At 36.6% G+C, this 72,089-nt stretch overlaps 2 protein-coding genes, 1 non-coding gene and 2 pseudogenes across 3 annotated transcripts; 4 read left to right on the top strand and 1 right to left on the bottom strand.

The window, feature by feature from the left end:
* The first annotated feature begins 13,059 nt into the window (after positions 1–13,059).
* Positions 13,060–15,043, top strand: LOC149004502 (sugar carrier protein C-like). Its single transcript, XM_089168222.1, has 4 exons — positions 13,060–13,195; positions 13,310–13,632; positions 13,835–14,464; positions 14,567–15,043. The coding sequence occupies exons 1-4, from the start codon at positions 13,060–13,062 to the stop codon at positions 15,041–15,043; spliced, it is 1,566 nt and encodes a 521-aa protein (XP_089024348.1).
* Positions 15,044–36,128: 21,085 nt separating this feature from the next.
* Positions 36,129–38,122, top strand: LOC149004501 (sugar carrier protein C-like; annotated as a pseudogene).
* Positions 38,123–51,942: 13,820 nt separating this feature from the next.
* LOC149004500 (sugar carrier protein C-like) lies at positions 51,943–53,934 on the top strand (annotated as a pseudogene).
* Positions 53,935–62,798: 8,864 nt separating this feature from the next.
* On the bottom strand, positions 62,799–63,341 carry LOC149004499 (uncharacterized). Its single transcript, XM_089135670.1, has one exon. It carries the CDS (start codon positions 63,339–63,341, stop codon positions 62,799–62,801), a length of 543 nt encoding a protein of 180 aa, XP_088991796.1.
* A 1,151-nt stretch (positions 63,342–64,492) lies between these two features.
* On the top strand, positions 64,493–64,598 carry LOC149004498 (small nucleolar RNA R71). The gene has a single exon (XR_016170081.1). It is a non-coding gene; the product is annotated as a small nucleolar RNA R71 (small nucleolar RNA).
* The last annotated feature ends 7,491 nt before the right edge of the window (positions 64,599–72,089 follow it).

Genomic DNA, 72,089 nt, shown 5'->3' with positions numbered 1-72,089 from the left:
ATATCTATTTCCATTAATTGTATTATTGAATTTGTGTTTTTCCATCTAGAATCATATATTGTTACCAGGGCTTTAGTGCCTAAGTGTTTTCGAGTAAGGGATTTTATTCCAACTACAAATATTCCAGTGTGTATTAATTTAATATGCTTTGGTTTTAATAATATTTTTAATTCTTTGTCCACCATTGGTAATTTGATGGTTTGTCCTTCTAAACAACTTACAATTTCTTCGTTTTTGTGTCTTATAAATACAGTATCTCTTGGGAAGTTTGCTGTATTATATAAGGTTTTAGGGTTTAATAGATTTAAAGCATTATTCCTAAATATTTATATATTTTCATTTATATCTACAATTTCTGTTATTTTATTTTCTTGTGGGCTTTCCCAAGTTTTGGAGGACTGTCCTACTAGTTGTCTATTCGAAAATTTTCTTATCATTTTACTCATGATTTTTGCACGTAAAATTTAGCTAGGGGTTTTGGTTGTCCAAGTCTATCTATTCCCTCGTTGTCTTGTTAATATTTAGATTTTCCATTTGAGATAATATATCATTTACTGTGGTTTTCTTTGGTATTAAATCTTGTACTAAAAGTAAATCTTTGTGTAATTGTTCTAAGTTATTTAGGAGTTTTAAATGTAATAGTATAATTACATTATTTTGTTTAAGGAGAATTTTATCAGTGGGTTGTCCTGGATCATATTTTGATAAGCCTTCAGTTTCTAAGTGATATTCTTTGGCTTGTTGTAAAATTTGTTGATATATAAGGTTGTCTTCCATAGCCTAATATCCTATTTGTTTAATTATCTTTTCTAAATATTCTAATTTTTCCATTATTTGATCACACCTAATATTTACTTTATCACATCTTTCGTTTAATAAATTAAATATTTCTTTATACTTTATATGTCTATTTTGCTTTTGTTCAAAGAAAAAGATTAATTTATGTATATCTTCACTTGTTGGTAATTGTTGTAATTTTAATTGGTTTGTTACAGACATAATTTGTTATAATTCACTTTTTATGTAATCTTGATTTTGTCTAAGTACGATTAGTTCATTTTTATAATTTTTATTTTCTTGGTCCATTTAGTAATATTCTCCTGAATTATGATAATCTTCAAATAGGCTGTCATTTTCTTCATTTACTCTAATTATTTGTTCAAATTGTTTTAATAATATTCCAATTTCTTCAAATAATTCATAATTTTGTTGTCTAAATTCTTTTAGAAGTTTTCTTTCTTCTAGGGTAGGGCCGCGTGGTCCTAAATATCTTGGAGCAGTTAATCGATGTATACTATCATAATTATTTATGATTTGTTGTTTCAAGATTACTATCTCATCACTTATATCTTTTTGTTTTTGGATTTCTATTTTCATTTCTTGAGTTTTTATATTTATTGTTTCGATTAAAGTTAAACTTCTATCAAATGGTTCATATCCGTAAGATATAGCTAATTTCATTTTCATATTTTCTATATTTTTATACCAGGGGAGGTCTTCGTCAGGTTGATCGAAATAACTCGAAATCCTATGTATACAATATTTTTGTCTTATTGATCTTGTGTCTTCTTTTAATTGTATATATTGTGATAATAATTTTGAATTTGTAGATTCTATGGATGATGCTAATTTATCAAATATAAGTTCTCTTATTTCACTGGGTAAAGTTATTCCTTGACTAATAGTTTCTTCAGGGAGTTCAATAATATTTACTGCATGTTTAAAATATTCTAATAAGCTACAAAAAGCCATTTTCTTTCCATTAGTTGTTTGACTAAGTTGTAAAGCGAGATATGTATCTGTGTATGTTTCTACTAATTTTTGCATAATTATTAGAATAATTTGTTACCAATATGTTTATACTTCAAGATGACTCATGATGCAAATTGTGCTAATTCTTTTTGTTTATATTCTAAGATAGCCTTTAATATATCTATTTGGTATATTCTTATTAGTATTGGTGGTTGATTATCTATTCTCCAACGTAAATTGTCTGGGATATTATCAAAGGGTTCATTATGATCTATTTCTGTCATTTTTCTTCTAAAATAATTAACTTCATTTTCTTCTTTTTTATTTTATCTCTTAAGTTTTTTATTCCTCTTAACTGTCTTAGCCTATCTTGTGAATTCATGTTCCAATTAATGTTATTAAATATTAGAGTTTTTCTATTAATTTTGCATAATTATTCTATTTCGTAATTATCACTATCTTCAATGTCAATTGCGGTATTTAATTCATTTTGTTTACGCTCCATATATTGTTTAATATTTCCATAAATTTTTACTAAATTCTTAATTTGTTCAAATAATTTCTGATTATTTCTTTCAATTTTATTCATATGTTTTCTATCTTTTTTACTTATTACGACTTGATCTTTATTCATAATATTATGGATTCCGTTATAATTTTGTTGAATTTTAGTTCTTATACAAACAAGTTCATCACCAATATTTCTTTGGTGTAAAATTTCTATTTTAATTTCATGTTTTTTTATTTCTAGAGTTTCAGACATGAGTAATTCATATGTATAAGGATCAAATCCCATAGATGTGGGACTTTTATATTTTATTCCTTTTATAAGATCATACCACGGTAATTCTGTTTCTTTTTTGTCAAAATGTTTTACTGCCAAATATATCACATATTTTTGTCTTTGATTTTTAAACTTATTTCTTAATTGTTCTTTTTGTACTACAATATTGGTTGGTTTAATAGAAAATGCTAACTTATCAAAGATAAGTTCACGGATTTCTATTGGAAGAGTTAATCCTTGTACAACATATGGTTGTGGAAGTTCTATAATATTCACAATTGTTTTGTAATATTCAAGTAAACTGCAAAATACTTCTTTTATTTGTGAGAAATTATTACAATTATGTAAAAGATGAATATAAACAGTAAATTTATCCACTACTTCTTTCATTATATCAAGTTTATAAAGACAGTAAGGAAAATTAACTAGAATTCAGAAAAGTAAACTTACTAGTGGCAAGTGAATAGTAAAATGAATACTTGTGAATAGTGAACAGTGAATATTGAAACTGGATTCAGCGAGTGATCAATAAAGTTGTATATCCTACTCAGTACTACCTTTGTAGTTAAGACTTACTTATCTTGGCCTGATGCAAATTATACTATATGAATGCAAAGATATCGAAGGAGTGGTTTTCTCGTGGTCATTCCTGGGATTGTATGGTAAATTTCGTTTGGCGCAAAACACAAAGCCTACAGGGCTCCATCTAATTATCAGAACTGAGACTTATAGCCAAGCTCGCTCTACGAAGTTCAGATAATAGACTTTCCTTTTGGGCTAGGGGATGCATTCCATAGAAATTGAACCATAACTTCAGAATTTGGTACTAAGAGAAAACGTTCCTTACATAATATCCGGATGCAAGATGGATGCATGAACCACGCTCTGATACATATATAGAGAAAACGTTCCTTATATATATATATATATATATATATATATATTTTTTAATGCTCATATTCCATGCCACTATTGACGTAAAAAATACACATGGGTTACATGCATATTCCTAGTTACAAGGCGGTCGAAATTAGTGGAGCATTATTCTTGTTGGGAAAGGGGAGGGGTCAAACCTCAGTCAATACTCATAATGCACAGAATTCTTGGAAACACCCAAATGGGGACCCTTAATATGTAAGTCTAAAGGTTCTCATTCAATTGATTCTAAAATCCTAAACTCTCACATTGATCCAACTTTTCCCAGGTTCTCTGAAGCTTGAAACATCACTTGGTGCTCAATAATATGACATCACAGAAATGAGTAAATGCAAACATCGGATTATTATAGCAGAAATGTGTTAAGATCTCCAAACAAAATCAGATTAAGAGGCACTAACATTCGTATTAACTAATTACCATCCAAATCGCATAACAACCCAGATTGACTACACAAGACATTTACACAAAACATCTACTAACATTGCTTCAGCATCAAATAGCAGAAACAACAACAAAATAGGACGACTCAACAGTAAACAAAATAACAAAACCCTGACTCTAAAATGCTTGACAGCAACTCACAAATGAGCTCAAGAACAACATATGCAGCATTTAAAGTAAACCACAAAAGAAAGTTAAAGAAAATTAAGAAACTAAGAACATCTATAAAATAAAGATGACAAGATGACACATGCAATGATTGGAACAAGGCAAAGCTTACCCCGAAACTTAATATGAGCAGTGTCCTCACAGCTAGAAAATAATGGAAAAACAAGGAAGAAGAAAGAGTAGAACAGGACTTCCATGAACCAACTACATATTGGCTGCATCATCAGGATTGGTGTCCGCTGTGTTGTATCTAGGCTAGATTGCAACTCAAGCAGCCCTAATATGTAAAAACAACCTAGAATGGAAGACCGTTGTAACAGGGATGAACCATAGAGAAAAAAAATCAAAAGGGGAATGTGGTAGGAATTTAGGGGTTTGGTTAGGTAGGCAAGATAGGTGAAGAATGTTGCACAGGGTTGGGTGAAGGAAAGTAACGGTGTGCAAATGGAGGTAGAAATGTGGCGGAGCAGATCAGAGGATGAAAGAGGAGTCACAATTGAGAAGACGAAGGTGCAGTTAGGTTTGGGTTTTTTTTTTGGGTAGGTTTTGGTGTTAAAAAGTTGGGTTCAATGGTTGGGTGGTTTAAAATGGGTTTGGGTCAGTATGGGTCAACAATGGTTTAAGATGGGTTTAAGGTGTGGGAACTATGGGTTGGTTTGGTTCGAGAGATAACCGGGTCGGGTTGAAGTGGTTTATCCCTGCTGTGGCGTTGCTGTAGCATCTCTATGGTATAGGTCACAGAATGCATTGTTTACCAGAGAATGCAATTCCCGTAGCTATCGAACAAAACTTTGTTGCGGTAAAGATAGTGAATTCTCTTGGGTAACTAACACATGCTCTGTTTACATTTGACTTGACTGTCCAAGGTTGCAAAACACCTACTAATTCTTTTTGTGTTCCCCACACTCCCTGCAAATAAAAAATATGTCATCTGTCATCTTCCAGATTTACTATCAAGTGAAGAGTAAGATAAAATTGTAAACTACCCACAAACTTTATTAAACACCTACTTAACTAATAACCAACAACATTACTAAAAACAATGAAATTGGGTTGCCTCCCTTTTTAAGCATTTTGAAGGATGATCAGTAAATAAATGAAATTGATCAATAACTAACATGCTGAATTCAGTGATAATAGACTAAAATGCAATAAAACAAAAGAACACTGAGTAATTACAACTCAAAATATAGGTTCAGGTACTCTTATTATCCCAACACAGTAAGAACTTAGCTCATATCAGAATTCAAAAGCACAAAAATACATATAATCATCAACATTGTTCAGTTAGAATATAAGAAAATAGAATTGTAAAACTGAATAGAAAACTAGGAGATGCAATGCTTCCACAAGAGCTCTAGCCTTCTTCTGCTGCTTGTCTCTTTCTCCAGTAGCTCTGTTTCTTCTCCACATGAGCTCAGCTCTTCTCTCCTTTCCTCTATTATACTTTTGCCCTCACGTTCTTCTCTTTCTTCCTCTTTATTTTCCCCAATTTTCCCCTAATGATAGGGTAGAAATTCTCTCTCTCTCTCTCTTGAAATTCTTCCCATCGTAAGATTAAGTCCACCTCTATTTATACTAAAAAAAAAATTGAGATACAACAACAACAACAACAACAATAAGCATTGTCCCAACAAATGCAATAATAAATAAAACAATATTAATGTTTAAGTTTTAGTAATACTAATATATATATTAATGTATATTAATGATGTTAATATTGTAATAAGCATTTAGTTAACATTCTTATAGTTTATTAATTTGATAATAATGGATTAAAATTTGTTCCTAGTTTTGGTTTGCTTTCTTTCCCTCTTTCTCTTCTTAGATGAAGTTTTGTTTCCAATAAAAAAATCAGCATAATTCATTAATGGTTTTAAATTCATTATACTAGTATATTATAATTACTTGATCGTGTCGCTAACCAATCAAAAATAAAATCCTATACTAATCTAGCAAGCAGAAAATATGGGGTCGAACTATGGGGAACTGAAAAGCTAAGTTACTAAGATTGAATTTAACAAAACTAAATTTAAACTAAATCTATTAATTAATGCAAAAACTTAAACTATGAATATGTGAAGATCTTTGGGATTTCGAATCCCCAATGCTTTTCCCTAACCGATATAACTCTACACTTCAAAGTAAATTAGGGATGGTCTTCCTAGATATGCCCTATCTTTGCAAGACTATCGTCCTTCGCGGAAGCTTGGCACGCTTAGTTCTCTGAACTATAGAACATCTTTGGCCAAACTCAAACACAATCAACTACAAGAGATAGAACAATCAAATTAATGAAATAAGCATGGTTCATCTACATCCCAAAGAAAAAGAACTAGCTACTCATTATCACAAAGTTCATAAGAAAAATAAAGATGAAACATAGGGGGAGAGAGAGAGAGATGTGGTCTTCTTCTTCAGCAATGAGAGAGATGAGAGCCGCATTTCATCTTCTTTTCTGTGGTTGGCTTCTCTTTTATGTCTCCCGCACACAATGAATCCCCTCTCTTTACCCGTCGATTTGACCTTTATTCTTTCGGAATTTGGAAAAAACTCAAAACTGGAAAGTTGTAGATATTTTCAATATCGTTCCATAGCATCTTGAATCATCGAAATTCAAGCTCATACGAGAGAGATATGCCCAAAATACTGAAGGTAGGTCTCTTTACCCGATTTTCAGATTTATTACCAATTTTGTTCCTTAGACCTCCACCTATTTCCAATTTGGCTAAGATCTCACTTTTCATGATTTCTTGAGCAGCAAGATTGAATGCCATTGATTTAAAATCCACCAATATCTAATATATTTGCCAACTTTACTCCATATTATCTCTAATATCCAAAATCTCCTTATTCCTGAAAAATACACAAAAATACTTAATTAGCTCTCTTTAATTAAATAAGTATGGGGAATTAAATCAAATAAATAATGGTAAATGCATACTTATCAAATACCCCCACACTTGAGTGTTTGCTAGTCCTCGAGCAAAACAAAAAAATAAAACTAATACATAAAATAATGAAAGAAAAACCTAACTCACTTTCGTAAGAATCACGGTTGCACTTAGCATGTGCAACAAGCCTTTAAACCCCTAGGTTACCCTAGTGGACGAGTTGTGTCTCGTGAGTGTTTGCAGAGAATATACACACAAAATTCTTAAGTGCTCTTCTAATTATTCTGGCAGTAGTAAGAGTAGAAAGATAGATTCCAAGACAAAGACACTCCACTAAAGATTGAAGGGAATATAGGCACCCCCACATTTAAGCTCTTACACCCTCTCTTGAGTCTAGCTCTAGGCAAACAATTCGATCTAGAAGTCTCTTCTTATCTTCAGTCTACCAGTTCACCCTCAGATAAGACTAAACTAGGTACCAAATAAAACCAAGAACTCAAGATCTAAGCAATATTGACCTTCTTAGACATTTCTCCTTTATAAGCACATTAATTCACTTCTTTCTTTAATGGTCATAGTTCTAGTCCGTGCAATGTCTTGCCTCTTAGCTTTCTAGATGGCCTATGTAACGAGTGTTGGGTCAGCCGCTCTCAAGCCAGATGGCCTTAAGGGACTAGGTGTAGAATACCCCTCAAACTTACTTACTCAAGCCAACTAGGCTACAGGCCAAGACTGGACCAAAGACACCCCAACTGTTTGACGCAAAGCACGATGTTGGTGACACCGAGACCCGGTTACTAAGAAGGAGGTCTAACCTTTAAACTTCAACATATTTTTTTTTTTTTTTTTTTTTTCACATTATACTTCAATTCACTTCACATTTAAATAGTCTAAAATCAGTCTCAACTTGTCACCATAAGCACAAGGCAATACAAGATAACTAGATGGTCAAACCTTTTGGACTACCTGGAATTCCTATTTTCCGATTCAACCTCGGTCTCAAAATGTAAAACCCATTACTTTTCTCTCAAGAGGGTGTTCATTACATCAGATGGGATTTCTAAAACACTTAAACTCTCATTTTGTATCTAAGCAAGGAATTAAAACATTTATCTTACCAAAGCCAGAAAAAATTGGGCACTTCTTATCTTTGTGACAATGCTCTACCAACTATCAACAAGTCTTACTTGAGTTGACACCCCCCACACTTAAATTATGCAATGACCTCAGTGCATGCAAACAAAATAATAGAAACAAATAGAGGAAATAGTGTACCCGATGTTTGAACTCATGATAGAGCACGCAACAGTAAATCCTAATAGCAAACAAAGAAAATAAAGGAAAAAGAACAAAAAATAATATCTAAACATATGGGTTGCCTCCCATAAAGCGCTAAGTTTAGAGTCTTCAGCCAGACTCAGTAAGAGGCAGCCAATGGAGGTGGAAGCTCAAATCTAAATGTGAATGGTGAATGCTCTAAAGAAGTGGAAGAGTCCAACAATGTGTTGACTTCCTCAATATTTAGGTTAGATTCCCCAAATGGCAAGTAATGTTGTAGGGGATCATCAATAAGCATGTTTGGAATATAATCAACCACTACCTCATCAATAAAGTTAATTGCAAAACACTCTTCACCTCTATTTGGGCTTAAAGATACATTCTTTATAGAATCTGGAATTGAGGACTCAAGAGCTTCAGGGAAGGGGGCTTTGGGAGTGTAAGATTCAGGAGTAGGACCCTCTACAATCGGAATGTACAACCCCTTACAAGGAAATTGATGGGAAATACTCACAGGTGGTGTTTCTTTACTAGGCTTGTGTGCATCATTGCCAGTCTCATGGGTCAAATCAACCTCTTCTCGACTCTCAAGATCAATGGGCAATGGCTTAGGAGTAGGCGAAGGTGCATAATATTCCTTCCCACTGCATGTCACAACAGAGATTGCTTGGACTTGTTCTTTCCTAAACCCAATTTGATGATTAGGGTTACCTATTAGTTGACTAGGTAACTGACCAACCTCCCTCCTATTGATGGCATCAACTAGTTGACCAAGTTGGATTTCCAATTTGTTAATGGATTGAGAATGAGAATGCAACAATTGAGTGTTTTGCTCTAATCCACTAAGTGCTTTTAGTACCTTATCCTCAAATGATGAATTATGTGAGGGTTGTGAAGATGATGGTTGCTCATACGATGCTCAGTCGTTTTTGTGCCATTGATTATTTTAGAGACGTGGTAGAACTTGACTACGATTGTGTAACTATATTTTGGGAAATAGAAGGATTAAACTAAATTCTCTTAAACCTTTCTTGATAATTTTGAGACTTCCACTGTTTGACTCTAACTTTCCTTTTCAACTCCGATTATGACTTTGTTTATCTTTTCGGATGACTGTAATAACTTTGATAATTGGTACCTTCTTTTTCTTTTTCTCTTTGGACTATGCCATATTGTATTGTAGTTATGGATTGGCCGTGAACCTAGATCCTGCAGTATGCATCATCCCCACAAGTATTCAGGTAAGTTCGGATTTGGCTGGGTGGGGCGTGACATAAACTACTCCAAAAATACCTAGAAAATTTTGAAATAATACTAGAACATGGACCAACATAGTTTAAACATCAATCAACGCAAAAGAAATGAAAACCTAATGAATCCTAGGTTAGGACTTTTCCGAAATCAATCTGGAAGAACACGGTGAACTAGAATGAATGGGGCTCGACTCTAGGGTAAAGAGAAAAGATGAACTAGGTTAATACAATAACTAGAAGCCTTCTACTAGGTGTAATCAGTAGAGAAATCAATCAAGAAAGATAATTAGAAAGAATGGGGGGACGAGTACTAACCTTAGAGAAAGTTACTTGCAGCACAAAAAGCTTTTCGGAAGATCTCCACACTACCTTTCACCTTCGCAGAGCACTCTCTGACGTGCTCTGACATTTATGGATCATAATGACACATTTTAAAACAAAACACATTCAATAGGAGCTCAAAAATCAAAATTTCCAAAATTGCCCTTCCTTAGAACTTACTTCAAGGAGCATAATCAAGGCCCAGAAAGCCCATGGCTCTGCCCTAGCTCCTGTTCTACACCCCAAAAGGATCTTACATGATTTTCGAGACTTTCTACATGTGTCATCAATGAACACTTGATCCATCTACCAAACCCATCATCGTCCAAGTTGGATCTGCTTCCAAACTTCGACAAGACTCCTAAATCATCAGCATCACCATCCACTTCCATTGGTCATTGGTTTGGACTCCAATCCAATTCTCTAAATGGATGGCCCACAGTTGACTTCTACCTACACTTCGGGTTCTTGGACCTACAACATGGATTTTTGAGTTAGGATCTTCGGAGATTTCACACCTATATATAAGTGTCTCTAACCCATTCCCTATTTGTTTCATCAGCCCATAGATTAAGATATCCGTTTCATTCAAAGCACTCTGCCATCCCCAAGAGTATGAGCTTGGGGGGGGGGGGTGCCTCAAGGATGGTGATGTGATACTAATATTTTACTGCGACTTTGTGGATCCGTAGATTAGTAGGATTTGTAAGTAACCACCAACATTGTTTTGCTAATAAAGCCCTATTCAAACATTTGATGTCTCCAAAGCCCATTCCACCCTCAGTCTTCTTTCTACATAATTTGTCCCATCTAACCCAATGAACACCACTTCCTTTTTTATTTTTCCACCAAAAACAGAACATGACATAACTTAGACGGGGATAGCAGAAGCCACTGTCTTAATAAGGACCTCCTTACTAATTAGGGATAAAGCTTTGTCTTGCATCCAAAAAGCTTTGTCTTTAATTGATCAAGGATATAAGAGAAAATTTGAGTTTTCAATTTCCCAAAGGAGGAAGATAGACCTAAATAAATCCCACGGGACTGACCTTCCTTTATGTCCAAAGTAGAAGAGACATCAGAGCAAAGAGCAGGAGGGGTTCTAGGGTTTAATAGCATTGAATATTTTTTTGGGTTAATGTGGAGGCCCAAGATCAACTCATAGTCCTGTAACAAGACATTAATCAAGGAGGCATTATCAATTGTTATAGGAGAGAATAGCATCACATCATTTGCAAAGAACAAATAATTTATGGTAGGGAGCTTGAGGGGCATGTTTAATCCGAGCCAATCTAGGAATGGCTTTATTGGAGGTAAGCCGTTGGGTAAGAGTTTCTTGATATAAGATAAAGATATAGGGAAAGAGAGGACAACCTTGCCTAATACCTCTTTAGGGAATGAAGTGACTGGTCAAGTCTGTCACACCCCACCCAACCGGATCCGGTCATACCCCGAATACCCGTGGAGTTGATACACCACAACATCTAGGTTTAGTGACAATTTAATACAATATATGATAAAGTAAAATTAAATGGACAGGAAATAAATCACTTCAAGTATTTAATAATCAAGAATGAAAAGAAAAGATTAAAGTATTTAAAACTTCATTTTAAAAACTAACATTAGAGTTCTAAGAAAAGATAGAATGTATAATGTTGCAACAAAAATAATCTAAAGAAACTCTAAGGCCCCATAAGAACAGTCCTGACACGAACAGGAAGCGTCATGTGCCACCACTTCTTCTCCAATCTCACCGTCTTCATAGCCACATGGTAAAGGATCCTCAACGGTAGGTGGGTCCTCATAACTTGTAAAGTAGTCTAAAGAAATAAACAAATAAAGGAATGAGTTCATAGAACTCATTGAGGTAACTAACAATCACATCATACATTCTCTTTATTGAGTTGAAGTGCAATTATTCAAAGGTGAGCTAAATACTACCTTGAAAGACTCTACATCATATTTGTGATATCACTGACCTAGACACATGAGTGAGTGAGAAAGGTTTAAAAATGTTGTCAAGAAGAAATTCAATTTTCAGTCTTAGGTATGTATCTAACCCCTTGTGGTCAATTTTTAGTTAGCAAGCAACATCAATTATCTTTCTCACTTGTTAAGTCAAAAAACAATAATAAATAAAATAAAATAAATTCTTCAATTGATTCGTTCAGATGTATGTGGTCTCATGAAGACCAAAACCTTGCTAGTGGATTGTATCTTATTACTGTTGTTGATGATGCATCCTAGAATGTTTGGAGCTTTGTTATGAAAAATGAAAATCAAATGCTTAGAATTTTTGAAGCAAATGCATCCAAAGAGATAAAGGTAGTGAATATAGTAGTCCATTTGAGAAGCATGACAGTTGACATGAACAAATTATTTCAAGAACTTTTCAACATAATGATGTAACTAAAAGGATGAAGTGCATTAATTATGAAAATAATTAGATGTATACTCTCATATGCAAGGTTATCAAAATATTATTGAGGAGAAGCTATGAATACAATGATGTACTTGATAAATTTATCTCCATTAGTTCTCTTGAATGAAGATGGTCTTCAAAAGGTTTGGAGTGACAAAGATGCTTCTTATGACCACTTAAAGGTATTTAATTACGAGGCCTTTATACATATTTTAAAAGATGAGAGGACCAAGCTTGATGATAAAATCAAGTAATGCATTTTCTTAGGATATGGTGATGACAAATTTGAATATAAGTTTTGAGATCCTATTGAGAAATAATTGGTAATAAGTAAAGATGTAATATTAACAGAAAATCAAACTTTTTGAGGTTGTAAATGAGTTTCTTGATTAATAAGCATCGGTCCCCATTGACCTTAAATAAAGAAACCTGGTGATTGGGAGTAGATAAAGACAACTTAGAGGGGCAGTTTGTAATTATGGGGGAAGTTGAGTCAGCCACAGAAAGATACCTTCTCAACCAATCAAATTCGGAATTATCCTATTAGACAGCTAAGCACGTGAAATTCTCGTTTCACTATAAACAGAGTTCCTCATCTGTTGATAACTTGACTTCACCAGCTCGTCTTTGCGATTCAGTATAAATTGAGGTCCTAATCTTTCATTTCTTCTTCACCAACTCGTCTCTGCGTTTTCCTCTGTTTTCCAGTTTCAACAAGTCTTATTCGTTTTTTCCGGTTTTGTTTCTTGTGCAAAACCGTTGATTTCATTCTCTGAGAAGCTCTGCGAGTAAAGAAGGAAAGCGATCATGGCGGGAGGTGTGGTTATGTCCACCACCGGTGGAGGCAAGGACTACCCTGGTAGGCTCACCACGTACGTCATCTTGGCCTGTATCATTGCCGCTTCCGGTGGTCTAATTTTCGGTTACGATATCGGTATTTCTGGTAAGGATCTCCGAGATCGTAGGCAATATCATGATTAATGCTAGTTCTATGAGTGTTTTTGATTCTCTTTTCGGTTCATTTTTCTGATCTGTGGAGGATTTCTTGTGTTTTTAGGTGGAGTAACGTCTATGGACTCATTTCTCCAAAAATTCTTCCCTTCTGTGTTCGTAAAGGAGCATAATGATCACTCCACAAATCAGTACTGTAAATTTGACAGTGAGACTCTCACACTGTTTACATCCTCACTGTACCTCGCTGCTTTGGTGGCCTCGCTTTTCGCTTCTACCGTCACGAGAAAACTTGGTCGCAAGGTATCCATGTTTATCGGAGGTTTGGTTTTCTTTGCCGGAGCTGTTATCAATGCTGCTGCTGTGAACATCGCGATGCTTATCATTGGACGTATTCTACTGGGTATTGGTGTTGGATTTGCTAATCAGGTGAATGTATAGATTTATTGGATCTTTTGTTCCCTGCTGCACTCACTGTTTTTGGTTTACATGTCTGAGATAATCATCTTCTTCTACAACTCAGTGTTTTTCCTTTTTGCCTCCTATTAAATAAGTTCGCAGCTTGATTTAAATCTTTTATGCGATTAATGGCTGGAATTTGAGTAACCGAATAACAAATTTCCTTTTACAGTCTGTGCCACTATACCTCTCCGAGATGGCTCCTCACAAGTTTCGTGGTGCTCTCAACATCGGGTTTCAACTTGCAATCACTCTTGGCATCCTCTTCGCTAACCTGATTAATTACTTCACGGCTAAGATTGAAGGAGGTTGGGGTTGGCGCGTGAGCCTGGGCGGTGCTGCTGTCCCTGCTGCCATCATCACCATTGGAGCCATTTTCCTTCCAGACACCCCGAACTCCCTTATTGAGAGATCCTCAGCTGAGGTAGCCAAACAGAAGCTCCAACATATCCGTGGTACTCTGGATGTGGACGATGAGTTTGAAGATTTGGTGGCTGCTAACGAGGCATCAAAAAAGGTGGAACACCCATGGAGAAATATCTTGCAGCCCAAATACAGACCTCACCTTACCATGGCCATAATGATCCCCTTTTTCCAGCAAGTCACCGGAATCAATGTCATTATGTTTTATGCTCCAGTGCTGTTCAAGACAATTGGGTTTGGAGATAATGCGTCCCTTATGTCTGCGGTGATCACCGGTTTGGTTAATGTGATTGCCACATTCGTGTCCGTTTCGTTGGTTGATAACTGGGGTAGAAGAAAGCTCTTCTTGGAAGGCGGAATCCAAATGTTCATCTGCCAGGTAATTAAACTAGATCTCAATGTTGAGATTAATTTCTCTGTAAATTACTGATTATACCTAATAATGTTAATCAACCTTAAATTGTCGATCTATTGTATGCAGATTGCGGTAGCAATTCTGATAGGGATGAAATTCGGAGTGACTGGCGTATCGGATCATCTGTCCAAGGGATATGCCATTATTGTTGTGTTGTTCATCTGCATTTATGTAGCTGGGTTCGCCTGGTCATGGGGTCCCTTGGGATGGCTGGTGCCAAGTGAGATATTCCCATTGGAGATCAGGTCAGCAGCACAGAGTATCAATGTTGCAGTCAACATGACTTTCACCTTCATAATAGCACAGGTGTTCTTGGCGATGTTGTGCCACTTCAAATACGGGCTCTTCTTATTCTTTGCTGCTTGGGTCTTTGTTATGACTATCTTCATCTACTTCTTGCTGCCGGAGACCAAGGGAGTACCCATTGAAGAGATGTCACGAGTGTGGAAGCGACACTGGTACTGGGGCAAATACATCGCTGATGAAGATGTGATTGGTGGTTTTGAATTGGAGAAAGGTCCACAAGTTAAGAATGTTGACTGATTAATTTCAATGGTTTTTTTAGGAGACATTCACAGATTTCAATTGTTCAATTTTCTTCTATCATGGAATGTCAGATATATTGATGTATATTAGTTTAATTATACCGTTGTATTTTGAAAATTAGCCCAATTTTTTCTTTTTGGGGTATAATGTAGTAATAAAATGAATTTTTTGGTTTTAAGTCAGAGAAAACTATAATCAATAGGGTCTGCCTTATGTTGTATCTTGTGATGCACCCTTATTGAAAACTTGGAAAGAATGCCATATAATGTGTTGTAGCCGTTCAATTTACATTTTTTTTTTTTTCGTGCAAAACACGGGTTGTGGACATCCATTTCTTTAGCTTATAACTTTAAGGACTTACTAACATCCACTTTTGGTTCAGCGACACAAAAAATGTCTGGTTGATGAGTCATTAATAGCATTTTAAGGACCCTCCTACTAGACGCATTACCAATGCCGCGAATATTCCAAAAGAAAACCAACTTTGAGGCTGAATTGGAAACTTTCATTCACGGATTACGTTGGGCAAGACATTTACAAATTAAAAAGCTTTGGGTAGAAAGTGATTCAAAAGTTGTGGTGACTTTAATACAGCAGAAGAAAATACCTTGGTATATCTTTCAAATAAAGAGAGAGTTACAAGAATATTTGTTAACTATAGATTGAAAGATTTTACATTGCTATCGTGAACTAATACAGTGGCAAATGTTTTGGCAAATTCAGCAGCTAGGACAGGAAACTTCGATATTAACATTCCTTGGTCAACTTCAATCCTTAATGAACTTGATGTGGATGCCTCTAGACGTCCGAGATTTCCTTTTATAAGTTAGTGGTTTTCTAATCTTAGCAGGAACAAGTGAGGAAGGGTGTATTGGGGGCAACAGTTGTTGCGGGTAAGGGAGGTTGGTTCCTTATACGGTATTAATTGATGTATTTTTAATATTTCTTCTTCGCTTAATATAATGATCCTTTTAGCGGAAAAAAAAAACTTTAAGGACTAAAAAGATTCTTGTTGAAAACTAGGGTTTTCTCCATCTGGTATTCTCTTCCACATCATGTCAGCCTGGTGGACGTCCACTAGGCAACCACAACTCCCAACCTGCTGAATCTGCCCACAACAATGTTGCAAATCCACCTGAACGACCATCATGGGCGAACCTCTTTAAGGGAGGGAAGGTTATGAATGGCTCCATGGTACACCATACATTGAACCCACCATTGAAGATGATGAGATCATTGCAGACTGCATTGATGATGAAGTTATTGCCGAAGAAGATCGATGGGGTTCTGCTCTCATTGGATATGTTTTCGGTGCGAAACCATCCTACACTAGCATGCTCAACTATGTGGATCTTCACTGGAAACATGTTGGAGGGGCGGTCGTTCACAGCCTCGACAACAGTATGTTCGTATTTGAGTTCAAGGAGAAGCAAACAAGTAACCAAATAATGGCCAAAGGACCATGGATGTTTGGCACCATACCATTCGTTCTACGACCATGGTCGACCACTGGTTCAATGGAAAAAATGGAAGATATTGAACTACCCATCTGGATTCGTGTGTATGGCCTAAACCTTCATCTATGGGGCTCGAAAACGTTAGGACGTATTCCCAACACGCTTGGTACTCCTCTTTGCGCTGATCAATTTACCATGCGCAAGGATCGTCTTTCATTTGTGTGATTCTGTGTATCTCTGAAGGCAGTGAGAGGTTTACCTAGTAGCGTCACTATTCATTTGCGAGATGTCATGAAATACCAGCAGCCTTTGGTCTACGAGTGGGTACCACTACACTGCTTATGATGCAAAATTTTTGGACACTCAATTGAAGCATGCACTCAAAATCAAACCCAACAAACCCCCAACGCACCCGAGCAGTCAATAAGTGCGATGCAAATCGCTGAGGCATGGAAGCAACCCAACCGGCTTCAAAGGGGAAGGCATTCACAGCCACTAGTGGAGAACATTGAGTCGAAACAGGGTAAACGTTGAAGAATACTAGGACTCTACTTCATGAAGTCTTGCCAGCTAACAGCTCTTATCCAGATAGGACTGTTGTGCCAATTACATCCAATTAGGAAGCAAGATTAAATGGGATAGAGTTAGATGGTGGATCTAACTCCAACTCTCAAATTGTAGAAGATGGGATCCACGTTCTTACTATGGTGGCCCACTTTGATCAACCTAGTCAACAATAGAATCCAAATGCATGCCAAAGACAGACCCCAGGCTGATCTCATGTTGGTAGAGCCCATGCATAACACTAACTCCAGCATATGTCGAAGTTTGGATTCTAGAGATAGTCCTCCGCCATCTCAAACTCAATCCAAGAGATCTCAAACGTCAAACGTTAGCAACCGCTTTGAAGTCTTAGGAGCGATAGAGCATGAAGAACTAGAACACCATGAAAATGTTGATCCTAATGATATCAATAGTAGAATTCGTGAATGCAGTCCAGTTCGAGGCCACCCAGTGCAAGGTCTCACACCTCCGTCTACAACTCTACAATGAAGATCAGAGCTTGGAACGTGCACGGGATCACTGATCCCGGTAAAGGTCGAGCTGCTATGGATTGGGCTCTACAACAAAACTTAGCTTGCTTTGCTCTAATTGAAACTCGAGTCCGTGCTGCCCATTACGACTCTTGTTTTCGCATGTTCGATAATAAGTGGAATGATGTAAACCACAATGAATCTACCAATGGCAGAATATGGGTTCTTTGGGATGAATCAGTTGTCAAGATCGAAGTCCTTCTCTCCAACTCTCAGATTATTCACACAAGAGTTACTGTCAATCAATCGCAGCAAAAATTCTTAGCCTCATTTATATAGGGTTTTAACTCTGCTGATGATCGTGAAACTCTATGGACTACACTTCAACAACTTAACAACCCCTCTTTACCATGGGTATGTCTTGGTGATTATAATGCATACTTGCAAATCAATGATAAACAGGGAGGAAATATGCTTTCTTTCAATGATATCCAACCCTTCTGGAGCTGTACTTATGACTATGACCTAGTAGATCATCGATGGACAAGACATAGCCGCACATGGAGTAACTGTTCCAATGGTCCTCAAAGAATTGTATCAAAGCTAGATCGAGTTCTTATTAATCCTACATGGACTAATACTTTCCCTTATGCGTCAGCTCGCTTTCTTCATCCTAGCATATCTGACCATTCTCCAATGGTGGTATGCCTAGGTACAATGCCTGAACAAGAGGTAAACACTTTTCCTTTTATAACCGTTGGGTTTATAATCCTAGTTTTCTCCCCATTGAAGATATAAATGTTCAGGTACAACTCCTTTGCCATGTGAAGATATAAATGTTCCATTTTACCGATCCCTGAGCCAGGCTGAGGTGACATCTCTAATTGAACCGATTACTTGCTTGGAGATCAAGCGTGTCATTTTTACTATGGATGACAATAGTTCTCCTGGTCCTGATGGCTTTGGCACATGTTTTTACAAAAGTTGTTGGGATATTATCGGACACGACTTATGCACAGTAATAAAAGTTTTTTTCAAAAAACCTTGGTTGCCCGACCAGGTTAAATTGGCAAGGTTAACTCTCATTCCAAAAGGTGATGTTCAAAATACTTTTGGCTACTATCGTCCTATTGCAGTGTCCCCACTTCTTTACAGATTCATCTCCAAAATATTAGCCAACAGATTAAAGAAAGTTATTGACACTTTGGTTGATGCCAGTGAATCAGCTTTCATTGAAGGGCGCCAAATTTCTGATAATATTCTTTTGAGCCAAGAACTTTTATTTGGATATCATGATGGTAAGGGGAAGCCTAGATTCGCAGCCAAGCTTGACATTACAAAAGCCTATGATTTAGTTCAATGGGATTTTCTCTTTACTTTGTTGATAAAACTTAATTTCCCAAATCCATTTATTAACTAGGTACAACAATGTACTATAAACCCTGTATATGCAGCTTTTGTTAATGGAGCCTACTCTCCTCATTTCACATCCAACAAGGGTCTCCGCTAGGGATGTTCTATGTCCCCACTATTGTTTAATATTGTCCTTTAGGTCCTCACAGACAGAATTACTTATGGTGCCTTGGATGGGAAGTTCGACTATCATCCCCACTGCAAATCACCCCAAATCACAACTATTTCATTTGTAGATGATCTTTTTGTCTTTGGTGCTGCAACAACAAAAAACGCCAAGTTCCTAAGTGACACTCTTATGGAATTCGCATCTCAATCAGGTTTACTCATCAACACAACAAAATCAGCTATATTATATCGGAATTACACGATTAATCTTATCCTATCTTTTGAACAACTCCTTCACATCCCTGCAGGGGAGTTCCCCATCACCTATCTAGGGGTTCCAATTGAAGGGCAGAATTCAGAGTTGGAGAAACCGAGCTCTATCATTTGCTGGTCGCCTTGCTCTTATTCAATCCGTACTTGGAGGAATCATATCGTATTGGGAGAATGTCTTTTACATCCCGAACAACATCATCCAACAACTTGAGAGTATTACAGCTACCTTTCTTTGGAAAGGAAATTCTGAAAACTGGCAGTTATAAGGTGTCTTGGGATGCGATTTGTTGTCCCAAACTGGAAGGTGGGCTAGGGCTCAAACGCTTACGAGATTTGAACTTGGCCTTCTTAATGAAACATTTTTGGACTTTCGCAACTAACAAAAAGAGATGTTGGCCAATCTTCATCAACCATAGATGGTTCTTGAAAAGCTCTTTGTGGAGTATGCCCCAACCGAGCCATTGTTCATATACACTTCGATGTATACTAATGGTACGTGACTTACTGTTGCTTGTGTACCAAGATGTTACGCAAGTGCACGTGTCGCAATCAAGTAATAAATGATAAGTAGAGTATCGATCCCACGGAGAAAAATATCCTTAACTTTCAATGTAAAAGTAAAACTGAATTAAACAAATTAACAAGATTGATTTGTGATTGGCTAACTAAATAACCAAATGACAGGTAATTAAACTAAAAAACTAAAATGGAGATTGAGCAATAGAAAGAACTTAGTGCATGAAAAGAGTGTTGGGAATCAAGTTTCCCTTCCCCTGAATTTTCTAATGCAAATACTATAGTAATATTACAACCCAAAATATATCAAGAACCTGGAATGAAGTGGCATAATGGTATTTTCCAATACACATATGCTTAGCATTCTAATTCAACATTTGCATATTCCTAAGAAAAATTGAAATATGAATGCAATTTAAACCCAATCCCAATCATGGCAATGTGAGGCAATTGGGTATTCCTACCCAACCTACTAATTAACACAAACTAATTAAAGATTATGCTAACTCACACAATTCAAAAAACATCTAGACTGCATTAACTTTCCAGTTAACAAAATCATAACAATCGTTCATGAAAGATCATTCAAGAACCGAAATTAATCAATATAACATGCTGAATTCATTGACAATAAATTGTATTTCAATAAAACTAAAGAACACATGATAGTTAAATCTTAAAATTCAAGTTTAGGTACTACTATCATCCCAACACAACACAAATTTAGCCCATAATAGAAATCAAATACAAAGAGATAGATATAGTTATCATTAAGCTAGAAGATAAGAAGATAGAGTTATAAAATGGAAAAGAAACTAAGAGCTTCAATGCTTCCACAAGAACTCCAGCCTTCTTCTCCAACATATAGTCTTCTCCAGCAGCTCTCCCACGAATTGTCTCTCTCCTCTCTTCTCCTCTTTTGCTCCTCTTTTCCTCCTCTCTTCCTCTTTTACGTTTTTGCCTCCTTTATACCCTTCTTTTCCCCAAAAAGTGCTAGGCTAAAAGTGGCTTGTAGGATTAGAACATTTTCTTTTGATATCAACGGCTGAGATCTTTCATGGAATGACAAGAAGAAAGTCCATTAAGTTAGCCATTTTTGGTCATTTCCACTTGAATTGGATCTAAGAATATTCTGCTCCGTATTGCTGCAGCAAACTCTAAAGCAAAGTTAGAGGACATGCAGATTCTTCTTCTATTATAGATCTTCACCTACATTTTTCAAGAGAAACAGTATTAATCAAATTCATTCATTAATCTGAAAGAAAATTCATGTAAGAGTGACAATAATGACCTATACAAGATGCAACATGTTAAGACTCAATAAGACAACATCTAATGAATACTAACACTAAAACAAAGATAAAATACTCCTAAATCGAGCCATCTCAAGTATAAAGTTACCAATCATAACTCTATTTCATAGAGTTATCACTTACTCATTCCAAATGTGCAGATTCAATTGAAAGGTGGTAATGAGACATACCTATGGACAAATCCGTGGATCAATGGTAATCCAATTGAACATGAAAAAATCCTATTGGTTGAGGCGATGGGTAGAAAGCTTAGTGATGAGGTTACAACTATCTGTAGTAGTGAAGGAACATGGAAACAAAATCTCAGCGATGCTAAAGTTTTCTAGCTAGTGGCATATTCACTATGAAATCTGCATGGGACTGTATAAGACAAAGGAGCCCAACGATAACTTGGGCCAAGGTGGTGTGGCACTCTGGTGGACAGCCTCGCTTTTCTTTCATCTCCTGGCTGGCTTGTAAACATCGGTTAAATACGAAAGATGTGATTGCCTAATGGGGGATACAAGTGGGTCTTAATTTCTGTCTATGTGGTAGAGAATCCGAAACTTTAGATCACTTGCTATTTAAATGCTCATTCACTCAATTTATATGGAAGAATATTCTTGTAAGAAACGGATATCAAAGACAAATATGCTCAACATGGATGGAGGAACTTCACTGGGTACAATCACACTTACCAGAGTCATCTTTTATTTGCAAAATTAAGTGTTTCAGTTTTAATGCGACCATCTACCGCATTTGGCAAGCCCGGAATGACAAGATTTTTAGAGGTGATAACATTTGTGCTCCTACCTTACTTGCCCGTATCATCTCTGATACAAGGCACATATTTTTTAACTCAACCGAGTATGTGGAGGATACTAATCATAGCCGTGATTTTTTCAACTGGTGCCTACGGCACAATTGGAAGAAACTCGTAAGGCCATGTAATATTTGCTTCAGCGGGTTGTAGCAATGCCAAAAATATGCTTCATATGGAGCTGAAAGCAATACTTTGTGGTCTACAAAGAGCTACACATTATGGCCATACTCAAGTACAAGTGCAATCCGACTCTCAACTTGCATCAAATCCTAACTGGAGGCTTACAAATCCCATGGGCAGCAAGAGGTATTGTGGATGATATATTGGACATCAAGCATAGGCTACATCACTGTGTGTTCACACATCATGTTAGGGAATCTAATTTTTGTTCAGATTTTTTAGCTCGTTTCTTGAACTTCCCTGGAGAAACCCACTTATGTCTCTGTAACCTTCCTCTGAATCTGGCCCAACTTGTTCACCAGGATGCCAATGGAAAGCGTTACCAACGCATGTAATTTTAATTTTCTATTCCTAGTTTAATACAAAGCATATTTTCACCAAAAAAAAAAAACACGGGTTGTGGGATTTCTTGATCCTCATCTTATGACAACCAAAAAATAAGCTTTAAATGATACTAATTAAAGCCTCAAATGGGTTGGCTTTCAATGAACCTAATGAAAGTCTTCTATTATTGGATTCAAAATCTTAGGGTGGCAATTACAAAAAAATAAAATAAAATAAATTAAAATCTTAGGGTGGAAAAATCATGTTGGACCACATGATTTTGATTACATATTTACAAGGACCGCTGAGGAATAAATTAGTTCCTAAACTTTCTGAATGTTTTATTTTTAGTATACTTTACTTGAAATTTGACAAAGAAAGAAGGAGAATCCAGCGAATGTGGGTGGTCATCTACAGGGGAGGGGCAATGGTGGTTGCTGGTAGGGGAGGGTGATGATGGCAGGCGAAGAGAGGGTAGGGGTAGTGGTGGTTGCCGGTAGGGGAAGGCGGCGGTTTCCGGCAGTGGAGGGATGGTCAAGGTTACAATGTGAGGTTTCTGACAGGTTCTCCCTTCACCCCTTGATACGGGAAAAATATCGTTGAACTGAGTCCATTCTTGGTTCAACCCTTGACCCTAGACGGGGACAAATGCATGGAACCTGACATCAGAGACAAGGATCAATGAATGGCTTAAGAGCATCAATGCACATGCGAAGGCCCAATAAAATGTGTATAGGGGAAGGAGAAAAACCTAGGAGATTTATTTCAAGAACTGCAACAAGTTTATAAGAGTTCCAATCATGGGTTCGAAAAAGGGAAATATATATATATATATATATATTGGCAAGTTTTAAGAGTTCCAATCGTGGGTGTGAAAAAGATTTTTTTTTTTCAAAAGGGAGAACGAGAAGTAGAGAATCCAAGAGATTTACAACGGATTCGAATCCACATCCCATCTGCAACTGGCGGTGGTGGTGGAATGACAATGATGGCTAGAGGAGGAGTGGAGTAGCGCATAGGGTTTGGGAAATTCAGGATTGAGTCTTGTAGAGTTAGGAACTTGAGATGCCTCATCAACATGTATGCAAAGTGTGGCCAAGCCCATAAGAGTCTCCTCATACATGTTGAGTACCCATGCGAAGAGCACTGTTGGTTGGATCTACAACATGCAAGTCCTTGAAGTTCTCGATCTCTCCTGTCGAATGATGAGAATCGCAATAGTACCTGACCTCGTGTCGCTGTTCCTCTTCTCTTGGCTTTCATGAGGAGGAGGCTCAAGCAAAGTGAGAGGGTCCGAAGGAGTGGAGAACACAACTTTTCGTTTGCGCCTTGCTCCTAAAACCATTAAAATGCGATTTGAGAAATTCATTGAGTCAGGTAGAGTTAGGAATTTGATTTTGAAAATTTTGAACCTATAGATAGAATTTCTTATTTATATATATACCCCGCAGTTTCTTTTACAACCATCCAATTTGTTTTTGAATTCATGGCCAAATCCTAATAGTTGGCAGTAGCGTTGCTACAAATAAAAATCCCTCAAAGTATGTCTAACATTGTCTCAACTCTATGTACAACAATGAGTTAGCAAAAGCAAAAGTCGATCAACACCAACCTAACCCTGTTAAATGAGGGTTAATTAGGTTTGGACACCTCAGAATGCATTAGTGTTGGTGTGGACTTAAGTTGAGTAAAGAGGACTCAATATTAATTGAGTCTTGATTCTTTATTCCTCCGGTCAAAGGTATGTGCTCCTCTAACACTTATCTATCGTATAATAAGAGTATGACACCTTTGAATACTCATAAAATGAATCAAATATGAAATTCCAACAGGTCTCTTGTGTACCTCACCCTTATTGTGTGGTGAAGAAGCATTAAGGGAGCACGTACCTCTACCCTGAGATAGAGATGAACCAAACTTGTATTACTTGGACTTGAATTAAAAAACAAGGCTGGACCAAACCTTGTTTCTTCTTTAGTTTTGATATTTAAAATTCCATGATTGACATCAACTATTCGAATGAATTTCTTGTTATCCAAAAGAATTAAAAATCAGATTGTAATTGGTGACATGAGGTACAACCAAGGAAAGAAAGATTGGTGAAATATTGCCAAGACTCGGTGATATTTCTTAGTTTTGGAAGCTACCGACAAGAAAACAAGCAGTGAAATGATTTTTACCAAAAGTCAGTAAAAAATCAGTGATTTATCACTTTTTATCAACATCTCGCGATATTTTGGTGATTTTTCACCTATTATAAATGAAAATTCGGATGAATGCTATAAGACAAATTTGGATACGTTTCATCATTTACTGGATTCCAATAGTTTGTTGTTGAAAATCAGAAGAATAAAAAATGACATAATTATGTAAGCTGCTTCAACCACAAGTGACCTTAAGATTACACCGTTTGATTTATAAATGTAGTTAGTTATGGGGAATCCAATGGTGGAAATAAAGGATCAATTGAAATGAGATGACCTATCAGGATCCCAAAAAGACAGAGCTGAAAAAAGAGAGTTGTCACTTGTCATGGCTATCAAATAGTCGCACTTTAAATTTTAATGCATACAAGTTACAAGCACGGTACATTATGTCGGCGACATATCGCCGACACACGGCGATATATCGCCAAGTTGCTGGGGGGCGATACGATTCCCCCCAGCGATACGATTTATTCATAAAGTCGGCGACATATCGCCGATTTCTCGGGATATGTCGATGACGGTCGATTTTTCGACCTCAGCTAGTCTGTCCGGTCATCGGTGGTTGAGGAGAAAGGACGACGAAGAGTTGTAGACGAGTAGAGGGAGGTAGAAAGGGGTTCGATGAGCTTATTCCACCTTCTAAGCAATGAAAAATCATTTATTCTCTTCCAAATGTTGAGAGCCTGATAGATCAATGTGATTCTTTCAAATGGGAAAAAATGGAAGAACATGGATGGACAGAGAAAAAGGGTTTGCTCCGACGCTAGTTCCGGTGGCGATTCTAGTAACCATGCTTCTAAGACTTCTGGAATAGCCGATTCAAGAGAATAAAACGAAGTAGAACTACAGAATTGAAGAAGATGAAGCAAAATAGCTTCTGGATGCTGCAGTTCTGCGTGGGTTTTAGAAGTTCGTGAAAACGGTGGTTAATGACAATATCCCCAAAATTGAGAGGGAGAACACAAATTGCTTGAAAATCGAACAGTTTTCTCCCAAGAGATACATGAAGACACTCAAACAGACAATGGAAAGGCCAAATTTCCTCAGAAAATGTGAAGAAAACAAGTTCTTGAAAAGCAAATTTCAGAAATTGGAACTCACCGTTGGGAATGTGTTGCTGGTGTAGGAAATAAGCATACAAGTTTTACCAACGGCACCATCCCCGACCGTGACACACTTAATGAAACGAGACGTGCTCATTTCAGCCAGTGAAAGCTCAGATCTTCACCCGACGACGATCAATCAACTCAGATGAACCCAAATTATCTTTCCCTCCTTTTCCACTTCCACAGTTCCACTTTCTTTCAATTGATCGGAAAAAAAATCGTCCGACATGTCGACATCGATGTCGACATGTCAGTGGTGTCGCCGGCCACCGACACGGCGACACCAGTCGACCTGTCGAACCTTGGTTACAAGTCCACAACACATTAAGTTGTCACTTGTCATGGTTGTCAAATAGTCAAATATTAACTTTTAATGCTCACAAGTCCCACCACAAGTCCACAACACACTATCTTTTACGTGTCTCTTGTTTTTAATGGTGTTTCCACTTTAAAGCTTTCATGAATGATCGTTGGAATCCCACTGAAACCTAGAACACACTATCTTTTACATGTCTCTTGTTTTTAATGGTGTTTCCACTTTCTATTTCAAAAAGCTTTCATGAATAATCGTTGGAATCCCACTGAAACCCAGGTCGAATGTCGCCGACATTTGGGGGTTTTAGTGGTATCGATAGCCACTGACACCCTTTGTGTCGGCGATATTTCATACTATCACCATGACTGGGGTAAGGGGTACAATCATCCTTCTCAAACTATCACCATGGCTGTGGTTTAGGTCACCACTCTCTCGCCACACCATTGGCATGAGAACTAGCACGTGTCAAGGATAAGCCTAACTCAGTGCAAGTCAACTACTCAGTCACATCATTCTAGGTCCAGATACCTCCTCCCCCCCCCCATGCTTCTCGCTTTCTTGGTTTAGTATCCTTCCTTATTTAGAGTCAACGTATCATTCTTGGACTACATCTTCCCTTAACCCTATTGCTCATCCACATATAATGGGCGGGAAGCTCTCGTGTTCCCTTATGCTTCTCACCTTCTTGGGCACCCATGAGCCCAAGCCTATTATATGCAACCTTACCAATGAAAGCCCCCCACAACAATGTTGTGTCCCGCATGTTTCTCGCACTCTTAGGCTCCCACCAACCAAATACCGCTGTCACTTTACATCAATACCCCGGCGGATAAGGTCATGATATGACAGGGTACCTAACCATATTCTTCTAGACCTCCAAGTCATGGCAAACAGCCGCTGTTATCCCAAGCCAAGACTACCAATCTAGTATTCCCCAATTCATAGTCACAACAACAAAAAATTCCCAAAGAAGTAAAAGGTTTAAATCAACATTCACAATCCAAAATCCAATTCAAGTCCATAATAATCATTTTGTATTCTATAATTTCAGAACATAATCATCATTCCTAATAGTAGCATTCCAAAGTCTTATAACAACAGCATGTATATCAATATGCAAGTTTCAAATCAAATAAGAAAGCGACAATGGTTATGTGCAAGCAAATGTCCTCACTTTGCTATTGATTGGCAACTTCGGAAAGACACTGAAAGGGCAAGTTCATGCTTCCCAAAAAGTCCTAATAACATGTTGGTTCAAGGTTAGAAATAACCTTAGAGGTCCTATATCGAAAAGAGAAACAAAAACCAACACTGCAAGGAGTGGTTGGTCAAGTGGGTTGCTTGGGGTGACTAGGACAGTCGACCAGGGCAACCAACCACCATTCGAGTAAGGACAAAATTGACTAGGAATGACTGAAGGCTTCAAAATTGGGTTCTAAACTGTGAAATCCTTAAAAGTCCTAACGTGATAACTCGACGTTTCATGTTCGCGAACTTGGAGTACTGGTAGAAGGCAATTTCAAACCATCCGAGTTGGGCTTGAAAGTTTAGAAAATCAAACCTATAGACTTTGATGAACAAGAAGAAGTCTCGACCACCCTAGTTGATTTCAAGAAGAGGGAGAAAGTCAGTCTAGAAGACATAAAAAGTAAAGTTTTTGCATGCACGAAAAACCTATGCTAGAGGACTTTAATGCCAAAGTAAAATATACTATTGATTAGGAAATGTTTAGAGGTTCCTACCCTATGAAGCCTGTTACAATCGGCATTTTTAAGAAGAAGATAGAGGCCATGATTGGAACCAGTTCCACAGTTTGATCAACTGCCCTTGCCCAGAATTGTTAATTTCTGAAATTGGGGTTTAAAACCCTATTTTATGACTCTCTAACCTCATAAACGAGATTTTTTATGTGTTTGGAGGCTGAGCTCATAAGAGAGGAGAAGAGGAAATATTTTGGAGAGATTCTTGTACGATTGGAGGTGTTGAACTGCGAATCGAAAGGGTAAGCGCGTGTTGAGGTAAGAATGTTCTAAAAACCCCTCTTTCAAGTGTTCTTCTTAATATTTTGATGGATTGTTGGCTTTATGGATGAGATTGGTGAGTCTGGGTTGAATGGAATGACTGATCTTACTCCCCATTGTGTTTTCCAACCCCATTGAGCGATTCATGCTATCCCTTCATTTTTAGACCAATTCATCCTTTTTAAAATGCTCGTGGGCGACTCTCTGAAAACCAAATTGGGGCTTTTGAGTTGGAGACTAGTTTGGGTGTTTGGAAGGTGTTCTTAGGACATGTATGGTATGCTATTGAAGCCCAAAAAGTTTGAATTTTGAAATAGGGCAAGAAATTTGAATTTTAAAATAGGGCAAGAAAATGCCTTTTTGGTTTTGAGCCAATGGGCAGTCGACTAGGTAAGTGACCAGCCCTATCCATCCGGTCCCTTTTGGGTGAGATGAATTTGATTCCTATGATGCTTAGTCTTGTTCCCAAACTTAAATCTAATTTAACCCGTTTGTTTTTTAGGTTGTTTGTGAGTTGTTTGCACACTTTAATTGTGGAATTCTTGAGCTTTGAGAGTTTAACTTGTCCTTAACAGGTGAGGGATACATTTTCATATATCATATGTAATTAACTTGATTGTATTGCTTGTTATTATATGGTGATGAAAAGCATTTCATATATTGAGCAGTCAATTTGATTATAATTCTTGTAATTATGAATGTGGAATATCTTTGTATGAATTACATGGGACTTTGCACGGAAAAATGATAAGGTGATATTTTATGTTTATTTTTTATTCAACTCATTTTCAAATTATGGTTGTGAATGTGATATATTGGGAATTGAGTGATAATGCATTACATGTATATTAACCCAGGGTTGTGGGTTCAACCATGCCCTTGGTGTCTTCACATTCATTTAGTCCTTTATGTGCATGTAGGTGTCTAGATGCATGGCTTGAGTACCATTTTTACATGCTACTACTCATTCGGTATGGGTATTGAAGCCGAGTGACCTGTGATAGCAGTGGAAGGGTCTTGTGGATCCAACATAGGTATCTAGTCCGTGAGGAGACACATGCCCACTATTATCATGCAATGGTAATTTTGCATATGTGGAGGATTTGGATTCGTGGTCGTCCAACAGAGGTAACTAGTTTGTGAGGAGACACGAGAGCATCCACCAAAGCATATGTATACCATCATAGGGTTACAGATAGTTAGTCCAACAGACCAACAGAGGTAGCCAATCCATGAGGAGTAACATTCTTGGGTGGGAACGATACTGGACCAACATAGGTAGCCAATCCATGAGGAAAGGTATATGGACCACATATAGTATGAAATGTAGTTGACTTGTATTGGGCTAGACTTATTCCTGACATGCTCCAGTACTCATACCAATGGTGTGGTGAGAGAGTGATGACCTAATCCCCAACCATGGTATGTTCTGACCGTACCCCTATATCGTGGGAACCCAAGAAAAGTAGCTAGTCCATGAGGGATCAGAGTGTATCGCCCTAATTTCCAATATGGGAAATAAGGTCGATAATTAGCCCAAGAATCGATTTCCCTTTAGTAGTGAACCAATCATGATACAATAGACCAATAATTTTATAACATTAAACTTGAAGAATTCAAAATATTTAATCAGCGAAAATTTATTTTTAAACTGTAATAAATTGAAACATTTTCATTATTCTAAAATTTTCAAAATAAAGGGTTCGACTATTACATTTATCAAATAAAAAAAATTTCATCACCAATACATAATTATTCAAAGATAAATAAAAGCATATTTTATATCCTGAACAAATAATATATGAGAAAGGTTCATTAGTAAGATGGGCTTCCTCTGCCTCACAACCCAATTCCTCAAGGTCATGCTCTACACATTCACCATCTGGAGAAAAATATTGGGTAAATTTTGAAAAACTTAGCAAAATTAAAACCAATAAGGTATCGACATGTTTGAAACGTATTGAAATAATATAAAAAAATACAATTAGATGCAATAAATAATATAATAATGTTATTGCACAAAATCATTATTTATCTTATTTGGAAACAATGCATTGCCCTATGTTGATACATCGCTTGCACACATTATACAACCTTGACATATGTATTGCTCCAAAATTTGAGATTCAGCACATCATACCCATGCCATTACATGGCTTGCGCATGTTATACAGCCCTGATATGTGTGGTTCCCTCGAGTATATATCTTAGATTTTTTTAATATGAAGGGATGAAGGTTGATCCACGTCGTTCTGTGGCTTGCGTGCGTTATACAAACCTATCAACCCATCCAATTCTCTATCGGACCATGATAAATGGAAAAGTTAATGTCTTGTTCTTTTTATAATGCAATATGCAATGTAATGTGTTAAGGAAACCTAGAGGGGGTGAATAAGTTGCAACTAATGGATTTGCCTAATTTTTCGGTTTAATTTCAAATACAAGATAAATTGTAAATTTCAATGAGATTAAAGTAATGCAATCAACCACAAGACAAATATTTTATAGTGGTTTTACATTGCAAGTCTACGTCCACTCCTCTCTTGGCTCCAAGAAAATGTTCCACTAGTGATTCTCTTTCAATACAATGGATCTCTTACAATATATGTTCAATATGACAAGAGCACCCTTTAAAATCTTTGTTCTAAATAAGGCAAAAGCACCATTTACAATCTTTGTTCTAAGTAGGGTAAGAATACCCTCTACCAATTCTAATCAACTTAGACTAGAATTGAGCAACAACACAATGTTGGAGATGAAAGATATTACCTAACAAGGGGTGTGACACTTTACCCCTTGTGTGAGTGTGATGCAATGATGAATGAATGCTTCAAAGGAAGGGATGCACCACTAATGAAGTACCAATTGCCTTCAATCACTTCAAGCCTCACTCCAATGAGCTTGCTTAACAACTTTGGAATGTCCTTCAAAGTTGAGTGAAGTTGGAAGGTAACTAATCAATGTTTGTTCACAAATTGAGAGTTTGAGAGGTTCAAGGTTGTAATAACTCAATAGACAAGGTAAAAGCTCTCAAATGGGGGGGGGTGTTTGGGCTTATAAAGATGGCATTCAATTGCTTGGCCCAACCTCCCAACGGATAGAAATTTTCTTTCAGTTTTCAATCTAGATGAACGTCCATTTGAATAAGTCGGAACTCTGTCTCAAAAGTTAGTAGTTAAAACTAGTCGTTGGGCTTAAGCTATACCAGACGTACGACCATCTGGACCAAATAGATGTCTTGACCTTTACTTGGGCTTGAGCATCTCGTGAGTTCGGTCCACTTGCTTTTGTATTAATCTGGACAATCACAACTTAATATAGGCATTAGTAATTCGTGTTTGTTATCATCAAAACTAATGGAGGCTGATGTGCAATGCTGACATGGCATTTCCCAAACACAATGTAATTCTAAGTCTTTATATTCATAGAAATTTATAGACATTTAGTAATCATATCAAAGCATAATATGTGAAACGAGATAAAATTCAATTCATACTAAAAACACAATGATTCAAATTTAACAATCAAGATCAAGATGATATATGTTGGGGTAATTGTATTACAAATTCTACAAAACACAAAAAATGAAAATGCAATACAATTGAAAGATGAAGAACCTTAGTCAATTCGGAGAGCTCGATGTTGCAATCAAACGAACCACAAATCAATGAGGTTGAGTCACACCTTGAGTGCTGTCTTTAAGGTAATTGATGCACCCTACTACCAAGGATTCTTTGCACCGCCTACTCCAAGATAAAACAACCTCCAATTAGAAGATGAGGTAGTTCTTCTAGTCCTTTCAAGGAGCCAAAAGCTAGAGCACAACACTTAGACAACTCAAAGAAAGAAATGAACCTTGTAAAACAAACAATGTGAGTCTGAGGAGTGTCTCTATTACACACCACATGCAAGGAAGGGTTGGGTTTATATAGGCCCAAACCACACCTTACACCCCTTGAGATTCTCAAGGCAATGAATTGGGTCATTGAATCACAATGACTCACCTCCTCACTAGGGGGAGAATCAATTCTCCACTAATGGAGAATCAATGGGCTTGTCCCTCCTCTACTAATGTGAATAAACCACATTGACCTAACTTCCCCACTACTTGGAGAAGTAACTCTCATATTCACTTATTTTGAATGAATTGGATTTAATCCATTCAAAAATCTTAACCCCACTCATGGTAATGGTCATGAAGTTGAAATGAGAATCGAAGGTCAAGAGTTAGAATTTTAGTAAATTCCACCCTTTAAATAAGCCCACCACATAACCATGATCAAGACCTTTTCATGAAAAGCCTCATAACCAAGGTCATGAAGGGCCTCCTTTACTCATAGGTGCCTCATTACCACCCTTACCTCATGGGTCCCACACACTAACAAAACAATTAAATAAAAGAAATGCAAAAACTAATTTTGAAACTAAATATAGATTTTAATAAAAAAAAACCTAACAATATATCATGTTTCAAACTATAAACAATATCTTAATTACAATCGAGATCGAGATAAAATATAGGGTTTCAAACTTGTAGATGTAATGTAGGGTCTTCACTAGCAATATAGATTAAATTAAAGACAACAACTCAAACATATGAATATAGTATGAGATTATCACTTGCAATTGAGATTAAATAAAAGACAACAAATCAAACATGTAGATATATTGCGGGATTTGCAATATATATCCAATGATACAATGGTTAAAATTAGTAGATATACTTGAAGGATTCTCACATGCAATATAGATCAAGATGAAATACAATGTTTCAAACTGTAGATAATATGAGGGATTCTCACTTACCTTTCTAATGGATTTGTAATTAAAATATAAAAACCAGCCGACACTTCGCCAGCCAAATAACAACTACTAAATTCTCTCTCACTCTCTCTCTCTCTCTCTCTCTCTCTCTCTCAATTCTCCCCATCATAAGATTAAGTCCACCTCTATTTATACTAAAAAAAAAAAAAAAATTGAGATACAACAACAACAACAACAACAACAACAAGCCTTGTCCCAACAAATGCAATAATAAATAAAACAATATTAATGATTAAGTTTTAGTAATACTAATATATATTAAAGTATATTAATGATGTTAATATTGTAATAAGCATTTAGTTAACATTCTTATAGTTTATTAATTTGATAATAATGGATTAAAATTTGTTCCTAGTTTTGGTTTGCTTTCTTTCCCTCTTTCTCTTCTAAGATGAAGTTTTGTTTCTATTAAAACAATCAATATAATTCATTAATGGCTTTAAATTCATTATACTAATATATTAGAATTACTTAACAGATTTCATAATTATTAACTTAATATATTTAATTAAGTGTCAGTATAATGGGTAAATTACTTTATTCATTTTTTTTAAATTCTTCTTTTTAATTTAATTCATAAATTTTCTTAGAAATTAGCAATAATAATGTTAATAATAATTTAAATCACATTATATTATATTGAACATAAAAATATTACTATATAAATGTAGTCAGGGCTATAATTTAAGGTAAATGCCAAAAATACCCTTAATAAAAATCTAGAGGTATTACCCAAAGTGATAAGACTTCCCAGAGGAGCCTGGTGTTACGACTTAATGCATGTTTGCCATAGAAACTAACACTTGTTAGAATATAAGGGGCATGCTTGTATAATACATCAGTGCATTTCATTTATATTCATATTTCATATTTGAACTCTTTTATAGGTTATGAAAACTCCATCATTTTAGAGTATGCATCACCGACCTAGCCTTATGACATCCTGCAGGCAAAGATGTAAAGACCCATGGAGACGCGTGTCCATACTTGAACTGCTCATACGATGCTCGGTCATTTTTAGTGCCATTGATTATTTTAGAGATGTGGTAGAACTTGACTAGGATTGTGTAACTATCTTTTGAGAAATAGAAGCATTAAACTAAATTCTTTTAAACCTTTCTTGATAATTTTGAGACTTCCACTGTTTGACTCTAACTTTTCTTTTTTAACTCCGATTATGACTTTGTTTATCTTTTTGGATGACTGTAATAACTCTAACAATTGGTACCTTCTTTTTCTTTTTCTCTTTGGACTATGACATATTGTATTGTAGTTATGGATTGGCCGTGAACCTAGATCCTGTAGTGTGCATCATCCCCACGAGTATTCGGGTAAGTTCGGATTCGGCTGTGTGGGGTGTGACATAAACTACTCCAAAATGCATAGAAAATTTTGAAATAATACTATAACATGGACCAACATAGTTTAAACATCAATCAACGCAAATCAATCCTAGGTTAGGTCTTTTCCGAAATCAATCTCGAAGAACACGGTGAACTAAAATGAATGGGGATCGACTCTAGGGTAAAGTTAACTCAAAAGTATCATTTTATGCTACTTCAAACAAAGATTTCTTTATCAGATACAAGTCGAGTAACTTTGGCTTGGTAAAGATGCGAAACAATGATGTGTCAAAATTATTAGAATTAATGATATTTGCATCAAAATAAATTTGGGTTACAAGATGACTCTTAAGATGAGAGACAGATTCCGGATTTTAGATTGAATCTTATTTCAGTTGGAAAACTTGATGATGAAGGGTATGAGTCACAATTTATGAGTTAGAGTGTGAAAATTGAAGAAGGGCTCTCTTATAATGGAAAAAGGCAAAACGTGTCACTCTCTTTATTGAGTTGAAGTGCAATTATTCAAATTGTGACCTAAATACTACCTTGAAAGACTCTACATCATATTTGTGGTATCACTGACCTAGACACATGAGTGAGTGAGAAAGGTTTAAAAATTTTGTCAAGAAGAAATTCAATTTTCAGTCTTAGGTATCTATCTAACCCCTTGTGGTCAATGTTTAGTTAGCAAGCAACATCGATTATCTTTCTCACTTGTTAAGTCAAAAATAAATAAATAAATAATAAAATAAAATAAAATAAATTCTTGAATTGATTCGTTCAGATGTATGTGGTCTCATGAAGACCAAAACCTTGCTGGTGGATTGTATCTTATTACTGTTGTTGATGATGCATCCTAGAATGTTTGGAGCTTTGTTATGAAAAATGAAAATCAAATGCTTAGAATTTTTGAAGCAAATGCATCCAAAGAGATAAAGGTAGTGAATATAGTAGTCCATTTGAGAAGCATGACAGTTGACATGAACAAATTATTTCAAGAACTTTTCAACATAATGATGTAACTAAAAGGATGAAGTGCATTAATTATGAAAATAATTAGATGTATACTCTCATATGCAAGGTTATCAAAATATTATTGAGGAGAAGCTATGAATACAATGATGTACTTGATAAATTTATCTCCATTAGTTCTCTTGAATGAAGATGGTCTTCAAAAGGTTTGGAGTGACAAAGATGCTTCTTATGACCACTTAAAGGTATTTAATTACGAGGCCTTTATACATATTTTAAAAGATGAGAGGACCAAGCTTGATGATAAAATCAAGTAATGCATTTTCTTAGGATATGGTGATGACAAATTTGAATATTAGTTTTGAGATCCTATTGAGAAATAATTGGTAATAAGTAAAGATGTAATATTAAGAGAAAATCAAACTTTTTGAGGTTGTAAATGAGTTTCTTGATTAATAAGCATCGGTCCCCATTGACCTTAAATAAAGAAACCTGGTGATTGGGAGTAGATAAAGACAACTTAGAGGGGCAGTTTGTAATTATGGGGGAAGTTGAGTCAGCCACAGAAAGATACCTTCTCAACCAATCAAATTCGGAATTATCCTATTAGACAGCTAAGCACGTGAAATTCTCGTTTCACTATAAACGAGGTTCCTCATCTGTTGATAACTTGACTTCACCAGCTCGTCTTTGCGATTCAGTATAAATTGAGGTCCTAATCTTTCATTTCTTCTTCACCAACTCGTCTCTGCGTTTTCCTCTGTTTTCCAGTTTCAACAAGTCTTATTCGTTTTTTCCGGTTTTGTTTCTTGTGCAAAACCGTTGATTTCATTCTCTGAGAAGCTCTGCGAGTAAAGAAGGAAAGCGATCATGGCGGGAGGTGTGGTTATGTCCACCACCGGTGGAGGCAAGGACTACCCTGGTAGGCTCACCACGTACGTCATCTTGGCCTGTATCATTGCCGCTTCCGGTGGTCTAATTTTCGGTTACGATATCGGTATTTCTGGTAAGGATCTCCGAGATCGCAGGCAATATCATGATTAATGCTAGTTCTATGAGTGTTTTTGATTCTCTTTTCGGTTCATTTTTCTGATCTGTGGAGGATTTCTTGTGTTTTTAGGTGGAGTAACGTCTATGGACTCATTTCTCCAAAAATTCTTCCCTTCGTGTTCGTAGAAGGAGCATAATGATCACTCCACAAATCAAGATCTAGTAAATTTGACAGTGAGACTCTCACACTGTTTACATCCTCACTGTACCTCGCTGCTTTGGTGGCCTCGCTTTTCGCTTCTACCGTCACGAGAAAACTTGGTCGCAAGGTATCCATGTTTATCGGAGGTTTGGTTTTCTTTGCCGGAGCTGTTATCAATGCTTCTTCTTTGAGAACATCGCGATGCTTATCATTGGACGTATTCTACTTGGGTATTGGTGTTGGATTTGCTAATCGGTGAATGTATAGATTTATTGGATCTTTTGTTCCCTGCTGCACTCACTTGTTTTTGGTTTACATGTCTGAGATAATCAATCATCTTCTTCTACAACTCAGTGTTTTTCCTTTTTGCCTCCTATTAAATAAGTTCGCAGCTTGATTTAAATCTTTTATGCGATTAATGGCTGGAATTTGAGTAACTGAATAACAAATTTCCTTTTACAGTCTGTGCCACTATACCTCTCCGAGATGGCTCCTCACAAGTTTCGTGGTGCTCTCAACATCGGGTTTCAACTTGCAATCACTCTTGGCATCCTCTTCGCTAACCTGATTAATTACTTCACGGCTAAGATTGAAGGAGGTTGGGGTTGGCGCGTGAGCCTGGGCGGTGCTGCTGTCCCTGCAGCCATCATCACCATTGGAGCCATTTTCCTTCCAGACACCCCGAACTCCCTTATTGAGAGATCCTCAGCTGAGGTAGCCAAACAGAAGCTCCAACATATCCGTGGTACTCCGGATGTGGACGATGAGTTTGAAGATTTGGTGGCTGCTAACGAGGCATCAAAAAAGGTGGAACACCCATGGAGAAATATCTTGCAGCCCAAATACAGACCTCACCTTACCATGGCCATAATGATCCCCTTTTTCCAGCAAGTCACCGGAATCAATGTCATCATGTTTTATGCTCCAGTGCTGTTCAAGACAATTGGGTTTGGAGATAATGCGTCCCTTATGTCTGCGGTGATCACCGGTTTGGTTAATGTGATTGCCACATTCGTGTCCGTTTCGTTGGTTGATAACTGGGGTAGACGAAAGCTCTTCCTGGAAGGCGGAATCCAAATGTTCATCTGCTAGGTAATTAAACTAGATCTCAATGTTGAGATTAATTTCTCTGTAAATTACTGATTATACCTAATAATGTTAATCAACCTTAAATTGTCAATCTATTGTATGCAGATTGCGGTAGCAATTCTGATAGGGATGAAATTCGGAGTGACCGGCGTATCGGATCATCTGTCCAAGGGATATGCCATTATTGTTGTGTTGTTCATCTGCATTTATGTAGCTGGGTTCGCCTGGTCATGGGGTCCCTTGGGATGGCTGGTGCCAAGTGAGATATTCCCATTGGAGATCGGGTCAAGAAAGACAGAGTATCAATGTTGCAGTCAACATGACTTTCACCTTCATAATAGCACAGGTGTTCTTGGCGATGTTGTGCCACTTCAAATACGGGCTCTTCTTATTCTTTGCTGCTTGGGTCTTTGTTATGACTATCTTCATCTACTTCTTGCTGCCGGAGACCAAGGGAGTACCCATTGAAGAGATGTCACGAGTGTGGAAGCGACACTGGTACTGGGGCAAATACATCGCTGATGAAGATGTGATTGGTGGTTTTGAGTTGGAGAAAGGTCCACAAGTTAAGAATGTTGACTGATTAATTTCAACGGTTTTTTCAGGATACATTCACAGAGTTTCAATTGTTCAATTTTCTTCTATCATGGAATGTCAGATATATTGATGTATATTAGTTTAATTATACCGTTGTATTTTGAAAATTAGCCCAATTTTTTCTTTTTGGGGTATAATGTAGTAATAAAATGAATTTTTTGGTTTTAAGTCAGAGAAAACTATAATCAATAGGGTCTGCCTTATGTTGTATCTTGTGATGCACCCTATTGAAACTTGGAAAGAATGCCATATCATGTGTTGTAGCCGTTCAATTTACATTTTTTTCGTGCAAGACACGGGTTGTGGGATTTCTTGATCCTCATCTTATGACAACCAAAAAATAAGCTTTAAAAGATACTAATTAAAGCCTCAAATGGGTTGGCTTTCAATAAACCTAATGAGAGTCTTCTATTATTGGATTCAAAATCTTAGGGTGGCGATTACCAAAAAAAAAAAATTCTTAGGGTGGAAAAATCATGTTGGACCCCATGATTTTGATTACATATTTATATGGACCGCTGAGTAATAAATGAGTTCCTAAACTTTCTTAATGTTTTATTTTTAATATATTGTACTTAAAATTTGACAAAGAAAGAAGGAGAATCCAGCGAATGTGGGTGGTCATCCGCAGGGGAAGGGCAGTGGTGGTTGCCGGTAGGGGAGGCGATGATGGCCAGCAGAAGAGGGGTGGGGGCAGTGGTGGTTGCTGGTTGGGGAAGGCGGTGGTTGCCGGCAGTGGAGGGATGGTCACGGTTGCGATGTGAGGTTTCTGACAGGTTCTCCCTTCACCCCTTAACCTTTCATCCACGTAAAATCTTTGACAGTTAAAATGGATAACCTGTATTTTTTTTTAACTTGATCAAGATAGATATTGTACAATTTAGCTCACTTAAATGAACAACAAGAAAATAGAGGCCCATTTAACCGAGCGCCCTGAAAAAATATAAAAAAAAAACTCTTATTATTTTGATTCTCTTAGGGCTTGTTTGGTTACATGAGTCTGGAGATTTCAAATATCTAGAGATTTCAAATCTATAGATTTCAAGTCTATGGAGTTATAATTTATAAAATTAGATGTTTGGTTGTGGAATGAAATTTGTGGATTCATCCTAAAAAACTATTTGATCGACGTGATTTTTGTGAATGTGCGAATGTATAGTTTTTTTGAAATCTCTGGATTTCACCCCTTACCCATAAATTTGTAGATTCACGTTTTTAGTGTAAAAATGTGAATCTCTAGATTTCATGAATCTAGAGATTTTTACAACCAAACGGGTATAATTCTCAGATTCATGAATCCAGAGATTTGAAATCTCTGAATTCATGTAACCAAATTAACAGGCCCTTAAAGCATCCATCCTCTTTTCTCTTACTTTGGGTGGCCACTTGGGCTTCAGCCTCTATTTTGGATTTTTGCATAATCGAGAGCCAATATGGTTTGGTGTTAAGGCCATCAACTTCAAGTCTTGTCTATTGCTCCTCCCATGTTCTCTTAATCTAAAACCTCTTAAAAAATATTAAAAACACTATTAATGTCATGAGGTTTGTCTCTTGTTCCAAAGCTAAATCTTCTTATAATTTTATATTTTTTTTAGAATATACAGACGATTATTAAGAGAAGAAGAGAGAGATACATTTGAGGTATAAAGTTGAAATTTTCAACTTGTGTGGTTAAAGGTTAAAATTTTCAGACTTACCTTAAAGTTAGATTGGGCTAGTCTTTTCTTGCGGTAGTTTGCTTGTTGCCAGTTAGGATTTCACCACGTTTTCAAAAATATATCAAATAGTTGTAAGAAAAATTGCATATATATATATATATATATATATATATATACATATGAAATTTTACTTTTACATCTAAAGGTTTAAAATTTTCAGAAAGTTACAAAATCAAGTCTCTAACTTTACCCCACTCAATTCCCTAACTTCTCAAACCTTATATGCTCTTCTGCTCCACCTTTTTACTCTAGCAATCGTTCCACCACCACCATCATCGTTCCACAATATGGCTGCTACGTGTTACTAGCAATGTGAAGTGATGAGAATTCAAGGGAAACCATAATGACCAAATCGAAAGGGTATCAACTCTTGATCAGGCATCGGATTCATACAAGGATAAAAGCACCAGGAAATAAAATAAAACTAATACCAAAGTAAAGAAATTTCTGTAAATAAAACTAGAAATTACTTCTACACTAATTATCAATGAAAAAATTCCCCAGCAACGGCGCCAAAAACTTGTTGTTTGTATCTGAAGATTCTACGCAAGTGCACGTGTCGCAATCAAGTAATATATATTAAGTTGAGTATCGATCCCACGGAGAATTTATCTTTAATTCTCAATGTAAAAGTAAAACTGATTTAAACAAGATTAACAAGATTGATTTGTGATTGATGAACTAAATAAAAATTCGGATGAATGCTATAAGACAAATTTGGATACGCTTCATCATTTCTGTGATTCCAATAGTTTGTTGTTGAAAATCAGAAGAATAAAAAATGACATAATTATGTAAGCTGCTTCAACCACAAGTGACCTTAAGATTACACCGTTTGATTTATAAATATAGTTAGTTATGGGGAATCCAATGGTGGAAATAAAGGATCAATTGAAATGAGATGACCTATCGGATCCCAAAAGATGAGCTGGAAAAAGAGAGTTGTCACTTGTCATGGCTATCAAATAGTCGCACTTTAAATTTTAATGCATACAAGTTACAAGCACGGACATTATGTCGGGCACATATCGTCACACACGGCGATATATCGCCAAGTTGCTGGGGGGCTGATACGATTCCCCCGCCGATACGATTTATTCATAAAGTCGGCGACATATCGCCGATTTCCGGAGATATGTCGATGACGGTCGATTTTCGACCTCAGCTAGTCTGTCCGTTCACGGTGGTTGAGGAGAAAGGACGACGAAGAGTTGTAGACGAGTAGAGGGAGGTAGAAAGGGGTTCGATGAGCTTATTCCACCTTCTAAGCAATGAAAAATCATTTATTCTCTTCCAAATGCCGAGAGCCCTGATAGATCAATGTGATTCTTTCAAATGGGAAAAAATGGAAGAACATGGATGGACGAGAGAAAAGGGTTTGCTCCGACGCTGGTTCCGGTGGCGATTCTAGTAACCATGCTTCTAAGACTTCTGGAATAGCCGATTCAAGAGAATAAAACGAAGTAGAACTACGGTAATTGAAGAAGATGAAGCAAAATAGCTTCCGGATGCCGCGCTTCTGTGGGTTTTAGAAGTTCGTGGAAACGGTGGTTAATGACAATATCCCCAAAATTGAGAGGGAGAACACAAATTGCTTGAAAATCGAACAGTTTTCTCCCAAGAGATACATGAAGACACTCAAACAGACAATGGAAAGGCCAAATTTCCTCGAAAATGTGAAGAAAACAAGTTCTTGAAAAGCAAATTTCAGAAATTGGAACTCACCGTTGGGAATGTGTTGCTGGTGTAGGAAATAAGCATACAAGTTTTACCAACGGCACCATCCCCGACCGTGACACACTTAATGAAACGAGACGTGCTCATTTCAGCCTGAAAGCTCCGGATCTTCACCCGACTGACGATCAATCAACTCAGATGAACCCAAATTATCTTTCCCTCCTTTTCCACTTCCACAGGCCTACTTTCTTTCAATTGATCGGAAAAAAGTCGTCCGACATGTCGAGCATCGTCAACATGTCAGGTGGTGTCGCTTACCACCGACACGGCGACACCAATCACCTGTCGAACCTTGGTTACAAGTCCACAACACATTAAGTTGTCACTTGTCATGGTTGTCAAATAGTCAAATATTAACTTTTAATGCTCACAAGTCCCACCACAAGTCCACAACACACTATCTTTTACGTGTCTCTTGTTTTTAATGGTGTTTCCACTTTAAAGCTTTCATGAATGATCGTTGGAATCCCACCGAAACCTAGAACACACTATCTTTTACATGTCTCTTGTTTTTAATGGTGTTTCCACTTTCTATTTCAAAAGCTTTCATGAATAATCATTGGAATCCCACTTGAAACCCGGGTCGAATGTCGCCAACATTTGGGGGTTTCAGGTATCGATAGCCATCGACACCCTTTGTGTCGGCGATATTTCATACTATCACCATAACTGGGGTAAGGGGTACAATCATCCTTCTCAAACTATCACCATGGCTGTGGTTTAGGTCACCACTCTCTCGCCACACCATTGGCATGAGAACTAGCACGTGTCAAGGATAAGCCTAACTCAAGTGCAAGTCAACTACCAGTCACATCATTCTAGGTCCGGATACCTCCTCCCCCCCCCCATGCTTCTCGCTTTCTTGGTTTAGTATCCTTCCTTATTTAGAGTCAACGTATCATTCTTGGACTACATCTTCCCTTAACCCTATTGCTCATCCACATATAATGGGCGGGAAGCTCTCGTGTTCCCCTTATGCTTCTCACCTTCTTGGGCACCCATGAGCCCAAGCCTATTATATGCAACCTTACCAATGAAAGCCCCCCACAACAATGTTGTGTCCCGCATGTTTCTCGCACTCTTAGGCTCCCACCAACCAAATACCGCTGTCACTTTACATCAATACCCGCACGGATAAGGTCATGATATGACAGGTACCTAACCATATTCTTCTAGACCTCCAAGTCATGGCAAACAGCCGCTGTTATCCCAAGCCAAGACTACCAATCTAGTATTCCCCAATTCATAGTCACAACAACAAAAAATTCCCAAAGAAGTAAAAGGTTTAAATCAACATTCACAATCCAAAATCCAATTCAAGTCCATAATAATCATTTTGTATTCTATAATTTCAGAACATAATCATCATTCCTAATAGTAGCATTCCAAAAGTCTTATAACAACAGCATGTATATCAATATGCAAGTTTCAAATCAAATAAGAAAGCGACAATGGTTATGTGCAAGCAAATGTCCTCACTTTGCTATTGATTGGCAACTTCGGAATGACACCGAAAGGGCAAGTTCATGCTTCCCAAAAAGTCCTAATAACATGTTGGTTCAAGGTTAGAAATAACCTTAGAGGTCCTATATCAAAAAGGGAAACAAAAACCAACACCGCAAGGAGTGGTTGGTCAAGTGGGTTGCTTGGGGGTGACTAGGACAAATCGACCAGGGCAACCAACCACCATTCGAGTAAGGACAAAATTGACTAGGAATGACCGAAGGCTTCAAAATTGGGTTCTAAACTGTGAAATCCTTAAAAGTCCTAACGTGATAACTCGACGTTTCATGTTCGCGAACTTGAGTGACTGGTAGAAGGCAATTTCAAACCATCCGAGTTGGGCTTGAAAGTTTAGAAAATCAAACCTATAGACTTTGATGAACAAGAAGAAGTCTCGACCACCCTAGTTGATTTCAAGAAGAGGGAGAAAGTTAGTCTAGAAGACATAAAAAGTAAAGTTTTTGCATGCACGAAAAACCTATGCTAGAGGACTTTAATGCCAAAGTAAAATATACTATTGATTAGGAAATGTTTAGAGGTTCCTACCCTATGAAGCCTTGTTACAATCGGCATTTTTAAGAAGAAGATAGAGGCCATGATTGGAACCGTTCCACAGCTTTGATCAACTGCCCTTTGCCCGCATTGTTAATTTCTGAAATTGGGGTTTAAAACCCTATTTTATGACTCTCTAACCTCATAAACGAGATTTTTTTATGTGTTTGGAGGCTGAGCTCATAAGAGAGGAGAAGAGGAAATATTTTGGAGAGATTCTTGTACGATTGGAGGTGTTGAACTGCGAATCGAAAGGGTAAGCGCGTGTTGAGGTAAGAATGTTCTAAAACCCTCTTTCAAGTGTTCTTCTTAATATTTTGATGGATTGTTGGCTTTATGGATGAGATTGGTGAGTCTCGGGTTGAATGGAATGACTGATCTTACTCCCCATTGTGTTTTCCAACCCCATTGAGCGATTCATGCTATCCCTTCATTTTTAGACCAATTCATCCTTTTTAAAATGCTCGTGGGCGACTCTCTGAAAACCAAATTGGGGCTTTTGAGTTGGAGACTAGTTTGGGTGTTTGGAAGGTGTTCTTAGGACATGTATGGTATGCTATTGAAGCCCAAAAAGTTTGAATTTTGAAATAGGGCAAGAAATTTGAATTTTAAAATAGGGCAAGAAAATGCCTTTTGGTTTTGAGCCAATGGGCAGTCGACTAGGTAAGTGACCAGCCCTATCCATCCGGTCCCTTTTGGGTGAGATGAATTTGATTCCTATGATGCTTAGTCTTGTTCCCAAACTTAAATCTAATTTAACCCGTTTGTTTTTTAGGTTGTTTGTGAGTTGTTTGCACACTTTAATTGTGGAATTCTTGAGCTTTGAGAGTTTAACTTGTCCTTAATGGTGAGGGATACATTTTCATATATCATATGTAATTAACTTGATTGTATTGCTTGTTATTATATGGTGATGAAAAGCATTTCATATATTGAGCAGTCAATTTGATTATAATTCTTGTAATTATGAATGTGAAATATCTTTGTATGAATTACATGGGACTTTGCACGGAAAAATGATAAGGTGATATTTTATGTTTATTTTTTATTCAACTCATTTTCAAATTATGGTTGTGAATGTGATATATTGGGAATTGAGTGATAATGCATTACATGTATATTAACCCAGGGGTTGTGGGTTCAACCATGCCCTTGGTGTCTTCACATTCATTTAGTCCTTTATGTGCATGTAGGTGTCTAGATGCATGGCTTGAGTACCATTTTTACATGCTACTACTCATTCGGTATGGGTATTGAAGCCGAGTGACCTGTGATAGCAGTGGAAGGGTCTTGTGGATCCAACATAGGTATCTAGTCCGTGAGGAGACACATGCCCACTATTATCATGCAATGGTAATTTTGCATATGTGGAGGATTTGGATTCGTGGTCGTCCAACGGGAGGTAACTAGTTTGTGAGGAGACACGAGAGCATCCACCAAAGCATATGTATACCATCATAGGGTTACGAGATAGTTAGTCCAACAGACCAACAGAGGTAGCCAATCCATGAGGAGTAACATTCTTGGGTGGGAAACGACTTGGACCAACATAGGTAGCCAATCCATGAGGAAAGGTATATGGACCACATATAGTATGAAATGTAGTTGACTTGTATTGGGCTAGACTTATTCCTGACATGCTCCAGTACTCATACCAATGGTGTGGTGAGAGAGTGATGACCTAATCCCCAACCATGGTATGTTCTGACCGCACCCTATATCGTGGGAACCCTAGAAAAGTAGCTAGTCCATGAGGGATCGAGTGTCGCCCTAATTTCCAATATGGGAAATAAGGTCGATAATTAGCCCAAGAATCGATTTCCCTTTAGTAGTGAACCAATCATGATACAATAGACCAATAATTTTATAACATTAAACTTGAAGAATTCAAAATATTTAATCAGCGAAAATTTATTTTTAAACTGTAATAAATTGAAACATTTTCATTATTCTAAAATTTTCAAAATAAAGGGTTTCGACTATTACATTTATCAAATAAAAAAATTTCATCACCAATACATAATTATTCAAAGATAAATAAAAGCATATTTTATATCCCGAACAAATAATATATGAGAAAGGTTCATTAGTAAGATGGGCTTCCTCTGCCTCACAACCCAATTCCTCAAGGTCATGCTCTACACATTCACCATCTGGAGAAAAATATTGGGTAAATTTTGAAAAACTTAGCAAAATTAAAACCAATAAGGTATCGACATGTTTGAAACGTATTGAAATAATATAAAAAAATACAATTAGATGCAATAAATAATATAATAATGTTATTGCACAAAATCATTATTTATCTTATTTGGAAACAATGCATTGCCCTATGTTGATACATCGCTTGCACACATTATACAACCTTGACATATGTATTGCTCCAAAATTTGAGATTCAGCACATCATACCCATGCCATTACATGGCTTGCGCATGTTATACAGCCCCTGATATGTGTGGTTCCCCCGAGTATATATCTTAGATTTTTTTAATATGAAGGGATGAAGGTTGATCCACGTCGTTCGTGGGTCACTGCGTGCGTTATACAAACCTATCAACCCATCCAATTCTCTATCGACCATGATAAATGGAAAAGTTAATGTCTTGTTCTTTTTATAATGCAATATGCAATGTAATGTGTTAAGGAAACCTAGAGGGGGTGAATAAGTTGCAACTAATGGATTTGCCTAATTTTTCGGTTTAATTTCAAATACAAGATAAATTGTAAATTTCAATGAGATTAAAGTAATGCAATCAACCACAAGACAAATATTTTATAGTGGTTTTACATTGCAAGTCTACGTCCACTCCTCTCTTGGCTCCAAGAAAATGTTCCACTAGTGATTCTCTTTCAATACAATGGATCTCTTACAATATATGTTCAATATGACAAGAGCACCCTTTAAAATCTTTGTTCTAAATAAGGCAAAAGCACCATTTACAATCTTTGTTCTAAGTAGGGTAAGAATACCCTCTACCAATTCTAATCAACTTAGACTAGAATTGAGCAACAACACAATGTTGGAGATGAAAGATATTACCTAACAAGGGGTGTGACACTTTACCCCTTGTGTGAGTGTGATGCAATGATGAATGAATGCTTCAAAGGAAGGGATGCACCACTAATGAAGTACCAATTGCCTTCAATCACTTCAAGCCTCACTCCAATGAGCTTGCTTAACAACTTTGGAATGTCCTTCAAAGTTGAGTGAAGTTGGAAGGTAACTAATCAATGTTTGTTCACAAATTGAGAGTTTGAGAGGTTCAAGGTTGTAATAACTCAATAGACAAGGTAAAAGCTCTCAAATGGGGGGGGGGGTGTTTGGGCTTATAAAGATGGCATTCAATTGCTTGGCCCAACCTCCCAACGGATAGAAATTTTCTTTCAGTTTTCAATCTAGGATGAACGTCCATTTGAATAAGTCGGAACTCTGTCTCAAAAGTTAGTAGTTAAAACTAGTCGTTGGGCTTAAGCTATACCGGACGTACGACCATCTGGACCAAATAGATGTCTTGACCTTTACTTGGGCTTGAGCATCTCGTGAGTTCGGTCCACTTGCTTTTGTATTAATCGACAATCACAACTTAATATAGGCATTAGTAATTCGTGTTTGTTATCATCAAAACTAATGGAGGCTGATGTGCAATGCTGACATGGCATTTCCCAAACACAATGTAATTCTAAGTCTTTATATTCATAGAAATTTATAGACATTTAGTAATCATATCAAAGCATAATATGTGAAACGAGATAAAATTCAATTCATACTAAAAACACAATGATTCAAATTTAACAATCAAGATCAAGATGATATATGTTGGGGTAATTGTATTACAAATTCTACAAAACACAAAAAATGAAAATGCAATACAATTGAAAGATGAAGAACCTTAGTCAATTCGGAGAGCTCGATGTTGCAATCAAACGAACCACAAATCAATGAGGTTGAGTCACACCTTGAGTGCTGTCTTTAAGGTAATTGATGCACCCTACTACCAAGGATTCTTTGCACCGCCTACTCCAAGATAAAACAACCTCCAATTAGAAGATGAGGTAGTTCTTCTAGTCCTTTCAAGGAGCCAAAAGCTAGAGCACAACACTTAGACAACTCAAAGAAAGAAATGAACCTTGTAAAACAAACAATGTGAGTCTGAGGAGTGTCTCTATTACACACCACATGCAAGGAAGGGTTGGGTTTATATAGGCCCAAACCACACCTTACACCCCTTGAGATTCTCAAGGCAATGAATTGGGTCATTGAATCACAATGACTCACCTCCTCACTAGGGGAGAATCAATTCTCCACTAATGGAGAATCAATGGGCTTGTCCCTCCTCTACTAATGTGAATAAACCACATTGACCTAACTTCCCCACTACTTGGAGAAGTAACTCTCATATTCACTTATTTTGAATGAATTGGATTTAATCCATTCAAAAATCTTAACCCCACTCATGGTAATGGTCATGAAGTTGAAATGAGAATCGAAGGTCAAGAGTTAGAATTTTAGTAAATTCCACCCTTTAAATAAGCCCACCACATAACCATGATCAAGACCTTTTCATGAAAAGCCTCATAACCAAGGTCATGAAGGGCCTCCTTTACTCATAGGTGCCTCATTACCACCCTTACCTCATGGGTCCCACACACTAACAAAACAATTAAATAAAAGAAATGCAAAAACTAATTTTGAAACTAAATATAGATTTTAATAAAAAAAAACCTAACAATATATCATGTTTCAAACTATAAACAATATCTTAATTACAATCGAGATCGAGATAAAATATAGGGTTTCAAACTTGTAGATGTAATGTAGGGTCTTCACTAGCAATATAGATTAAATTAAAGACAACAACTCAAACATATGAATATAGTATGAGATTATCACTTGCAATTGAGATTAAATAAAAGACAACAAATCAAACATGTAGATATATTGCGGGATTTGCAATATATATCCAATGATACAATGGTTAAAATTAGTAGATATACTTGAAGGATTCTCACATGCAATATAGATCAAGATGAAATACAATGTTTCAAACTGTAGATAATATGAGGGATTCTCACTTACCTTTCTAATGGATTTGTAATTAAAATATAAAAACCAGACGACACTTCGCCAACCAAATAACAACTACTAAATTCTCTCTCACTCTCTCTCTCTCTCTCTCTCTCTCTCTCTCTCTCTCTCTCTCTCAATTCTCCCCATCATAAGATTAAGTCCACCTCTATTTATACTAAAAAAAAAAAAAAAATTGAGATACAACAACAACAACAACAACAACAAGCCTTGTCCCAACAAATGCAATAATAAATAAAACAATATTAATGATTAAGTTTTAGTAATACTAATATATATTAAAGTATATGATGTTAATATTGTAATAAGCATTTAGTTAACATTCTTATAGTTTATTAATTTGATAATAATGGATTAAAATTTGTTCCTAGTTTTGGTTTGCTTTCTTTCCCTCTTTCTCTTCTAAGATGAAGTTTTGTTTCTATTAAAACAATCAATATAATTCATTAATGGCTTTAAATTCATTATACTAATATATTAGAATTACTTAATGATTTCATAATTATTAACTTAATATATTTAATTAAGTGTCAGTATAATGGGTAAATTACTTTATTCATTTTTTTTAAATTCTTCTTTTTAATTTAATTCATAAATTTTCTTAGAAATTAGCAATAATAATGTTAATAATAATTTAAATCACATTATATTATATTGAACATAAAAATATTACTATATAAATGTAGTCGGGCTATAATTTAAGGTAAATGCCAAAAATACCCTTAATAAAAATCTAGAGGTATTACCCAAAGTGATAAGACTTCCCGAGAGGAGCCTGGTGTTACGACTTAATGCATGTTTGCCATAGAAACTAACACTTGTTAGAATATAAGGGGCATGCTTGTATAATACATCGAGTGCATTTCATTTATATTCATATTTCATATTTGAACTCTTTTATAGGTTATGAAAACTCCATCATTTTAGAGTATGCATCACCGACCTAGCCTTATGACATCCCGCAGGCAAAGATGTAAAGACCCATGGAGACGCGTGTCCATACTTGAACCTGCTCATACGATGCTCGGTCATTTTTAGTGCCATTGATTATTTTAGAGATGTGGTAGAACTTGACTAGGATTGTGTAACTATCTTTTGAGAAATAGAAGCATTAAACTAAATTCTTTTAAACCTTTCTTGATAATTTTGAGACTTCCACTTTGTTTGACTCTAACTTTTCTTTTTTAACTCCGATTATGACTTTGTTTATCTTTTTGGATGACTGTAATAACTCTAACAATTGGTACCTTCTTTTTCTTTTTCTCTTTGGACTATGACATATTGTATTGTAGTTATGGATTGGCCGTGAACCTAGATCCCGTAGTGTGCATCATCCCCACGAGTATTCGGGTAAGTTCGGATTCGGCTGTGTGGGGTGTGACATAAACTACTCCAAAATGCATAGAAAATTTTGAAATAATACTATAACATGGACCAACATAGTTTAAACATCAATCAACGCAAATCAATCCTAGGTTAGGTCTTTTCCGAAATCAATCTCGAAGAACACGGTGAACTAAAATGAATGGGGATCGACTCTAGGGTAAAGTTAACTCAAAAGTATCATTTTATGCTACTTCAAACAAAGATTTCTTTATCGAGATACAAGTCGAGTAACTTTGGCTTGGTAAAGATGCGAAACAATGATGTGTCAAAATTATTAGAATTAATGATATTTGCATCAAAATAAATTTGGGTTACAAGATGACTCTTAAGATGAGAGACAGATTCCGGATTTTAGATTGAATCTTATTTCAGTTGGAAAACTTGATGATGAAGGGTATGAGTCACAATTTATGAGTTAGAGTGTGAAAATTGAAGAAGGGCTCTCTTATAATGGAAAAAGGCAAAACGTGTCACTCTCTTTATTGAGTTGAAGTGCAATTATTCAAATTGTGACCTAAATACTACCTTGAAAGACTCTACATCATATTTGTGGTATCACTGACCTAGACACATGAGTGAGTGAGAAAGGTTTAAAAATTTTGTCAAGAAGAAATTCAATTTTCAGTCTTAGGTATCTATCTAACCCCTTGTGGTCAATGTTTAGTTAGCAAGCAACATCGATTATCTTTCTCACTTGTTAAGTCAAAAATAAATAAATAAATAATAAAATAAAATAAAATAAATTCTTGAATTGATTCGTTCAGATGTATGTGGTCTCATGAAGACCAAAACCTTGCTGGTGGATTGTATCTTATTACTGTTGTTGATGATGCATCCTAGAATGTTTGGAGCTTTGTTATGAAAAATGAAAATCAAATGCTTAGAATTTTTGAAGCAAATGCATCCAAAGAGATAAAGGTAGTGAATATAGTAGTCCATTTGAGAAGCATGACAGTTGACATGAACAAATTATTTCAAGAACTTTTCAACATAATGATGTAACTAAAAGGATGAAGTGCATTAATTATGAAAATAATTAGATGTATACTCTCATATGCAAGGTTATCAAAATATTATTGAGGAGAAGCTATGAATACAATGATGTACTTGATAAATTTATCTCCATTAGTTCTCTTGAATGAAGATGGTCTTCAAAAGGTTTGGAGTGACAAAGATGCTTCTTATGACCACTTAAAGGTATTTAATTACGAGGCCTTTATACATATTTTAAAAGATGAGAGGACCAAGCTTGATGATAAAATCAAGTAATGCATTTTCTTAGGATATGGTGATGACAAATTTGAATATTAGTTTTGAGATCCTATTGAAAAATAATTGGTAATAAGTAAAGATGTAATATTAAGAGAAAATCAAACTTTTTGAGGTTGTAAATGAGTTTCTTGATTAATAAGCATCGGTCCCCATTGACCTTAAATAAAGAAACCTGGTGATTGGGAGTAGATAAAGACAACTTAGAGGGGCAGTTTGTAATTATGGGGGAAGTTGAGTCAGCCACAGAAAGATACCTTCTCAACCAATCAAATTCGGAATTATCCTATTAGACAGCTAAGCACGTGAAATTCTCGTTTCACTATAAACAGAGTTCCTCATCTGTTGATAACTTGACTTCACCAGCTCGTCTTTGCGATTCAGTATAAATTGAGGTCCTAATCTTTCATTTCTTCTTCACCAACTCGTCTCTGCGTTTTCCTCTGTTTTCCAGTTTCAACAAGTCTTATTCGTTTTTTCCGGTTTTGTTTCTTGTGCAAAACCGTTGATTTCATTCTCTGAGAAGCTCTGCGAGTAAAGAAGGAAAGCGATCATGGCGGGAGGTGTGGTTATGTCCACCACCGGTGGAGGCAAGGACTACCCTGGTAGGCTCACCACGTACGTCATCTTGGCCTGTATCATTGCCGCTTCCGGTGGTCTAATTTTCGGTTACGATATCGGTATTTCTGGTAAGGATCTCCGAGATCGCAGGCAATATCATGATTAATGCTAGTTCTATGAGTGTTTTTGATTCTCTTTTCGGTTCATTTTTCTGATCTGTGGAGGATTTCTTGTGTTTTTAGGTGGAGTAACGTCTATGGACTCATTTCTCCAAAAATTCTTCCCTTCTGTGTTCGTAAAGGAGCATAATGATCACTCCACAAATCAGTACTGTAAATTTGACAGTGAGACTCTCACACTGTTTACATCCTCACTGTACCTCGCTGCTTTGGTGGCCTCGCTTTTCGCTTCTACCGTCACGAGAAAACTTGGTCGCAAGGTATCCATGTTTATCGGAGGTTTGGTTTTCTTTGCCGGAGCTGTTATCAATGCTGCTGCTGTGAACATCGCGATGCTTATCATTGGACGTATTCTACTGGGTATTGGTGTTGGATTTGCTAATCAGGTGAATGTATAGATTTATTGGATCTTTTGTTCCCTGCTGCACTCACTGTTTTTGGTTTACATGTCTGAGATAATCAATCATCTTCTTCTACAACTCAGTGTTTTTCCTTTTTGCCTCCTATTAAATAAGTTCGCAGCTTGATTTAAATCTTTTATGCGATTAATGGCTGGAATTTGAGTAACTGAATAACAAATTTCCTTTTACAGTCTGTGCCACTGTACCTCTCCGAGATGGCTCCTCACAAGTTTCGTGGTGCTCTCAACATCGGGTTTCAACTTGCAATCACTCTTGGCATCCTCTTCGCTAACCTGATTAATTACTTCACGGCTAAGATTGAAGGAGGTTGGGGTTGGCGCGTGAGCACGGGCGGTGTGTTGTCCTCGCCGCCATCATCACCATTGGAGCCATTTTCCTTCCAGACACCCCGAACTCCCTTATTGAGAGATCCTCAGCTGAGGTAGCCAAACAGAAGCTCCAACATATCCGTGGTACTCCGGATGTGGACGATGAGTTTGAAGATTTGGTGGCTGCTAACGAGGCATCAAAAAAGGTGGAACACCCATGGAGAAATATCTTGCAGCCCAAATACAGACCTCACCTTACCATGGCCATAATGATCCCCTTTTTCCAGCCAAGTCACCGGAATCAATGTCATCATGTTTTATGCTCCAAAGTCTTGTTCAAGACAATTGGGTTTGGAGATAATGCGTCCCTTATGTCTCCAGGGTGATCACCGGTTTGGTTAATGTGATTGCCACATTCGTGTCCGTTTCGTTGGTTGATAACCGGGGTAGAAGAAAGCTCTTCCCGGAAGGCGGAATCCAAATGTTCATCTGCCAGGTAATTAAACTAGATCTCAATGTTGAGATTAATTTCTCTGTAAATTACTGATTATACCTAATAATGTTAATCAACCTTAAATTGTCAATCTATTGTATGCAGATTGCGGTAGCAATTCTGATAGGGATGAAATTCGGAGTGACCGGCGTATCGGATCATCTGTCCAAGGGATATGCCATTATTGTTGTGTTGTTCATCTGCATTTATGTAGCTGGGTTCGCCTGGTCATGGGGTCCCTTGGGATGGCTGGTGCCAAGTGAGATATTCCCATTGGAGATCAGGTCAGCAGCACAGAGTATCAATGTTGCAGTCAACATGACTTTCACCTTCATAATAGCACAGGTGTTCTTGGCGATGTTGTGCCACTTCAAATACGGGCTCTTCTTATTCTTTGCTGCTTGGGTCTTTGTTATGACTATCTTCATCTACTTCTTGCTGCCGGAGACCAAGGGAGTACCCATTGAAGAGATGTCACGAGTGTGGAAGCGACACTGGTACTGGGGCAAATACATCGCTGATGAAGATGTGATTGGTGGTTTTGAGTTGGAGAAAGGTCCACAAGTTAAGAATGTTGACTGATTAATTTCAACGGTTTTTTCAGGATACATTCACAGAGTTTCAATTGTTCAATTTTCTTCTATCATGGAATGTCAGATATATTGATGTATATTAGTTTAATTATACCGTTGTATTTTGAAAATTAGCCCAATTTTTTCTTTTTGGGGTATAATGTAGTAATAAAATGAATTTTTTGGTTTTAAGTCAGAGAAAACTATAATCAATAGGGTCTGCCTTATGTTGTATCTTGTGATGCACCCTATTGAAACTTGGAAAGAATGCCATATCATGTGTTGTAGCCGTTCAATTTACATTTTTTTCGTGCAAGACGCGGGTTGTGGGATTTCTTGATCCTCATCTTATGACAACCAAAAAATAAGCTTTAAAAGATACTAATTAAAGCCTCAAATGGGTTGGCTTTCAATAAACCTAATGAGAGTCTTCTATTATTGGATTCAAAATCTTAGGGTGGCGATTACCAAAAAAAAAAAAATTCTTAGGGTGGAAAAATCATGTTGGACCCCATGATTTTGATTACATATTTATATGGACCGCTGAGGAATAAATGAGTTCCTAAACTTTCTTAATGTTTTATTTTTAATATATTGTACTTAAAATTTGACAAAGAAAGAAGGAGAATCCAGCGAATGTGGGTGGTCATCCGCAGGGGAAGGGCAGTGGTGGTTGCCGGTAGGGGAGGCGATGATGGCCAGCAGAAGAGGGGTGGGGGCAGTGGTGGTTGCTGGTTGGGGAAGGCGGTGGTTGCCGGCAGTGGAGGGATGGTCACGGTTGCGATGTGAGGTTTCTGACAGGTTCTCCCTTCACCCCTTAACCTTTCATCCACGTAAAATCTTTGACAGTTAAAATGGATAACCTGTATTTTTTTTTAACTTGATCAAGATAGATATTGTACAATTTAGCTCACTTAAATGAACAACAAGAAAATAGAGGCCCATTTAACCGAGCACCCCGAAAAAATATAAAAAAAAACTCTTATTATTTTGATTCTCTTAGGGCTTGTTTGGTTACATGAGTCTGGAGATTTCAAATATCTAGAGATTTCAAATCTATAGATTTCAAGTCTATGGAGTTATAATTTATAAAATTAGATGTTTGGTTGTGGAATGAAATTTGTGGATTCATCCTAAAAAACTATTTGATCGACGTGATTTTTGTGAATGTGCGAATGTATAGTTTTTTTGAAATCTCTGGATTTCACCCCTTACCCATAAATTTGTAGATTCACGTTTTTAGTGTAAAAATGTGAATCTCTAGATTTCATGAATCTAGAGATTTTTACAACCAAACGGGTATAATTCTCAGATTCATGAATCCAGAGATTTGAAATCTCTGAATTCATGTAACCAAATTAAAAGGCCCTTAAAGCATCCATCCTCTTTTCTCTTACTTTGGGTGGCCACTTGGGCTTCAGCCTCTATTTTGGATTTTTGCATAATTGAGAGCCAATATGGTTTGGTGTTAAGGCCATCAACTTCAAGTCTTGTCTATTGCTCCTGCCATGTTCTCTTAATCTAAAACCTCTTAAAAAATATTAAAAACACTATTAATGTCATCAGGTTTGTCTCTTGTTCCGAAGCTAAATCTTCTTATAATTTTATATATTTTTTTGAATATACAGACGATTATTAAGAGAAGAAGAGAGAGATACATTTGAGGTATAAAGTTGAAATTTTCAACTTCCGTGGTTAAAGGTTAAAATTTTCAGACTTACCTTAAAGTTAGATTGGGCCAGTCTTTTCTTGCGGCAGTTTGCCTGTTGCCAGTTAGGATTTCGCAACGTTTTCAAGAATAAATCAAATAGTTGTAAGAAAAATTGTAGGGATATATATATGTACATATGAAATTTTATTTTTACATCTAAAGGTTTAAAATTTTCAGAATTTACAAAATCAAGTCTCTAACTTTACCCCACTCAATTCCCTAACTTATCAAACCCTATATGCTCTTCTGCTCCACCTTTTCCTCTAACAATCGTTCCACCACCTCCACCACCATCATCGTTCCACAATATGGCTGCTATGTGTTACTGGCAATGTAAAGCGATGAGAATTCGAGGGAAACCTTAATGTCCAAATCGAAAGGGTATCATCTCTTGATCAAGCAACGGATTCATACAAGGGTAAAAGCACCTGGGAATAAAAGAAAACTAATATCAAAGTAAAGAAATTTCTATAAATAATACTAGAAATTACTTCTACACTAATTATCAATGACAAAATTCCCCAGCAATGGCACCAAAAACTTGTTGCTTGTATCTAAAGATGCTACGCAAGTGCACGTGTTACAATCAAATAATATATATTAAGTAGAATATTGATCCCACGGAGAATTTTATTTTTAACTTTCAATGTAAAAGTAAAACTGATTTAAACAAGATTGATTTGTGATTGATGAACTAAATAAACAAATGACAAGTAATTAAATTGAGAGCCTAAATGAAAAATGTTTAATAGAAGGACCTTTAATGAATGATATGAGTGTTGGGAATCAATTTCCCCTCCCCTAAATTTATAATGTAGATACTATAGCACAAAGTATATCAAAAACCTGTAACAAAATGACATAATGGTATTTTCCAATCCACATAAGCATTAGCATCCTAATTCGAAATCTTCATATTCCTATGGACAAATGAAATGAGAATGCAACTTATACCCAATTCCAATCATGGCAGCGTGAGGCAAGTAATTAGTATTCCTACCCAACCTACTAATTAGTTAAAACCAAATGAAAGTTAAATTGACCCAAGCCATTCAGCACTCATCTAGACTTAACCAAAAAAAAGAAGCACTCATCTAGACTCAATTAACTTTCTAGTTAACTGAAATCACAACATTCATTCATGGATGATTAGTCAATAAATGCAATTAATCAATAACTAACATGCTGAATTCATTGATAATAAACTATAATGCAGTAAAACTAAAAAACACTGGGTAATTACAACTTAAAATTCAGGTTCAGGTACTCTTATTATCCCAACACGGTAAGAACTTAGCTCATATCAGAATTCAAAAGCATAGAAATACATATAATCATCAACATTGTTAAGCTAGAGTACAAGAAAATAGAATTATAAAATTGAATAGAAAACTAGGAGATGCAATGCTTCCACATGAGCTCTAGCCTTCTTCTCCAGCAGGTCTCTTTCTCCACCAGCTCTGTTTCTTCTCCACATGAGCTCAGCTCTTCTCTCATTTCCTCTATTCTACTTTTCCCCTCACGTTCCTCTCATTCTTCTTCTTTATTTTTCCCAATTTTCCCCTAATGATAAGGTAGAAATCTGAATTGTAGGATTAGAATGTTCCCTTTTGATATATAGGGCTGCGATTCTTCACGTATTGACAAGAGGAAAGAGGGTTAATCAAATTCAATCTAGGAATATTCTGTTCCATGAGTTCAATCTGGGAATAGCCTTTTTTAGTCATTTTTACGTGAGTTCAATCTAGGAATATTCTGCTCAGTGATGCTACAGCATCCTTACAACAAAGTTGGAAGACATGTTCTTCTTCTCTTATGGGTCTTCACCTACAATGCCAAGAGAAAGAGGGTTAATCAAATTCATCCATTAATTGAAGAGAAATTCATGCATGAATGATATAAAGGACTTTTACAAGACTTAAAATGTTGAGACTCACTAAAACAACATCTAATGACAACTAACACTAAAACAAAGATAAAATACTATTAAATCAAGCTATCTCAAGTATAAAATTATCAAACTTAACTCTATTTCATAGAGTTATCACACCCCCAAAACTTAAGATATTGCTTGACCTTGAGCAATAAAGAAAAATGAAAACACAAAACTAACTGCAAAGGAAATCATTAAGAGACCCAAACTTATTCCTTACGAACTATCTCTTTTTTATTTGTTGTTGTTGTCATCCTGCCTTTTTACGCGAATATCACTTATTTGTGATGAAGATACCCATGTGATGAAGATACCTAGTTACTCAACAAGATTACAACCAAAAGTGCCTTTGCATGCTCATACTCCGGGCCACAGTTGACATCCAAATTACACATGGGTTATATGCATAGTCCTGGTTACTAGGCAGCCCAAAGAGCATTATTCTCTTCTTCCAAATCAACAAGATTACAACCAAAAGTGCCTTTGCATGCTCATACTCCGGGCCACAGTTGACATCAAAATTACACATGGGTTACATGCATATTCTTGGTTACTAGGCGGCCCAAATCAGTGGAGCATTATTCTTGTGGGGACAGGGGGTTCAAACCTCAGTCAATACTCACAATGCACAGAATTCTTGGAACACCCAAATGGGGACCTTTAATATGTACGTCTCAAGGTTCTCATTCAATCAATTTTAAAATCCTAAACTCTTACATTGATATTACTTTTCTCAGGTTCTCCGGAGCTTGAAACATCACTTGGTGCTCAATAATATGACATCACGGAAATGAGTAAATGAAGACATTAGATTATTATAACAGAATTGTGTTAAGATCTCCCAACAAAATCAAATTAAGAGGCACTAACATTCGTATTAACTAATTACCATCCAAATCGCATAACAACATAGATTAACTACACAAGACATTTACACAAAACATCTACTAACATTGCTTCAGCATCAAACAACAGAAACAACAACAGAACAGAATGACACAACAATAAACAAAATAACAAAACCCTGACTCTAAAATGCTGGACAACAACTCACAAATTAGAAGCTAGAACAACATATGCAACATTTAAAGTAAACCACAAAAGAAAGTTAAAGAAAATTAAGAAACTAAGAACCTCTATAAAATAAAGATGACAGGATGACACATGCAATGATTGGAACAGGGCAAAGCTTACCCCCAAACTTAAAATGAGCAATGTCCTCACACCTAAAAAATAATGGAAAAACAAGAAGAAAGATTAGAACAGGACTTCCCTGAACCAGCTACATATTGGCTGCATCATCGGGATTGGTGTCCTCTATGTTGTAGCTAGGCTAGATTGCAACTCGAGCAGCCCTAATATGTAAAATCAACCTAGAATGGAAGATCGTTGCAGCAGGGATGAACCACAGAGAAAAAAATCGAAAGGGGAATGTGGTAGGAAATTAGGGGTTTGGTTAATTAGGTAGGCAAGATAGGTGAAGAATGTTGCAGAGGGCTGGGCAAAGGTAAGTAACGGTGTGCAAATGGAGGTAGAAATGTGGCGGAGCAGAGCAGAGGATGAAAGAGGAGATGCAGAGGAGTCGCAGTTGAGAAGACGCAGGTGCAATTGGGTTTGGGGTTTTTTTGTTTTGGTTGGTTTTGGTGTTAAAAAGGTGGGTTCAATGGTTGGGCGGTTTAAAATGGGTTTGGGTCAGTATGGGTCAGCAATGGTTTAAGATGGGTTTAGAGGTGTGGGAACTATGGGTTAGTTGGGTTCAAGAGATAACCAGGTCGGGTTGAAGTGGTTTATCCTTGTCATGGCGTTGTTGCAGCATCGCTATGGTATCAGTCACAGAATGCATTGTTTACCAGAGAATGCAATTCCCGTAGCGGTTGAACAAAACTTTCCTGCAGTAAAGATAGTGAATTCTCCTGGGTAACTGACGCATGCTCTGTTTATAGTTGACTTGACTGTCCAAGGTTGCAAAACACCTACTCATTCTTTTTGTGTTCCCCACGCTCCCTGCAGATCAAAAATATATATATCATCTAGTCATCTTCCAGATTTACTATCAAGTGAAGAGTAAGATAAAATTGTAAACTACCCACAAACTTTTTTAAACACCTACTTAACTAATAACCAACAACATTACTAAAAACAATGAAATTGGGTTGCCTCCCTTTTCAAGCATCTTGAAAGATGATTGAAGATTTGTCACGCTCCAATGGTGCACCCCAATAATGCTTGATCCGCTCCCCTTTCACCAGAAATTGCCTGTGAGAGATTCCTTCTTACAATTCCACAACTCCATGTGGAAAAACTGTCACTATTGTAAATGGACTTGACCATATGGATTTCAGCTTTCCTGGGAATAGTTTAAGTCTTGAATTGAATAACAGAACTTGTTTGCCTGGTTCAAATACCCTATCCAAGAGTTTTGGATCATGCCATTTCTTAACTCTCTCCTTATAGAGCTTAGCATTCTCATGTGCTTGGAACCTGAATTCATCAAGTTGATGAAGCTGTAGCATTCTCTTTTCACTAGCCAAAGTAGATTCCAGATTGAGTTTCTTAATTGCCTAGTATGCCTTATGCTCTAGTTCCAAGGGTAGATGGCAAGCTTTTCCAAACTCTAATTGATATGGTGACATTCCAAAGGGAGTTTTGTATGCAGTTCGGTAAACCCAAAGGGAGTCATCTAACCTAATAGACCAATCCTTCCTTGTAGGGCAAACTGTTTTCTCCAAAATCAACTTGATATGCCTATTAGTAACTTCAGCTTGTACATTTGTTTGGAGGTGATAGCTTAAGGCAACCTTGTGACGAACCCAATACCTAGACAATAAAGCTCCAAGATACTTGTTGCAAAAATGTGAACCTTCATCACTAATTATGGCTCTTGGTGTACCAAAGCTAGTGAAGATGTTCTTCTTCATAAATTGAATAACCACTTTGGCATCATTGGTTGCACAAGCAATAGGCTCCACCCACTTGGACACATAGTCCACTGCTACTAGGATGTATAGATTGCCATATGAAGGAATAAAAGGCCCCATGAAATCAATTCCCCAAACATCAAACAACTCTACTTCCAATATATTGGTTAAAGGCATTTCATTTCTTCTAGAGATGTTTCCCACTCTTTGGCATCTGTCACATTTTTGGATAAATTGGTGGGAATCTTTGAACATACTTGGCCAATAAAACCCTGATTGCAAGATCTTTGCAACAGTCCTATCACCTTGATAATGTCCACCATATGGGGAGTCATGGCATTTCCTCAATACATCCTCTACCTGTACCTCAGGGATACAACACCTCAACAACTAATCTACACATTGCTTGAATAAGAATGGTTCATCCCAGAAGTACCTTTTGACCTCATGTAAAAATTTCTTCTTTTGTTGAGTATTCATCATAGGAGGTAGAAGTCCACTGGCCAAATAATTAGGAAAATCAGCATACCATGGTGTTTGTGAAAGGGAAACTGCAAAGAGTTGTTTATCAAGGAAGACTTCTTTAGTTTCAAATTCAGCTTCTTGATTTGGATTTTCCAACCGAGACAGATGGTCAGCCACTTGATCTCAGTCCCCTTTCTATCTTTTATCTCCAATTGAACTCTTGAAGCAATAGGATCCATCTAATCAGCCTTGGTTTAGCATCCTTCTTTTGTAACTAATATTTTATAGCTGAATGATCTGTGAACACAATAACCTTTGCTCCCACTTGATAAGCTCTAAATTTGTCAAATGCAAACACAACTACCAAGAGTTCTTTTTCAATGACAGTATAATTCAATTGTGCTCCCGGTAAGGTCCGACTAGCATGATAGATTGAATGGAATACCTTATTCTTACGCTGTCCCAAAACTGCTCCTACAGCCCAATCATTTGCATCACACATGACCTCAAAAGGAATGGACCAATCTGGTGCCATAATAATTGATGTGGAGATTAGCCTCTTTTTCAACTCTAAAAATGCTGTCATACATGCCTCATCAAAGCTGAACTGACTCTCCTTTTCAAGCAAGTTGCATAATGGTTTAGCTATTTGAGAAAAGTCTTTTATGAACCTTCTATAAAACCCAGCATGGTCAAGAAAACTTCTGATCCCTTTCACATTTGATGGTGGTGGCAATTTTTCTATTATACCAACCTTGGCTTTATCAACTTCTAGGCCATGTTTGGAAACCTTATGCTCAAGAACAATCCCTTCCTTAACCATAAAATGACATTTTACCCAATGGAGGACTAGGTTGGTTTCCTCACATCTGTTTAGAACTTTTTCCAAGTTAGTGAGGCATTCAACAAATGTTTCTCCAAAAACTGAAAAATCATCCATACACACCTCAACAAAATTTTCCACCATATCAGTGAAAATAGCCATCATACACTGTTGGATAGTGGCAGCGGCATTACATAGACCAAATGACATTCTTCTAAAGGCAAATGTGCCATAAGGGCAAGTGAAAGTGATCTTATGTAGATCTTTAAGAGCAATGGCTATTTGATTGTAACCGTAGTGTGCATTTAAGAAGCAATAAAACTCTTTTTCAGCCAATCTATCAAGCATTTGATCAATGAAGGGCAGAGGGAATTGATCTTTCCTTGTAGCCTTGTTGAGCAATCTATAGTCCATACATATTCTCCAACCACTCACTATCCTTGTAGGTATCATTTCCTTGTTATCATTCTCCACAATTGTCATTCCTCCTTTCTTGGGGACACACTATACTGGACTCACCCACTTACTGTCTGAAATTGGATACACAACCCCAACATTTAACCATTTAATGATTTCCTTTCTTACCACTTTCTTCATGATTGGATTCAGCCTCCTTTGATGCTCCACAAAATTATTACAACAGTCTTACAGCAGAATTTTATGCATGCATATTGATGGGCTGATTCCCTTGATATCTAATATGGTCCATCCTAATGCTTTGTTGTATTTCTTCAGCACTTTAAGTAGCATATCCTCTTGCTCTACTGTTAGCACTGCTGAAATAATAATAGGGAGTGTCTGGCTTCACCCAAATAAGCATACCGATGGTGTTCTGGAAGAGGTTTCAATTCTAACAAAGGTGGCTCTTCAATAGATGATTTAGGGAAATTAGTATTAACCTCAGATAATACAGGAGGCTCAAATCGACTCCCTCTCAATGTCTCAGCTGGTCTTGCATCTATCCAAGCCATGTATCTACTTGCTTCATCACCTACTTGTGTAATTTTTTATGCCAATGAAAGCTTTAATGGATATGAATGCTCTTTTTCTCAACTTCTTCTAAAACCAGCTCTTCAATAACATCTACAATTGAGCATTGCTCTATATCATCTGGAGATTTCATTGCCTTAAGAACATTGAAAGTGACTTGCTCTCCATTTACCCTCATAGTCAATTCTCCTTTATGCACATCAATCAATGTCTTCCCAGTTGCCAAGAAGGGTCTTCCATAAATGATGTACACATCTCTATCAGCTTCAAAATCAAGAATAATGAAGTCAGCAGGAAAGATAAACTTATCAACTCTTACCAACACATCTTCAATTTTTCCTTTAGGATGAGCTAAAGATCTAGCAGCCAGCTGAAGTGTTACTGTAGTTGGCCTTGCTTCTCCGACACCAAGCTTTTTGAAGATTGACATTGGCATAAGGTTAATGCTTGCTCCAAGATCATAAAAGGCTCTCCCAATATATTTATCTCCAACAGCACAGGGGATGGTGAAACTTTCAAGATCTTTTAATTTTGGAGGAAGCTTGTTCAGTAAAAAGGCACTACTCTCTTGTGTCATGGCCAATGTCTCAAACTCTCCAAATCTCTTTTTCTTTGAAAGGATGTCTTTCATGAATTTCACATAATTTGGCATTTGTTCAAGTGCTTCTACCAATGGTATATTGATGCGAAGCTGCTTTAGAACATCCAAGAATTTCTTGAATTGATGGTCTTGCTGCTGCTTATGAAATCTTTGAGGGAAAGGAGATGGTTTATAGCTATGTTTTTTTGGAGAACTCTGTTGCATTGGTGTTGTAGCCGTGGGTTCAGCACGCTGTTTTGCAGAATCAGAGTGGTCCTTTGGAACAACAACTGTATCTTCCTTCTCCCCTTCTTCTTGGATAGAAATAGGATCCTTCTATTGGCTAGACTTTGAATGAGGTTGCTCTAGAGGTTTTCCACTCCTTAATGAAATAACTTTGCAATGCTCTTTGCCTTTACGCTTAGGATTTTCTGTGTCACTTGGCAATGATCCTTGAGGTCGATTACTTAAAGCACTAGCCAGCTGCCCTACTTGATTCTCTAGATTTCTCAATGAAGATGCTTGACTCTGAATAATTGCATCATTCTTTGCCATATACTCCTTTAATAGAAGCTCTATTGATGATGAAGGTTCTATAGGCTGAGCCTTCACTTACAGTTGAGCACTTGGAAACTGATGAGGTTGAATTTGCATGGAAGATGAACCAACATTTTGCCCTTAAGCATTCCAAGAAAAGTTAGGATGCTACCTCCTACCAATATTATAGCTAGGTGTTGGAATATAGGTTATTAGCTTTTCTGAAATTACCAACATAATAGGCAGATTCTGGGTTGGATGGACAACTATCAAAGAAATGCTCCACACCACAATATGTACAAGAGACTACTGTATTTTATTATGTTTGTACAGCTGTAGCAAGGTTCACTGATTTTAACACACTAGTTAAGAAAGAAACTTGTGCAGTTAAGGTTGTCATTGCATCCAACTCATAAATCCCTACTACTCTCTTATATAGAACAACTCTCTCAACTGGCCATTGATAGTTTTCATTGGCCATTCTCTCCAAAATCTTATAAGCTTCATTGTAAGACTTTGCCAATATAGCCTCATTTGCTGATGCATCCACTATAGACCTAGTTTGACCATTCAAACCATTGTAGAAATTCTCCATTTGAATCTAATGAGGAATTCCATGGTGAGGACATTTACGCAAGAGCTCCTTAAATCTTTCCCATGCCTCATGCAAAGATTTACTACCAATATTTGAAAACTAGTGATATCATTCCTAAGCATGGCATTCTCTGTTGGAGGGAAGTACTTCATCAATAACTTCTCTACTAAATCATTTCATGTAGCTACGGACTATGGAGGTAAAGAGTTCAACCATGCTCTGGTTCTATCCCGCAATGAGTAAGGGAATAGCTTCAATCTCAAGGCTTCTTTGGTTGCTCCAGGTATCTTAAGAGAATCACTTACCTCCATAAAAATTCTAAGATAGAGGTGAGGATCTTCTGTTGGCATCCCACTAAATTGTCCCACAATTTGAAGCATTAGGAACATCACAGGCTTAAGTTCAAAATGTAGTGTTTGAATTTATGGCCTTACTATAGTTGTATTCAGCTCATGCAAAATCGGTACAATATGTGCTCTAATGGCCCTATCTCTATCATCATCCTCAGCTGCCATATTATTCTCATTATTATTCACCTCATTTCTCACTGCTTTAGCCATTGTTTGAACTGCTGCTAAACATCGCTGCTCCTTTCTTCTAGCTCGAAATGTCCTTTTGATTTCAAAGTCAGAGGGTATCAACTCTTGATCAAACAGCAGATTCATACAAGGGTAAAAGCACCTGAGAATAAAAGAAAACTAATACCAATGTAAAAAAGTTTCTGTAAATAAAACTAGAAATTATTTCTACACTAATTATCAATGACAAAATTCCCCGGCAATGGCGCCAAAAACTTGTTGCCTGTATCTAAAGATGCTACGCAAGTGCACATGTCGCAATCAAGTAATATATAGTAAGTAGAGTATCGATCCTACGGAGAATTTTATCTTTAACTTTCAATATAAAAGTAAAATTGATTTAAACAAGATTGATTAACTAAGTAAACAAATGATAGGTAATTAAACTTGAGAACCTAAATGGAAAATATGCAATAGAAAGACCTTTAATGAATGATATGAGTATTGGTAATCAATTTCCCCTCCCCTAAATTTATAATGCATATACTATATCAATACTATAGCACAAAGTATATCAAGAACTTAGAACAAAATGACATAATGGAATTTTCCAATCCACGTATGCATTAGCATCCTAATTCGAAATCTTCATATTCCTATAGACAAATGAAATGAGAATGCAACTTATACCCAATTCCAATCATGGCAACATGAGGCAAGTGAGTTTTCTACCCAACCTACTAATTAGTTAAAACCAAATGAAGGTTAAATTAACCCACGCCATTCAGCAATCATCTAGACTCAATTAACTTTCCAGTTAATTGAAATCACAGTATTCAATCATGAATGATCAGGCAATAAATGAAATTAATCAATAACTAACATGCTGAATTCATTGATAATAGACTATACTGCAGTAAAACAATAGAACACTAGGTAATTACAACTCAAAATATAGGTTCAGGTACTCTTATCATCCCAACACAGTAAGAACTTAGCTCATATCAAAATTCAAAAGCACAAAAATACATATAATCATCAACATCTTTCAGCTAGAGTATAAGAAAATAGAATTATAAAACTGAATATAAAACTAGGAGATGCAATGCTTCCACACGAGCTCCAGCATTCTTCTCCAGCAGGTCTGTTTCTTCTCCACATGAGCTCAGCTCTTCTCTCCTTTCCTCTATTCTACTTTTGACCTCACGTTCTTCTCTTTCTTCCTCTATATTTTCCCCAATTTTCCCCTAATGATAGGGTAGAAATCTGGACTGTAGGATTAGAATGTTCCCTTTTGATATCCAGGGCTGAGATTCTTCACGTATTGACAAGAGGAATGTCCCATTTAGTTAGCCCTTTTTAGTCATTTCTACGTGAGTTCAATCTAGGAATAATCTGCTCCGTGATGCTGCAGCATCTTTACAACAAAGTTAGAAGACATGTTCTTCTTCACTTATGGGTCTTCACCTACAATGCCAAGAGAAAGAGAATTAATCAAATTCAAGCAAGAATGATATAAAGGACCGTTACAAGACTTAAAATGTTAAGACTCACTAAAACAACATCTAATGACAACTAACACTAAACAAAGATAAAATACTCTTAAATCAGAGCTATCTCAAGTATAAAATTACCAAACTTAACTCTATTTTATAGAGTTATCAACTGCCACCTCAAAGATAAAACAACCTCCAACTAGAAAATGAGGTAGTTCTTCTAGTCCCTTCAAGGAGCCAAAAGCTAGAGCACAACACTTAGACAACTCAAGGAAAGAAATGAACTTTGTAAAACAATTAATGTGAGTGTGAGGAGTGTCCCTATTACACACCACATGCAAGGAAGGGTTGGGTTTATAAAGGCCCAAACCACACTTTACGCCCCTTGAGATTCTCAAAGCAATGAATTGGGTCATTGAATCACAATGACTCACCTCCTCACAAGGGGAAGAATTAATTCTCCACTAATGGAGAATCAATGGGCTTGTCCCTCCTTCAGTAATGTGAATAAACCACCTAGACCTAACTTCGATCCCCACTACTTGGAGAAGTAACTCTCATATTCACTTCTTTTGAATGAATTGGATTTAATCCATTTGAAAAACCTTAACCCCATTCATGGTAATGGCCATGAATGGTCATGAAGTTGAAATGATAATCGAAGGTCAAGAGTTAGAATTTGAGTAAATTCCACCCTTCAAGTAAGCCCACCACATCACCATGCATGATCAAGACCTTTAAGACCCATGACCAATGGCATGAAGAGCCTCATAACCAAGGTCATGAAGGGCGGCCTCCTTTACTCATAGGTCCCTCATTACCACCCTTACCGCATGGGTCCCACACACTAACAAAACAAATAAATAAAAGAAATGCAAAAACTAGTTTTGAAACTTAATATAGATTTTAATAAAAAACCTAACAATATATCATGTTTCAAACTATAAACAAGATCTTAATAGAAATCTAGATCAGAATAAAATATAGGGTTTCAAACTTGTATACGTAATTTAGGGTCCTCACTAGCAATATAGATTAAATTAAAGACAACAACTCAAACATGTGAATATAGTAAGAGATTATCACTTGCAATTGAGAAATAAAAGACAACAAATCAAACATGTAGATATATTGCGGGATTTGCAATATAGATCCAATGATACAATGGCTCATATTAGTAGATATACTTGAAGGATTCTCACTTGCAACATAAAAATCAAATATACAATGGCTCAAACTAGTAGATATACTTGAAGGATTCTCACTTGCAATATAGATCAAGATGAAATACAATATTTCAAACTGTAGATAATATGAGGGATTCTCATTTACCTTTCTAATGGATTTGTAATTAAAATATAGAAACTAGCCGACACTTCGTCAGCCAAATAACAGCTACTAAACTCTCTCTCTCTCTCTCTCTCTCTCTCTCTTGAAATGCTCCCCATCGTAAGATTAAGTCCACCTCTATTTATACTAAAAAAAAAATTGAGATACAACAACAACAATAAACCTTGTCCAAACAAATACAATAATAAATAAAACAATATTAATGTTTAAGTTTTAGAAATAATAATATATATTAAAGTATATTAATGATGTTAATATTGTAATAAGCATTTAGTTAACATTCCTATAGTTTATTAATTTGATAATAATGGATAAAATTTGTTCCTAGTTTTGGTTTGCTTTCTTTCCCTCTTTCTCTTCTTAGATGAAGTTTTGTTTCCATTAAAAAAATCAACATACTCATTAATGGTTTTAAATTCATTATACTAATATATTATATTATTATAATTACTTAACAGATTTCATAATTATTAACTTAATATATTTTATTAAGTGTAAGTATAACGGGTAAATTACTTTATTCATTTTTAAAAATTCTTCTTCTTTTTAATTTAATTCATAAATTTTCTTAGAAACTAGCAATAATAATGTTAATAATAATTTAAATCACATTATATTATATGGAACATAAAATATTACGATATAAATATAGTTAGGGCTATAATTTAAGGTAAATGGCAAAAATACCCTCAATAAAAATCTAGGGGTATTACCCAAAGTGATGAGACTTCCCAGAGGAGCCTGGTGTTACGACTTAATGCATGTCTACCATAGAGACTAACACTTGTTAGAATATAAGGGGCATGCTTCTATAATACATCATTGCATTTCATTTACATTCATATTTCATATTTGTTATATGTATTGGATGCATGGTATGTGATTTTGTTGACCTCGTTGAATTCTGTAGAACTCATTGCTCGAAAATATATTTTCTTTGAACTCTTTTACAGGTTATGAAAACTCCATCATTTCGGAGTATGCATCACCGACCTAACCTTATGACATCCTGCGGGCAGAGATGTGGAGACCCATGGAGACGCGTATCCATGCTTGGACTGTTCATACGATGCTCAGTCGTTTTTAGTGTCATTGATTATTTTAGAGACGCGGTAGAACTTGACTAGGATTGTGTAACTATATTTTGGGAATAGAAAGATTAAACTAAATTCTCTTAAACCTTTCTTGATAATTTTGAGACTTCCATTGTTTGACTCTAACTTACATTTTCAACTCCGATTATGACTTTGTTTATCTTTTCGGATGACTATAATAACTTTGATAATTGGTACCTTCTTTTTCTTTTTCTCTTTGGACTATGCCATATTGTATTGTAGTGTTATGGATTGGCCGTGAGCCTAGATCCTGTAGTATGCATCATCCCCACGAGTATTCCTGTAAGTTCGGATTTGGCTGGGTGGGGCGTGGCATAAACTACTCCAAAAATACATAGAAAATTTTGAAATAATACTAGAACATGGACCAACATAGTTTAAACATCAATCAACGCAAAAGAAATGAAAACCTAATGAATCCTAGGTTAGGTCTTTTCCGAAATCAATCTGGAAGAACACGGTGAACTAGAATGAATGGGGATCGACTCTAGGGTAAAGAGAAAAGATGAACTAGGTTAATACAGTAACTAGAAGCCATCTACTAGGTCTAATCAGTAGAGAAATCAATCATGAAAGATAATTAGAAAGAATGGGGATGAGTACTAACCTTAGAGAAAGTTACTTGCAGCACATAAAGTTTTTCGAAAGATCTCCACACTACCTTTCACCTTCGCAGAGCACTCTCTGACGTGCACTGATGTTTATGGATCATAATGACAAGTTTTAAAACAAAACACATTCAATAGGAGCTCAAAATCAAAATTTCCAAAATTGCCCTTTTGCACTCGGAACCAGGCTGGTTGCCAGGTGCAACTAGGCCAATCGACCAACCCTTAGAACTTACTTCAAGGAGCATAATCAAGGCCCAGAAAGCCCATGGCTCTGCCCTAGCTCCTGTTCTACACCCCAAAAGGATCTTACATGATTTTTTCGAGACTTTCTACATGTGTCATCAATGAACACTTGATCCATCTACCAAACCCATCATCGTCCAAGTTGGATCTGCTTCCAAACTTTGACAAGACTCCCAAATCATCAGCATCACCATTCACTTCCATTGGTCATTGGTTTGGACTCCAATCCAATTCTCTAACTGGATGGCCCACAGTTGACTTCTACCTACACTTCGGGTTCTTGGACCTACAACATGGATTTTTGAGTTAGGATCTTCGGAGATTTCACACCTATATATAAGTGTCTCTAAACCATTCCCTATTTGTTTCATCAGCCCATAGATTAAGATATATGTTTCATTCAAAGCACTCTGCCATCCCCAAGAGTATGAGCTTGGGGGGTGCCTCAAGGATGGTGGTGTGATACAAATATTTTACTATGACTATATGGGGCCGAAGATTAGTAGGATTTGTAAGTAGCCTGCAACATTGTTTTGCTAATAAAGCCCTATTCAAACATTTGATGTCTCCAAAGTCCATTCCACCCTCAATCTTCTTTCTACATAATTTGTCCCATCTAACTAGACCTGTAAATGGATAGCCAAAATCCGCCTCCGAATTCGCATTCGTATTCGTTTAAGGGTATCCGTATCCGAAAATTTTCTTACTGGAAAATATTCGTATTCGTCTGCTAAGTAACCGGATTCGGATTCGGATAATTGCTTATCGGATCGGATAATATTCGGATAAATTTTTATCTGGATAGAGTAAAGTATTTAACATTTTTTCTTTAAAAATAGATGATAATCGGATTTGGATAGCGGTATTCGGTAATCAGAAATTAGAAATTTATAATAAAAAATGTAAAAAAGTGACAATTATCAATCAATAATCGGATATCCGATAAAGTTTCGGATTCGGATTCGGATGCCTTCTCTAATTTTTTTCCAGATTCGGATTCGGATAGCGGATTTGCTAATCGGATTTGGATTCGGATACTGGTGTATCCGAGTCGAATCCGGTCTGTTTACAGGCCTACATCTAACACAATGAACACCACTTCCTTTGTTATTTTTCCACCAAAAACAGAACATGACATAACTTAGATGGGGATAGCAGAACCACTGTCTTAATAAGGACCTCCTTACTAATTAGGGATAAAGCTTTGCCTCGCATCCAAAAAGCTTGTCTTTAATTGATCAAGGATATAAGAGAAAATTTGAGTTTTCAATTTCCCAAAGGAGGAAGACAGACCGAAATAACTCCCACCGGATTGAACTTCCTTTATGTCCAAAGTAGAAGAGACATCAGAGCAAAGAGCATGAGGGGTTCTAGGGTCCAATAGCATTGCATATTTTTTTGGGTTAATGTGGAGGCCCAAGATCAACTCATAGTCCTGTAACAAGACTTTAATCAAGGAGGCATTATCAATTGTCGTAGGAAGGAATAGCATCACATCATCTACAAAGAACAAATAATTTATGGTAGGGAGCTTGAGGGGCATGTTTAATCCGAGCCAATCTAGGAATGGTTTTATTGGAGGTAAGCCGTTGGGTGAGAGTTTCTTGATATAAGATGAAGATGTAGGGACAGAGAGGACAACCTTGCCTAATACCTTTGTAGGGAATGAAGCGGCTGGTCAGGTCTGTCACACCCCACCCAGCCGGATCCAGTCGTACCCGAATACCCGAGGAGGTGATACACCACAAGATCTAGGTTCAGTGACAATTCCATACAACACATGATAAAGTAAAATTTAATGGACAGGAAATAAATCAGTTCAAGTATTTAATAATCAAGAATGAAAAGAAAGGATTACAATATTTAAAACTTCCTTTCAAAAACTAACATTAGAGTTCTAAGAAAAGATATAATGTATAATGTTACAGCGAAAATAATCTAAAGAAACTCTAAGGAAAAGAAGTTCCATAAGAACAGTCCTAACACGAACAGAAGCGGTCATGTGCCTCCACTTCTTCTCCAATCTCACCGTCTTTATAGCCACATGATGAAGGATCCTCAACGGTAGGCGGGTCCTCATAACCTGTAAAGCAGTCTAAAGAAACAAACAAATAAAGGAATGAGTTCATAGAACTCAGTGAGGTAACTAACAATCAAATCATTCATTCATTCAATTTCCATGTCATAATTTGTAAGACAACCATATATTTAATAATATAAATAAAAAAATGCAAAGTGATGATATGAGGTTCCTAACCCTATAATGTAGTCTCTAAAGTA

Source organism: Hakea prostrata, chromosome 9 (assembly GCF_041222555.1).
Source record: "Hakea prostrata isolate BN-2017 chromosome 9, UWA_Hpros_2, whole genome shotgun sequence".
Lineage (NCBI taxonomy): Eukaryota > Viridiplantae > Streptophyta > Magnoliopsida > Proteales > Proteaceae > Hakea > Hakea prostrata.
Note: the sequence above shows the minus strand (reverse complement) of the source record. Positions and strands in the feature narration are given on the sequence as shown.

What these genes read in the sequence shown, in the direction of transcription:
- LOC149004499 (XM_089135670.1), bottom strand. Translation starts at nt 63,341, where the DNA reads ATGACACAAGAGAGTAGTGCCTTTTTACTGAACAAGCTTCCTCCAAAA.
- LOC149004502 (XM_089168222.1), top strand. Translation starts at nt 13,060, where the DNA reads ATGGCGGGAGGTGTGGTTATGTCCACCACCGGTGGAGGCAAGGACTAC. An exon ending in TTACGATATCGGTATTTCTG is followed by an intron (nt 13,196 to 13,309) that starts GTAAGGATCTCC and finishes TTGTGTTTTTAG; the next exon opens with GTGGAGTAACGTCTATGGAC. An exon ending in TCCAAATGTTCATCTGCCAG is followed by an intron (nt 14,465 to 14,566) that starts GTAATTAAACTA and finishes TATTGTATGCAG; the next exon opens with ATTGCGGTAGCAATTCTGAT.